General features: G+C 40.7%; 2 protein-coding genes across 2 annotated transcripts in view; both read left to right on the top strand.

Moving 5' to 3' along the window:
- The window catches only part of RELCH (RAB11 binding and LisH domain, coiled-coil and HEAT repeat containing), a 43781-nt gene extending 13409 nt beyond the window's left edge, over window positions 1–30372 (top strand). The window contains exons 5-20 of the mRNA XM_026842493.1: window positions 129–269; window positions 950–1114; window positions 2021–2168; window positions 5487–5643; window positions 6002–6125; window positions 7219–7267; window positions 7681–7760; window positions 8599–8705; window positions 9313–9412; window positions 13104–13186; window positions 14114–14177; window positions 15662–15800; window positions 16703–16819; window positions 17455–17543; window positions 22178–22248; window positions 28561–30372. Of these exons, the coding sequence (XP_026698294.1) occupies window positions 129–269; window positions 950–1114; window positions 2021–2168; window positions 5487–5643; window positions 6002–6125; window positions 7219–7267; window positions 7681–7760; window positions 8599–8705; window positions 9313–9412; window positions 13104–13186; window positions 14114–14177; window positions 15662–15800; window positions 16703–16819; window positions 17455–17543; window positions 22178–22248; window positions 28561–28681 (1755 nt within the window). The 3' untranslated portion in view covers window positions 28682–30372. The remainder of the gene's footprint in view (window positions 1–128; window positions 270–949; window positions 1115–2020; window positions 2169–5486; window positions 5644–6001; window positions 6126–7218; window positions 7268–7680; window positions 7761–8598; window positions 8706–9312; window positions 9413–13103; window positions 13187–14113; window positions 14178–15661; window positions 15801–16702; window positions 16820–17454; window positions 17544–22177; window positions 22249–28560) is intronic.
- Window positions 30373–37990: 7618 nt separating this feature from the next.
- Window positions 37991–66386, top strand: TNFRSF11A (TNF receptor superfamily member 11a). Its single transcript, XM_026843663.1, has 10 exons — window positions 37991–38218; window positions 50733–50814; window positions 51284–51409; window positions 51940–52083; window positions 53092–53185; window positions 53544–53638; window positions 54511–54618; window positions 56541–56593; window positions 58261–59128; window positions 63251–66386. The coding sequence occupies exons 1-10, from the start codon at window positions 38159–38161 to the stop codon at window positions 63628–63630; spliced, it is 2010 nt and encodes a 669-aa protein (XP_026699464.1). The 5' UTR covers window positions 37991–38158; the 3' UTR covers window positions 63631–66386.
- Window positions 66387–71688: the final 5302 nt, after the last annotated feature.

The following is a 71688-nucleotide window of genomic DNA, read 5'->3' as shown; positions in this document are numbered from 1 at the left end:
CCATGGTTGGAGGAAGGGATTTTGTTTGTAAGCACTAATAGAAGTGCAGATTATTTACAAAAATTGCTATAAACTCACATTTCTTGTTTCACTGCATTTAAGAAGTACTTTTTCTTGTTTCCAAACAGAAAGAAATTCGTAGTTCTTTAGTACTTTCCATGCTGCAGCAAATGCTAATGGAAGATAAGGCAGATCTGGTACGAGAAGCTGTGATCAAAAGCCTTGGCATCATTATGGGATATATTGATGATCCAGACAAATATCAACAGGTATAATTTCGTTTGAGTTTTGTATGTATGAAGTGTCTTCTGTACTTATTTAATGAATGAGGGATGCATAATTTCATTTACTTTTATTAAATCTTTTCAAATACTTATAAAAATTTTGATTGTTTATATGAATGTTCATTTTATTGTACCACCAAGACAAAAAAGAAAACATATACATAAAAGTATCTTTAGAATCTCAGGTATAAGTCCCATACAGAAGCTTCTCTAATAATTCATAATTCGCCTTCAGGAACATACGACTTTATTGGCTATCTGATACTATTAGCCAATTCGATATCATTACTTGCTAACAAAGATTCATCTACTACAACAAAGCCTACTTGTAGTGCAACTTAATACTGCTGAATAGTGTTTCAGATAAGTGAAAATGAAGAACTTCTAATCCTGTCTTTGAGTTTTTGAAGGCGGAGTGGTAAAATGTGTTTGTATTCATTCTGATAACTTGACTGTAGAGAAATACTAGCAGGGTCTTTGGACAACCTACTGTTTATCTTTGTAGGTGGGCTGGGAATATATGTGGAAAGGCCTTCATGTACTATGTTGTTTTATTTTTATTAGTGTAAAATTTTAAAAATGGATCATAATTTTTTTCTAGACTGCATGTTTTGTGGAGAAAACTGTATGGTAGGAAAAGTAATTATATTCTTTATTTTTGACAGGGCTTTGAACTTCTGCTTTCAGCTTTAGGAGACCCTTCAGAACGTGTAGTTAGTGCAACGCATCAGGTATTTTTACCTGCTTATGCTGCCTGGACAACAGAACTGGGAAATTTACAATTCCATCTTATACCTACACTGCTTAATAAAATTGAAAAATTGCTCAGGGTATGTGTTCAGCTTTCCTACATTGGAGAGTTTTCTTTGTATCTTTATTACATATGCAGACTTTTTTTTTTTAAATACAGAAATGTAAATAGTAGATACTTCATGTTCTGTGGGGAAAAGTTTTCTGGAGATTTTTGTTATAACCCCATAACTTTTACTTGTCCTTTAGAAGAAAGGAAAAAATACCACTGCCAAAACCCTAAAAAACCCACAAAAAAATCCCAGATGCTTCTTTAACAGTGTTTTACTTTATAGCCCAATAATCAAAGTGCTGTTCAGAAAATGCTTGAGTCTGTGACCAGATAATGTGTATTATTCTGAGTGCATTTGCCATATTTTTAAATTGTTTTAAAGTGTCACACAGTGTGTTTTTTAATAAAGTGCATTATTTATTAAACAAACCAAAAAGGTAGAATTGAATGGTTTAGTCAAGTGGTTTGCAGTTATGAGCCAGTTTACATGCTTGATTTGGTAAATATCTGGTAAGTTCTGGAAAACCACACATCTCATAATGATCTAATACACTTAACCAAGGTGCTTATTTTCAGAGTATGACTAGTTTATTCATTTTTTAGATGTATTGGTCCCTAAGACCAAGGAGTCCTATTTCCAAAATGTGCTGAAAATGTTTATGAAATTAATATTTCTATGTTCATCAACATGAACCACTAAAAGCCAAAGACTGTATTGCTTGTATCTTTTGAGTAGAAGCGAGTGACTTAAGGGTGACAAGAGCATTTAAATGCTGACACAAAGTAAGCTTGTGGTCAGGATAAATTACTGTATAAATTAATGTCTCTGTGTAGAAGCTCGTCACAGATGTGTTGATCTCTTGCCAGAGAATACATGCCCAAGCAACACATCATCCGAACCAAAAACTGTAAGTAAATGTCCCGTTTGTTTCAGGAAGGAGAACATGGCTTGGACGAACATAAGCTCCACATGTATCTGTCTGCTCTACAGTCATTGATTCCTTCACTGTTTGCACTGGTGCTACAGAATGCACCTTTTACAAGCAAGGCTAAACTTCAGGGAGAAGTACCACAAATAGAAGGTAAATTATTATAAAAATTCCACATATCAGGAATTAAACAAGTCTAATTTGGTGACAAATCTCAAATGACTATTAACTGCAAAGGAAGAAATTCAGAAAATAGTCCACAGTCCGCATTTAATTGGGATTTGTGTGTATTTAAGGTTACTATATAAACAGAAGAGAAGTTGCAGAACCTACGTGTAAACTTTGGAATTTTTTTTATAGCACACTGTACAATAAATATTCTAATTTATGTCCCAAAGCCTTTTTTTCCCACCTGTTCTTTATGTTGTATTTTCATATATAGCAAGTACAGAGAAACCTCAGGGGAACCTCTGTCATGTTGTGAATTTCCTTTCTTTAATGTTGTTGAGTTGACAGAGAGAATATATTTTTTTAAGGCAGATTCCAGCATAGGAAGATTTGTCGTGACTTGTCATGACTTTTTTCTTTGCTCTGTTTTTCCCTTTTTGGGAAAACATCTTTCACTTCCTTTTTCTCCCTCTGCTTCTACTTCATTCCTATGAAAGAAATCAGTCTGACATGAACCCCTATCAGATATTTAACTAACTACAAATATCTGCTCACTGATGCAGAAGAAATATCTAAGTCATGAGTATTTGTGAAATGATTGCCAGTAGAATAAAGGAGAACCACATAGTATCCTTTTGGATTTTTTTCTATATTTCCTTAGCAGTGTTACAGGCAAAATGGCTTCTTTATGCCCAGTGACAGCTTTTTGTAATCCAATGAGAGTGTTACAATGAAATACTTTGTTGTCCTTATACACAACATAAATTGTGAAAAAAATACAGTTTTGCCTTATGATTTGCCTCTTAAATGTTTTTTCATATTGGTCTCCCATACCAATTCCTTAAGTAATGCTTTCTTTTCCCACCCATTTCTACGCTTGAGAGACCTGATCAGTTTTTTCATCTCTCATTATTTCTCCCTACTTAAAATAAGCTTTTGAGAAAGCAAAGCAATCCTTAATTGGACTTCCTAAAGGTTTCTGAAGAATTGATTTACACTAATAGCAAATAATAGCTCAAGAAGGCTGGCCTCAGCTTCAGTCAATTCTAACATTAAAAAAAAAAAGTCAATGAAGTGGGAAAAATACAACCTAGTGCAGGAGCTTCACTATCTGTTATGTATTTATGTAATAACTGAGCAGACTGAATGGCCTAAATACTGAAGTTACACTTAGATCAGCAATCCTAGTCTGCAGAATGTTACAAACACTTTTTAAAGATATTATTGGTAATACCTGACACATACTGATGATAGTGCTGTGTGTCAAGATGCAAAGAAACTTGAAAGGAGAATTTGGAAAGTAGCTAGTGGTATGCTGTTGTACAATATTAATGTGAAAAAGTTAAACACGCCATGGTAAAACTCATGCAGCTGACTTGAGTCATCCGAAGATGAGCACTTTTTACCTGAGCGGCTACTACTTAAATAAGGAGTTCAAAAATGTCAGGCTTGAGCCCAGTTTGAGAGTTTCTTCTTCCTCAAAAGTGGAGGAAAAAAATAATGTACTTTTCTCTAATTCACTAGCACTGCAGGAACTTCAAGTTTGCTTTCTTGAATTTTGCAATAGAAATTATGTTCTTGTTGCTCATTGATTAATAATTTCAAGTATGCTGGACATGCATTAAGAATAATAAAAGCAATGTTGATTTAGTAGACTTTCAATCCCCAGGTATTTTAATGGTCTAAAATGTTTTGAGGTTTTACTTTTTACATGTAAATTGCTCTCTTGATGATTGAGATAATTAAGGAGTTGAGGGAGGGAGTGCAGTGTATCAAAAATATATACTTCATATATAAAGGCTGGAGCAGTTAGATGATTAAAGTTTAACAATAAAAGTCAGGAAACCTTGCCTGCAAGTCACTCTACTATAAATCAATCTGTGGTGTGTTCTTTGGGATCATAGAATCATAGAATAGCTGGGAGTTGGAAGGGACCTTTAAAGGTCTAATCCAACTCTCCTGCAATGAGCAGGGACATCTTCACTAAATCAGTGAAGCCCATCCAACCTGATCTTGAATGTTTCCAGGGTTGGGACATCCACCACCTCTCTAGGCAACCAGTTAGAGTGTCTCACCACCCTCATCGCAGAAAATTTCTTCCTTATATCTAATCTCAATCTATTCTCTTTTGGTTTAAAACCATTACCTCTCGTCCTATTGCAAGAGGCCCTATGAAAAAATCTGTCACCATCTTTCTTATAAGCCCCCTTCCAGTAATGAAAGGTCCAATAAGGTCTCCTTGGAGCCTTCTCTTCTCCAGGCTGAACACCCAAACTTTCTCAGTCTGTCCTCAACAGGAGAGGTGTTCCAGCCCTCTAATAATTTTTGTGGCCCTCCTCTGGTCCTGATCCAACAGGTCTATGTTTTTCTTGTACAGAGGACTCCAGAGCTGAATGCTGTGCTTGGTGGGTCTCACGAGCAGAGTAGAGGGGGAAGATCAACTCCCCTGACCTGCTGGTCACACTTTTCTTGATGCAGCCCAGGATATGGTTGGCTTTCTGGTCTGCGAGCACACATTGCTGGCTCATGTTCAGTTTTTTTGTCCACTAGTATCCCCAAGTCCTCCTCAGGACTGCTCTCAAGCCCTCCATCTCCCAGCCTGTATTGATACTGGTGGTTGCCCCAACCCAGGTGCAGGACATTGTGCTTAGCCTTGTTGAAACTCATGAAGTTCACATGGGCCCACTTCTTGAGCTTGTCCAGGTCCCTCTGAATGGCATCCTGTCCCTTGGGTGTGTCAACCACACCACTCATTGTCATTGATAAATTTACTGAGGGTGCATTGACTATGAGGGTACACAGACCCCAGAGGGACTCCATCTGAACACTGAACCATTGACCACTACTCTCTGGATCTGACCACCCATCTAGTTCCTCGTCTAGCAAAAAATCCCATCTATCAAATCCATATCTCCAGTTTAGAGAGAAGGATGTTGTGAGGGACCGTGTCACAGTTGTTACAGAAGTACAGATAGATGGCATCCATAGCTCTTGCCTTGCTAACTCATATAGTCATTCCATCATAGAAGGCCACTAGGTTGGTCAGGCAAGATTTGTCCTTGGTGATGCCATGGTGGAAATAATTCCATAATCTCCCTGCACCAGTGTTTTATCTTTTTAAGTGAGGGTTATGTAATCTCTCTTTAGAGATGGATTTAACTTAGTGATTTTTAAAAAACAGTTTGATAACCTTACACAGAAGGCACCAAAGAGTTTCAGACTTCCTTAGCTTTATTACTGAGCTCACCTCTAAGATACTTAAATCTTCTTTCATTCATGATCATTTGTTCTCTGCTGTTACAGTCACGAGATTTCCTCGACCCGTGTCGCCTCTTCAGGATGTGGCCATCATCATTGGAAGCCGCGAACAGTTAGCAGTATTGTTGCAACTGTACGACTATCAGCTAGAACATGAGGGTACCACAGGCTGGGAGACTTTGCTATGGGTTGTCAATCAACTGTGAGTTAATTTATAGTTTATCATTCCTAATTTTAAAATGTATCAAATTTAATATTTCTTAGGCATGATTATGTTTAACAATTATTAAACATAAGAATTTTAATTATGATTGTGTTTAAGAATTATTAAAAGGGAACAAATTGAATTTTTGGGGACATTTTAACAATGAATTTACTGTGATATTTATTTTTTTTTTTAAATCCAAAAATATCAAATATCTAGCAGAATGTTAAAACCAGTAGTGCTCTGTGTGTATGTATATATTTATGAATATAAGCAGTAAATCTATACAAACACAACAGGAGAGAAGCAAAAAATCAGAGTAGTATTTAATATCCTTTTGTTTTCTGATTTTTAGGCTACCACAGCTTATAGAAATAGTTGGCAAGATCAATGTAGCATCAACTGCCTGTGTCCATGAGTTCTCTAGATTTTTCTGGAGACTTTGTAGGACATTTGGGAAAATTTTTACAAACACTAAGGTAAGATATAACTTTAAATATTCTACAGAAAGAGTAACATGATAATATACATTCTGCCTTTTTACGGTGTCTGAATACCCACACTTTATGTGACCGCTGATATTTGCATGTCACACTGTTTTTCCATAAGTACATTTAAACCTGCTATCTTTAAGCCCCTATTTGCATCCTTTTGATTTCTGTTTTTGGCCATATTGGAATGGCCTCATCTTGCCCAACAAGGAAAGTTGGTTTGTTTTTTTTTTTAAACTGTATTTTTCATTATTTGCTTTCTGAATGGCATAGAGAGTGGGAGACATCATCCTAATGATAGCGACCTAGCAATTTTCTTTCTTCAGAACAGCAATACTGTTCAGTGTTTGTGGCATAAGGAAGACTTCAGCCTGTCCTTGATTGGAAATGTAAAATATATGCTTTTGCTTCTCAAAATATTTTCTTGAGATGATATCTAAACATTATCAAGGAAATATATCATTTTCTCAATAAAATAACTTCTGAGTATAATGTCAAAATATTTTAAAGGAAAATCATAAAACACAAGAGGATTACCCAAAGATAAAATTACAAAACAGGGTTAGCATTATGTGTGGCCTCCAGAGAAGACAAGATTAAAACCAGCCTCTGGTGTTTGAAAGCCCCTTTTGTAAGTTATCTTTAGAACCCTTGATTCTATAAAATTGTTCTGATACTGATTGTCACAGCTGTATTTTGGAAGAGAGCACTTCATGGACAGCAAAAACATAAAACAAACCCCTTTTTTTTTTTTTTTCTTTTTTTTTTTTTTTATTTCAATACAGCTTGGTAAAGCCATAAACCCTAAAGCCCAACTAAGCATATTGCCAAGAGACTTCAACTGTTGGTATCAGGAGCACTAAATACTGTTACCACGGTGTGGGTACTCAGTAGAAATTTTTACTCTGTTATGTCGTACTTTCAGTTTTCATAAAAGCTGGCTATGCTTTTTGAAGGTTTTTTTTCTTTCTGTACCTTCATTCCTTTTCATGTTGTGGGGTTCTTTAATTCTAATTTTTTCCTAAGTTAATTGACACTGGTAACAGGTTTCCTTACATGGGATTCATCATCGTTTGTATAGGTAAAACCACAGTTCCAGGAAATCTTAAGATTGTCTGAGGAAAACATAGGTAAGTAGCTTTTTACTCGAATAAAAATTGATCTTAACCACAACTGGAAAAAAACTGTCAATCTGTTCAAGTAACATTTTCAGACTGCAGTTCTCAAATTTATCTTCTTTCTGAAGTCTTGATCTGAGTGGAACACTCTGAAGTTGGGAGATTGTGTGTGTGTTAAGTACAAATAAAATCTCAAATCCAAATACCACTTAAGCAATATTTTAGCATGTGTGGTGTCTATATATGCATATATATGTATATAAATTCTTCATGTATATATAGATAAAGGTGAATATATAAAATACTTATAATATACACATGTAAGTCCACCTTATGTATATATATAAAAAAACCCATAGTATTTATATTACACATACACGTATATGTGTATATATAAAAACTAATTCTTCACTGTGTTTCATTAGATTCCACAGCAGGTAATGGAGTGCTAACAAAAGCCACAGTTCCTATCTATGCAACAGGGGTCCTTACATGTTACATTCAGGTAGGTTTGTTTTTCTGTTTCTTTGTTAAATGTGTAATAATACATAAAATGTATTGTACCCATAACTCCTTATAGTGTTCTTGTGCTTTAAAGGTAAGTAGAGAAACACGCAACTGTTAACAAATTTAAAGACAAAATTTTCTCGTTAGATTGTCTCCTACATTTAGATGATAGTCATCAGTGTTAAGACCTGCATTCAGTAAATGTTAAAATTACATCTGCACCTTCACCACTGCTAACTCTGACATTGACAGCTGCCATGTGCCTTTATCAAAAATATTAATGTTATTCCATAAATGGGTTCTAGGCCATTCAGCTGTGACCCCTGCAGACATAATTTTGCCAAATTTACTGAACTGCGTGAGCAGGTAAATTGCCATTTTGGGCACAGTTGGAGTCTTGAAATTTTAGTATTGCCTAGTACTAAAATAAACACTCTGTAATTAATACTACCTAATTCTCCAGTAACCAGCAGTTATGGACTGGCATATATGTATCTTACAGGAGAAAATAAATACTGCATCTCACAAATGCTTGGTGGACTGTGAGTAATCACAAACTGTCAGGAACCATGAAAGTGCTGAAGTACTCCTCTTAAAATTTTCTTCAGTAAAACTGTTTGCGTCATTTATGCACAAGTATGTGCTTTGTTGATGAAATACCGCCTCTTCTTGTGTTTGCTTTGAAAGGTTCTTAAACCACATTTTTGAAGTTTGTAAGAAGATTGTTAAAGGCTAAATGTAGTTTGCTCTCATTCATAGTTCGTCTCTTCCTTAGCTGTAGCTCATCACAACTGCAGCAATACTTATGCTACATTTGACATTGTATGCTCTTTCAGGAAGAAGACCGCAAGCTGTTGGTTGGATTCTTAGAAGATGTAATGACCATGCTTTCCCTATCCCATGCTCCTCTTGATAGCCTGAAAGCTTCCTTTGTGGAACTGGGGTAAAGAATGTACCTTGGAGTTGACTAGGTCTAAATTCATTAGAAGTTTTTATTAAAAGCTGCTAGTCTGGCTGTAATATTAATTGTGATGCTTCAAGTAAATAAAAGGCATACTTGCTTTTTTCCTTGGTGTTTCACAAAATTTAGAACTCTTTAGAATAAAAATGTAGTGGTAAAAAATTTCTGTAAAAAAGAAACACCAAAAAACAAACAAAAAACCCCCACAAAAATCAGTAATTGAAGATTAAACAGAAACTCATTTTGTATTTTCCATACTATTATGATGTTTTCTACATATGTACTTGCATTCAGTTCAGTGTCATAATTTACTGAAAATTATATCCTTAAAGTTGTGGGAGGTTTTTTTTAAAATGAACTTCAAAATGCAACCTGTTTTCTAGACAGCAACATGTTGCATGTCCTTCAGAATGAGATGTAAGTTATGTATCCTTCAGAAAGGATAAATGTCAGAGTTTTAGATTTGTTGAGCAATGGATTCCTGAGACTACATTTTGTAGGCAAAGAACATACTCAGGGTTTGGGAGTTTTGGGGTTGGGGTTTTTTTAGGGGGGTTGGTTTTTTGATTGCCCAACTGTTTTCTTTTAGTGCAAACCCAGCTTATCATGAGCTGCTCTTAACTGTCTTATGGTATGGAGTTGTCCATACTTCTGCTCTTGTTCGATGTACAGCTGCTAGAATGTTTGAGGTAAGAGTTATCCAAACTGTTACACTTTTATAAAATTAGTACGTATTTTTAAAAACGATAATGTTGCGGCATTCTTAAAAATTATAAACGACTCATGTAAGTTGTGTACTGTGTGATGGAGCAGGAAGTTGTGCAGTTGTTTCTGTATCTGTTCTCTGTTCAACAGCACATCTTTAAGCAATTTGTCATTTGCCACTTGCAAGATGTTTCTGTAGTAACTGCATATGCGTTCTGTGATCTGCTGCTGATTTGATTGTTGCATTCTAATTCTTGCATGCTGAAAAACATTTTCAGATTATGACTATGCATTTCACTGCTCAACTGTGTTCAAACCAGAATTAAATAAATTATCAAATGTGTTTGCTCAGGTCTGTAGATAAACATAAACTGACTTTTAATATTTGCTTTTGCTATTCAACAAATCATCAGTAGCGTACTTCACAGGTTACTGGTTTTCAATACTTTTTGTGCATACCCGTACAATGCACTTGCATTGTAATTCAAACTAGTTTTCATTGGTGGCAAAGATGGTGGTAAAAACCTAAATTTATCCAATTATGAGGTTTTTTTGTAAAAATTAAAATAATTTTTTATTACTGTACTTGACACTTAATGACAGCTCCATCTTTCTGTGAACATGTATAAATTTGTTCGGGATAAAGACTGCTACATTTAACTAAGAATTTTGCTTTTGTTTCTACATCATGCCTTTCTTTCATTGAGTATTAATTTTAAAAGGCATATACAAAAACTCAGGGACATACTTCACTTGCTGAACAAAGAGATTACTTTCCTCTTTGCATGTTAGAAAGACGTGTCTGTAATCACACTATCACAGTCCATTTCTCTTTTTGTTTACTTGTTTCTGCCATGTTTGACTCATTTAGATAGCTTTGCGGTGTACCCCTAGCTGAACCTGCCACCTTGTATCCATTTGCAAAACCAAATCTCAAGTCTGCCTCTGACAAAAGAGCACTTGGCATAATCATTAGTGTTCTTTACTGCAACTCTGCAAGTCATTGCAGATAAAGCACTAAACCACCGCTTTAAGACATATCCCAAGACTTAAGTTGAAAACATCCAACCTTGTCTTTTTGTTGTTGTAGTTTTTTGTTTTTTCTTCCTGGCAGTTTTTGGTCACCCTTAAAAATTTCTGAGTCTTTGGGACTTTTTTAATCGAACAGGAACATTGCTTAATTTTATATTTGTTGTAATAAAGCTTTTTGTAAAATAAGCCTCAGCTTATTCTTGAAAGACCTCAGCTGCAACAGGCTGAGTTTCTTTTCAAATTCAACTGCATGTTGATTATTTTCTGGCAGTCCTGTATGCTATTTGACTGCTTGTTCCTAGTATACTTCAATTTTTACTAAAGCATAGGCAGCTTTGTTGCAGACACTCTTCTCCCCTGAAAATTGTATCATGTAGCCATTTCCTTGATAGCCATAGCATGCATATTTATACATGACAGTATGTAAATTTGGGAAGTTATCTATGTTAAGTTTTACTTTTAGAAGATTCCTTCATTCAAGGAATTTCTGACATCTCAGAGGCTGCTGCATGGCAAAGTCCAGCAATTATATAATAGGATAAAGAGTATGTCAGTACAGGACAGCTATATAAGAACTGTGAAGATTCTGAGCAGCACAGAGACTGCTGTGATTTGGCCCTTCTAGGTTGCATTACCAAAGCTTTACAGTCTGTTAAGGATTGGAAGGATTCTCAAGTGATTTGCAGCCATTCTACCTCTTCTTTCCTTTGGGGCCAAGAAACTTTGTGCTACCAATTTTAAGGTGTAGTATGCATAACTAATGTTCACACGTTGATCTAGAGATATCAAAACAGGATAAAAATTTACATTGTATGTCTCATTGTAATCTTACATACTGCTACATGGCTTTGCCCATCCAACTGTTTCTGTTGCTTCTGTGTTAATGTTTTTCAGTCAGTAGCCTTCCATTTGAGTGTTGATGCAAACGGATTTGATCGCTGCTGGTTTGAACATGAAGCACATAGTTGAGTTATAAGCTTTGTTGGTCTGTTTAGGTTCAAGGCTAGGAACAATAATCTTCAGAACAACACTCGAATTATAAAGCATGTTTATTTTCTGTAAGACAATTCTGTTTACCATGCTTTGCCATAATTAGAAGTGTGGCAGCCCACACAGCTGAGATAATTCTAAATTGTTTGCTAATTATACAAATCCCAAGCATTTTTTTTTAAAGCACTATATTACCTCAAGGCTTTTCTCAAATTAAGATTAGAAGGATAATGAAACTGAAGTTGGGTTCCTTCCAGTCTTTCACAACTTACTTTGTTTTAAATTCAGAGTTGGTAAAACAGGAGTGCTCAAACAAATAGCAGAATGTAAAACCTTTTCTAGTTAGAAGGTGTAAATGTTGTCTGCTTTTTAGTACTGCATGATATACTGATAGCTACTGGTTTCCCCATGGCCTATGGATCTTACGTGTTCTCTCGTTACACTGCTGAGGGGGAAACCATAGAATTTAATTTGTGTTCATGATGTAATTTGAGTAACTAGAATATAGCTAAATTTTAAAAACACATTTCACATTTCTCACAGAAACTACTGTTAAGCTTTTTATGTTTATTTCCTAAAACCAGCAAATATATGCGGACTTCCTTAGATGAGATACAAAATGGAAATATCAAGGATTTCCCTTTTTTATTAATGCAGACAGAAAAAAACTGCTTTGTTGGATATGGAGGAAGTTTAGAATGTGTAATTTTTTAAAATTAGTAGGTTTTCATATGTAGAGAATATGTAAAAGGCATCTGCTACATATGCAGCAAATGTATGCTTATGTATAGCTACATAAGTAATGTAAAAAAAAAAAAATCACTTGGGAACATTTAAATTCAAACAATTTCCACATATTTATGGATAGTAAATTTCACTGCAATCTCAGTTTTTAACAGTTGGAATGCATTACAACAAATATATCTCTTCCTTAGTTTGCAAAAAGATTTTGTGAAATACATTTCATGGATAATCCAAGGATTCTCCGTTTTCTACCTGCATAGACCACCAAGGGAAACTTGAGGAGTTTCACATAAATGCTGCTTGGATGGTGGTTAGATCTAAAATAGGCCTGAATGACTTTGAGGAAAGCTTAATGGCATCTGGGAAGGTGCTGTTTGTCATGTTGTAAAAGGTCTGAAATGTAGCATTCAGTGCAGCAAAACTACATGCATTTGGCCTAGCTGGAGACATCTATTTTGCATGTGACAGCTCCATAATAAATACTATTCCACTGAGTTAGGAACAGCATTTAGATTAAACTGTTAAACTCAAATTGGCATTGTTTTAGTATTTAATTATACATAATTATATGTATAATTATAATACATAATTATATTAATATTTGAATTATAAGACATAATTACTTGCTAAACATTAGAGAGTTCAAGTTTTAAAATAGCTGAAAATAGGGAAAACATCACCATATTGTTGAATTTGTCAGGTTTGTGCTGATTGCCAGACCACTTCAGCTTTCTTCATGCCGTTGCATATATGAAGCACTAGTGTAGCAGTATTTGCTTAGCTTCTAATTTTGGTTTGCTTTTTGTGTTTTTTCTTTCTCTCTCTTGGTTGTGCCGTTCTTCTTCCCATGATACTGTGCTCGCTCTTTCCGTGCATCACCTGTGATACCCCCCTGCTCCGATCATTCAGCTGTTGGTGAAGGGGGTACATGAAACTCTGGTAGCTCAGAGAGTTGTTCCTGCTCTCATTACTCTCTCCAGTGACCCTGAAATGTAAGTTTCCTGACTGTCTTATATACTTAGCATCCCTCTTAATACTTAGGAAGAAATAACCATCAGTTCTGTCTCTTACTCTAGCAGAACAAAAATTGAATTACTTTTAAACAAATATAACTTTTAAATTGCTTATTTGTAAATAAAAAGGTTTGCTGCAACAGCTACAATATACTAGCTAAAATGAATAATCATTAAACAGAAAACTTAATTGTAATTTCAATTTTATGGGTTTCTTTATATTTAGTCACGTTCTCAGTTTTGAAATTTGCTTACATCATTTCTAGCAGAAAGCTGTATATTAATATGTTCTGTATTGCTATCAGCTTTACTACTGCAAAATTAAGTATCATCTAAATTACTGAAATGCAAAACAGTTTTGACTGTATGTAACTTCTGAAAGACAACCATAGTACTTAATTTCCTGGACACGATGTGATATTTCTTTCAAGCTGAGGAGGGATGCTTTGCTAATCTCACTAACAAGTTGTTACTAATAAATGTTAGAGCATGAATACCGTCTTAATCGTTTTAATGTCTTGCGTGGGTGACTAAACCAAGAAAAAACCCAAGAGTCTGCCTGCCCATCCTCAGTCACAGCTAACCCAGTTCTTTAAGTTTACCAAACCATTTTTTATTGCATGTTGACTGGTTTACAGCTGACTCTTCGAGGCATGAGTGAAGCCTTAGTTGACAAGCGGGTTGCTCCGGCTCTTGTTACCTTGTCCAGTGATCCTGAATTGTGAGTTTCAGATTGAGACCTTGAGTTAATCCTGTCTGTCTTTTTCCTGGTCTGCTTTTTTTTGTTTTGTCATTGCTAGAAACTAATGTAACGTAAAGTACTAATTTTTAAAGTTTGCTTTATATTTAATTAATGATGTTCTTAATTTTTAATACGTCTTAAAGACTCTTGTTTTTCTGTTATAGTTCTGTAAGGATTGCAACAATTCCTGCTTTTGGGACCATCATGGAAACTGTTACTCAGAGAGAGGTAAGACACCTGTTGTCAGGCTGTTGTTTTTGTATCATAAGAGGAGAGTGATTGTTTTTAATAAATCCAGAAATATAGTAATTTATTGATAAACTTTGATGGAAAAAAAAAAGTTTAGAAATTATTTTTCCTTTGTTATATCCTCTTCCAAAATGCTTTCCAGTTTTGCAAAACAAAGAGAAACAGGTATGTAGAGGGAGAGGCCTGTCATAGAAGATGGGAAATCCTATGCTCAAAATGTTTTTTTAAAACATTCTCCAGTACAGTTGAGAAATCAGAGTCCATTATTTCCAAATAAAATTAGCTTTATTTTAAGATGCTAACCAAAAAGTCATGGTGGGATTCAGTTATCTTCACATAAGTATATTGTGCCATTTTAGATGCTTTAGGATATCCTTCTTGGCTTCAAACTACTTTATAAGGGCACAAGTCTCTTCCTGTTGTACCTGGTGGTTTAGCCCATGGTGTCCAAGAGGGCATTAAAAGACATTATAATGACATAACTGAAATAATCCTTGAGGATAATACAGATATGCAATTCCTCCTTGTTTTTTAAATGATGAAACTTTGGTAATGGATCAGAATTCTGAAAAAGACACCCAGGATTCTGCTGTGAACAGTAGAAATACTACATTTTGTTTTATACAGTAACTGTACAATCAGATTTCAAGTCCTCACAACTTTTTGCAGAGCTTGCATTCTTCCTGTAATTTCAACATATTCTAAAAGAATGTGTTTGAGGAAATGTGAGTAAGAAGTCAGTGATGACTCACAAGTACTTGGAAGATGGATAAGTTACAATTTTGTAGCTTGGAATGCATGCCTATAATCAGTTTGGGAAGAATACTGTTTTGTTACCACACAAAAATTACTGTATCCATTGCCCTAGAGTACAGAGGTGATACCACCTTCCAAACTGTATCAGAAAATTTTATTTTTACAACTTTGAATGCAAATTAAATACTTATGTTATCTTAGATGTATTTGTATTTTCAGGTTTTCTACCATGTAGTTGAAGAAATCTTTTTAATTTCATTGATGTTTACTTTTATGGTGTTTGCTTTTGCATCTGTCTTCAGCAGAAAATTTTTCAGCATACTAACTGAGATATTTTACCAGAAAAAAAAAAAAGTGAATTCAGATCTAATTAAACAGGGAAACTCCAAAAATATTAATAGTAAGAGGAAAATTTTAATAGCAGGTAAAATGGGAGTATCAAAACTGAGTAAACCTCAGGAGGAAAGATCAGTTATATGGAACCACTTGTCTATAGTTAAAGATAGATCAGATTAAAACACTGTTAACAGCTTTTATAATGTATAGCTGCACCAGAGAGTTTGGAACATGTCAGACAACCATTGTAAATTAACAGAAGATCCAAGGTTTATCATCTGAAATATGGAAGACTATGGACATACTCTGAACTGACCATAACAGTTTCTTCATTCTTTCGTGTAATTTTTATTTCTCTGGGAATATTTAAGCTTCTGGAAAGAGTAAAAATGCAGCTGGCATCTTTCCTGGAGGACCCTCAATATCAAGACCAACATTCTCTACATACAGAAATCATAAAAACATTCGGAAGAGTTGGACCTAATGCTGAGCCCAGATTTAGAGATGAATGTAAGTTGCATCAGTGGGAAGATGCAGTCTTCCTATTTCTGTCCCAAAGCTAATAGTATGCTTGTTATATTGATTATTTTTTTTTCCTTTACAAAAAGTTTGATGAAAACTCCTGTTTTCAGAGTTTAATATCTCCCAGTATTTACGACTTTGCTAATATGATCTTTACCTAACATTGTGTATATAGAACACCATCACATGGTGATGAATGATTTTGGAGCCAGAGGGAACTGGTCACTTTGCTGCAGAGCAAATTTGAGTTATCTTTTTTTTTAATTACTTGTCGTGTAAAATGCCTTTCTCGCCTCCCCCTCCCCCATTGCTTCATTCCCTGCTGCCATATAACTTTCAAGTATTCCGCGCATCTTAAATGTAAATCTATAACAGATTAATGAAACAGCTTTTTTTATGGCCCTGAAATGTAAAGCACATAGTCTAACAATCGACTTTGCTCTTCTGTCTTAAAGATACGTGTAAACAAAACATGAGGAGCTATCATGCCTCCCAGCTGCAGGCGTGGAGTTTAGCAGCCTAAACTTATTAGGCTTCCTCTGAAGTCAGTGAAGATTTCTCATAACATGCATATGTTTTGTCACTAGCTCATCAGCTGTATTTATAAAACACAAGCATATTTTAGACAGCTTTTAGCAGCAGGAGAGTAATAATGTTGCAATTTTTTTTTATTATTATTTTAGGTGGTGTTACCACAGTTTTATTTCAAGTTTGAGTGGGTCAGTTAAATCCACAGGGGCGGTTCCATTAAAAGCTGTTATTTGCAGTTCTTATTCCACACTGATGTGTGATCCTTCAGATGCCTGCAGTTACCACTTAGCAACTGTTTAATGCTAAGCAAGTCTACGGACAGCAGTTTCGAATACTTATTCCACTGTTTACTTTTACAGTTGTTATTCCACACTTGCACAAGTTAGCCTTGGTGAACAACCAGCAGTCTGTGGATTCGAAGAGACTAGATATTGCTACCCACCTGTTTGAAGCCTACAGTGCTCTTTCCTGTTGTTGTATCCTTTTTTTATAGGGGAAGTTTAGCTGTTAATTCTCTGGTGTGGGGAGAAGATTAATACTTGAGAGGTAACTAAGTTTATCTTTGAATGGGTGTTATAAAACATGGTCTGCTCAGTACAAAGAGTTTTTTTCAGAAGGTGAATGTGGTGGGTTGACCTTGGCTGGACACCAGGTGCCCACCAAGCTATTCTGTCACTCCCCTCCTCAGCAGGATGGGACAGGGAGAAAATAAGATGGAAAAAAAACTTGTGGGTCAAGATAAAGGCAGTTTAATAAAGCAAAGACTGTGAGCAGAAGCAAAGGAAAACAAAAGATTTATTCTCTATTTCCCATCAGCAGGCAATGTCCAGCCACTTTCTGGGAAGCAGGGCTTCAGTATGTGTAGCGGTTGCTCTGGAAGACAAATGTCATAATTAATTAAAAAAAAAATGTGAAAAGAACGGTTCAGATGTATGAAATATATTGTTAAATATGTTTAAGATGTGTTTTCTTTTTTTGCCAAATGCTGTTCTATTTTCTTGGGTTTTGCTAGTCCCTGTGTTCAGTAGGATAACATTATAAGAAGACAGCAAACAAAATTGTATAATTTCAGAAGACAATCCTTATAATACCTTAACAACTTGGTTTTTAGTTATTTCAGAGGATTTAATGGTCAATCACTTTTTACCAGGACTTAAGTGTTTACGAACTGACATGGAACATCTCTCACCGGAGCATGAGGTGAGCAGTGATACTTACTGAGTATGAGATGCAGGTGGCAGCAAAAGCTGAAATGTAATGGTATTTAAAATCTAAAGTTAAGGAAAGTTACTCCTAAGTGGTAGGAAAATGTAGCATTGAGGGGGTTTCTAATAAGGAGTAGGTCACATGATTTAAAAAACAGAATGGCTTGAATGCAGATGAAAATTGGTGGAATGCAGGAGAAAAATGGTAGGCAAGAATGAGGAAAGTATAGTCCTGAAATATGTGGGATGCACTTCATATCTGGAGCACTATGTCCAGTTCTGGGCTCACCATGACAAAAGCATGGACATACTGGAGAGAGTCCAGCGAAGGGCCATGAAGGGACTGGAGCATCTCTTACAGGAGGAGTGTCAGGGAGCTGGGACTGTTCAGCTTGGAGAAAAGAAGGCTTGGGAGGGATCTATAAATACTTGAAGGAAGGGAGCCAGGCTCTTCTCAGTGGTGCCCAGTGATGGGACCAGGGGCATAAACTGAAACACGGGAGGTTCCCTCTGAACATAAGGAAACACTTTTTCACTGTGAAGGTGACTGAGCACTGCCAGAGGTTTCCCACAGAGGTTGTGGAGTCTCCACCCTTGGAGATACTCAGAAGCCATCTGGACATGGTCCTGGGCAACTGGCTGTAGGTGGCCCTTTTTGAGCAGGAGGTTGGATCAGAGACCTCTAGAAATCTCTGCTGGTCTCAGCCATTCTTTGAATTGTAAAAAGCAGATTATAATAAGCAGGCAGGACAACGTGGAGCTAACAGGATCTCCTGTGGTAGAAGGAGCTTACAGAAAGTTGCAAAAGAAGAGTTAGCAGAAGCTGACTTGAGAAACCTGAAAATCTTGGACACATGTCTGTGCAGTTTTTTGTAAATACTTGAAAAGGATGAACGCTAACAGAGATTGAAACATGTAGACATTAAGTCAGTAGCTGAAAACGAGAAATGTAGTTTAGGTGTATGTTGGGAAAATCTTGACAGTATGGACATTTCAAGTGATAGAGAAAGAGATTTAATCAAAATGTCCAAAGGAACATCTTTCTGGTTTTTGAAGGTTGACACTGCATTTTTATGGATTACATTGTACTTAAGAAAACTAATTACTTCTCCTTATGTTTGTGAAAGTGACTTAACTGAGGTGACTATATTCTCTAGAAATTCTAAGTTCTTACATTTTATAACAAAGTCCCTTCTCCTAGTTATATTTTCAGTCTAATGGGCTATAGTATTATTCTTCTATTTTCTGTATATTATTATATTGGTTTACATAATTTACAGTATGTGGAACTGGAGGTGAATTAATTTGAGGAGCATTCAGACCTAAAAGGAAAGAATCTTGACTTGAGAGGGCTGAGTCAGGAAGGACAGTAGTGACCTGAGCATCAGTCAGAGGCAACAGAATTACACTTCCTTACCACAGGCAGCATTGAAGGAGATCTGGCAATGATACTCTGTATTCAGAGATTGCTGGGAGATGTATTGTGTTTTGGGAAGTCTAAGAATATATCTGAAAGCTGCAGTAGGCAAAAGTTGGATTTAGTTTAATTTTCCTTGTTCTCTCCTATTCAAAATTCACTAATAGGATAATTGATATATGTACTAATATTTCATTTTTGTATAGTAGTGCAACTTCGAAGGTTTAAGGCATAGTCGGTTCAAAAGATGCCCTGAATTAGAACAAGAGTTTATTTGATTGAGTTTGATTCTTGTGGCCAGAGAAGGATCTGAGGGCTTAAATAGGATTATAAATAAATAAAGGCAGCTCTCAATCTGCTTTTACCACAGTCTACATCACTGTGATTAATTGGCTTCAAGCATGCTGCCAAATGCTTTATTTTTTATCCAGAGAGAAAGATAAATTAAAAAATATTTACCCCTGCTCCAGTGGGTTAGAAAACTCACTACAACTTTTTCTGTAGAAATGGAAATCTGGTGCTTAATCAGCTGCTTGCTACAACAGGATATTTGTAGGCACTGTGATAGAGACCTGAGGCCCATTTAGTTCTAATGTCTGTCTTTAAAGCCTTCTGTCTTAAAATTATGTTTTCTGAAGTAAATGTGATTTACTGTTTATTTGCATAAACAGAATTAACCCTTTTCTCATTGTTTTGGTCACAGTGGTGTTATTCATGATTCAAATGGCATACCAGTTACAAAAACACATTTTCTCATTCACAGAGCCTTAGCCCTTGTGGCTCTAATATCAGTAGAGTTTATGCTGATCTTGAAAATGATCTTGAAAATGTGGAATTGACTTATGATCCTGTCAAGCAGCATTTACCAGTTATCCCTCATATTTGCTTTCCTTTAATTCTTACAAAGAAAAGTGCAAGTTTGGCATTTAAGCCAGACCCTCTCATCTTTAAAATAAGCATTTCACCTTGTGCAGACATTTCAGATACTTTGCCAGTTCTCTAATTCCATGTCAAGTCCCTTCTTCCCCCTTCTCCACTTGCCTTCTATTTCTTTTCAAAATAATTGGATTTTGAGTTGCATGATAGTGAGATATAAGTACTTGATAAAAATATTTAGTCCATCTGCAGTATTGTTTATAGTACTTAAGCACGTTATGACTCTTAAATGTGTCTGTATTTAGAGTTACATCTTTAAAATATTTCTCTTAAAGGAGGTCTACATGATTTCATAGTCAGTCTACGACCAAAAAAAAATAAACCCAAAGGAATAAATGTAAGCAGTATGTGCAATATCATCATGTAAAATTGCCATATGGATACTATATTTACACCTTAACTCTGTTTCACCCTGAACTTTAAGACAAATTGATGTGGGGAAGAGGGAAGAATTACAGAATCATCTAGGTTGGAAAGGACCTTGAAGATCATCCAGTCCAACTATTAACCTAGCACTGACAGTTCCCAACTACACTATATCCCTCAGCGCTATGTCGACCCGACTCTTAAACACCTCCAGGGATGGGGACTCCACCACCTCCCTGGGCAGACTGAATGGTTCCACTTCATCCAAGAATTATGCAGCCTTACTGGAAGGAGCTGTGCAGTGGCTGGGGGCTCCATGCCAGTATTCAAACGAATCTGGGTCCTTGCTGAATTATTCTCTGCCTTGATAAAGACTTCATATTGTTGATATTTGTACAGATGTACAAAGCAGTAGAAGTACTCCAGTGCACAGATACATAACAAAAATTATGGCTGCTGTGCTTAGAAATTTCAGTTTTGTTACAGAAAGAAAAGCTTGTTTTTTCACTCAAATTTAGAATGCATTTCTCTTGTACCTCTGTACTCTTTAAGTTTATTTGCATCATATTTTATGCAAATGAAGGTCAGCAAATTTAGCAGTAAGAGTTGTAGTGCTGTTACTCATGCAGGTTTGAATGCTGCTTTCTGAAACATTCCAAGAGTATATAACACCTGCTACCCAAACTGTTTCAAGTGTTGAAGTAATACTTTTGGAGATACAGAGTGAACAGTGCCACAGATCTACAGACTGGAACACATTTTATTAGTGTAATAAATGGTTTCATTTATTGCAGCTGTCTAGTAGGGATTTGACAGAAACCAGCTTTTTTATGTATATAAATACATTTAAAAATAGTTATCACTTGGTAGTAAACAGTAGTGACTGATCTGTGTTTTAGAGATTGAAATTACTTTTTTTCCTTTATTGTATATATGCAGATTTTGGTAAGATACTACTAATTTGAACTGCTGTAGCTTTGAGGTTTTAAGTTTAGTTTCTCCTGAGCTGTGATCGGAGAAAGTTTACATTTATGCAGTGGGTACGGTTATGTATATATATGTTTATAGTTTCATACTCTGCATTGCAGCTGTTTTGCCTAAGTGTTTCAAATGCTTTTGCCTTCATGTGTTAAAACACTACTGTTGCAGGCAGGGCAGGGAGTTATATATGTGTCCAATTAATTGTATGATTTCTTTCAAAGCCTGCTATTGGGAAACTTTCCTTTATTTTTGGTATGCTGGAGAAATGTAAAATGTCAATGTGGGGGTGTTTTTAGTCTTAAATATTCTGCAGAAACCTTTTTCAGTGCAACTGCTTAAGTAAAGAAAAAAAAAAAAAAAAAGAAAAAAAAAAAAAAAAAAAGCCTTGATTCACAGAAATCCTGGAAGACAACAGTGGAATGATACCAAGTTTGCTTTGGTACTTCCTTTCCATAATGTCTCAGGATGCCATCACACTTTTTCTTCTTTTCCTGCTTTTTCTTTCATGAATAATGTTGGTAAAGATACAAATTTTAAAAGGTACTTGAAAACTCTCTAAAGGAAAAGATAGGGAAGTTGAATGTATGTCAAAGTTAATTGCTAATAAATAACAATATTGTTTGAAAAAAGATAAGGTATGTCACAGAAGTGGGTTTGCTTTAGCTCTATTTTAAAAAGCTAGGGGAAGCACGAGGGAGTCTTGAACTTCTGTAACTATTTCAAAAGCATTTTCTTCCTTAAAGTATTTTGAATGGTTTTGTTGTTTCTAGTCACAAGGCACTATAAGATAGCTGGAATTTAAATGCCCTTGAAAAACAACAGAGAAACTTCTTAAACAGTTCTGCTAATGTAATTTGTGGAGTAGATTTCCTATGAATTGTTAACCTAAAAAAAAAAAGTCACGTATATCTCTTCCTTATGTGTCTTAGGTTATTTTAAGCTCCATGATAAAAGAGTGCGAACAGAAAGTGGAAAATAAGACCGTCCAAGAACCGCAGGGGTAAGACTTCCACTTCTCTTTTTCTGTGCCTCCAGAGTAATGTTCTGAAGAGTGTATTCCATAATGGCATCCAAGGCTTGTGACCAGTAATCCCACACTGACATACTCTGTATTTGAAAGAAGATTTTAGGAACTTTAATTCAGTTTGTGGTTGTTAAACACAGGACAACACATATTTATTTGTATCACAGCAATGATGTTCTTGTTTTCCCATGTTACTTTGTTCTTAATTTTTTATCCATTTAAATCCATTTAATTGAATTTCTGTCCTGAATCTGAGAAGGAAAGCAGGGAGTGCTTGACCTAAGTGCTTAAACCAGCGCATGTGGCACGCACCTTGAAACCCTCTTTCATGGGGGTGGCCTGCAGGCTTCTGGTTGTGGTAATGATCTGCTTCAGGCTGCTGTCTTTGCTTGAGTGTGATTAATGCACACAAGAACAGTTTCTGCAGTGTATAAATTAACCTACCTATGTGAATATACTGCTTAGTAAATATGTTGGTTTCAGGTAAATGCCACCTATATTGCACTTAAGTAAAACATCCATTCTAGAAATGCACAGTAAACCCAGCTCTCCAGTGAGACATCAGACACATGGTGTATGTGCATCAATTCACCGCACGTGGTAGAGATGGTATCTCGTGTGTGTGTCTCCTGGTAACAAAAGAAGCTAACAGACCCACAGATTTGGAAAGCTAAGCATCATTATGACAAGGTGTTTGTGTTCTTTTGCTTGCGTGTTGCCAGGAAAAGTTCGAGAAGAAACAATAGATAGCTGAAAAAGATAATCTGTCCACAGTCCTAATAGCTTGCCATGGTAATCCAAGACAATTAACTCAAACTTGTTTATGTCATGCTTCCATATCTGTACCAAACTGATAGAATTTACTTATTGAAAGAGCTCAGGCAAAATCCTGGAAGCAACTGGTAGTTTGAGAGCAACTGAAATAGGAAAGGTATACAAGAGTTAAACAGAAGAGACATGGTGTAGAAAAAGAGTTAGTCTCTCGTGCACCAAATAAAATATCTCGGGCTTTACTAGGGGTAAGTAGCCTGTTTATTGGTATAGTTGATAACAGAGTGTAGTAAGAAAGGAATCCATTTGAGACATTACCATCAGGTCAACTCTTAAAGGCATACTAGAAATGAACTTTAGACTTTGGAATTGAAATAATTTTAAGACTAAGAATGTCCCGGTTCTACAACAAATCACAACCCATAGTGTATCTATTCTAATAAGGTAAGTCGTTCTGTCTAGTCATATAGAAGTCCTGTCTAAGGGAGAGGAAGTACAAAACTTTTAAGATCTGAAGAATGCACCATTGGTCACCTTTTTTCCTCTTCCCTGTTCATGTAGCAGTATTATGAAGTAGGGACTGTGCTGACTAAGTGTATTCCAGTTGAGTGGCTGTTTTCATGATGAAAAAACCATTTCTTTGATGTATTAGTTATCCACAAAATAAGAGCAGGTTTATTTGACTTAATCACTCCACAGGCATATTCCTTGCTTGCAACATAAATAGCCAGTCAGTCAAGAAGCAAAAAAATGCATTTGCTCATGCCGTATTTTCCCTGAGCTTCACTGTGTTACTTCCTCAAGCTTTGTACTTTTGCCCTTATCCTGTCTGCCTTTTCTTAAATAGAGCTTTGTGTCATGCATACCTCTGTGTCCCCTAGTAGCCATACTCTGAATGCCCATTCCCTTCCTGTATTGTTTAGGTGGTTCAGCATCTGTGTATTTGCTTTTTATTTTTAAAGAATGGTGAATGCTTAGCTTGCCTTCAGCTATATTAAAGTTTGGCAATTAAGCCAGCTATTTCCTCAGAAAACAACCTACCTATAGTGATTCTTGGCAAGACAGAAACTTGCTAGTTGCTTCATTAGACCCATCCTACTTTTTGCAAGTAAGCATTAGTTTTATCAAGGTCTTCCCTGTACTATGTACTTTGTGCAGTAGATACCCAATAGGTAATTGTGATAAGGCAGAATTAATAGACAGACTCTTTGCAGATCTGATGCTAAGCAATTGCTGTAGATGCTTACCAACCAACCTGTGTGAGGACATCCCTCCACATAAGCAGTGACTTAATATTTTGACTCACAATTTGCTTAATTAGAATCCGTTGCATACACGGGCATCTATTACTTTGCAAATGTTTCCCCTGCCTGGGTTTTAAGGACTCTTTTTTTTTTTTTTTTTTTTTTTTTCTTTTATTCTTTCTTCATTTTAATTCTTTGTGCAATAAAAAAAGCCACCACTTCAGAATTTGAGTATGTAAAGAAAAAAATGAAAGCAGTGTATGTATCTCAGTGTGTAAGATAAGACTTTCATGTCTGAAAATTTTTTGGAAGTAATTTATCACTTCTTGAGCAACTTGACAGCCTTTTAGGAGAAATCATTAGAAAATATGAAATTGATTCCTTCTCAGGCAGATGTGTTCCAAAATAATTTTTTTCCTCTTCCAGAATGCATTAAATGTAAACTGTATCAAACCAGTCTTTTTAAAGAACATTAACCTTTACCTGAATGTTTTTTATTATCTTACATGTATTAACTGAACTGTGAAACCTATGTTACGAAACAAAATTCCTTGGCTGAGCTCTTCCTAATTCTCAAGTGGTGCTCTTCAGTTGGACAGGATTAAATTTTTTTTTCTTTTAAAAATGTGTAATTTTGCCTCTCAAATGTCTTAACATACTTAGTTCATCAAAGCTGTTCTCTGCGTGGCTACAGTTTGAGTGATCAACTTTTTTAGTAGGGTATAGACTTACCTTGCTTTAGTTTATATCAGTACAGACGTGGTAACCTAACTGGAAAAGGTCTGTATTACTTAAAATCCCTCTTATGAAAATATTTCAAAATCACAGTTAGTCCTATTAAGCTATTGCAGAAACAAATAAATCCAAACATGATAAAGTATCCAGTGTATTTTCTTTTGGAATGCAGCTGCTGAAAATTGAGACTTAAAAAGGGTAAGTCTTCCCAGTGTGTTGCTTCATTCTTTAATTAGCCTTCTCCTTTGTTATACAAAATCAGGCTATGATTGCAAAAAATTAACACGAGATATTTTACCACTGAAGAAATTAGCTTTTTCATATACATTAATATCTCCTTTTTCTTGCTAAACCTTTTCCAATTTCGGTTCCTAATTTCAGTGTTAAATATATATTTGACAAAAATATAAATACAACTAGGAGATAAATTACTGCTTTTTGTTCACAACATGAGGATGCATGCACAAAAATTAAACTGGATACAAAACCAGTCATAAGATGTTGTTGGTTATCTTGTCTTTGCCCCTTACTGTTAGAAAAGGTTGGTCAAATAGTATGGGGTCACAGAAATAGTTTTATAAAAAAGATTAAACTTCCTCTTTTTACATACTGGATAGCCACTTTTGTTAACATCTTCTTTAGCAATTAACAAGTATTTCAATCTTGTGTAACAACTTATGTTACAAACTGTTTTTTATAAAATGTCCATCATGAATGTTTGTTTTGTCCTAAAGCTTCCCCATAAAACTTGCAGAATTCTGTGCAGCATGTAAATCATCTAGACACATTTGATGTTTGCACATTGTTTTTGTTTGTGGATTGGTTTCTCTTTTGTTTTTTAAATAATGAGTAAATGCAAGGACTTTTCTATAGGACTGCTTGTTTCTGATAAGATATGTTATTGCCCTGTTGGGTTCTCTTGATTATTTTTTACAGACATTTTCATATTGTTTTTACTATTATGTTTAAACGTTCAATTTGAATAGTAATAGAAGTACTTTTGAGGCGTATTTAAACTTTTAAGTATGTCGAGTGTTGTGGATTATCTATTTACAGTAACGTAGTATTAGAAAACATGAACTTCTAGACACTCCAGTTAATTCTTTTTAACATCAGATGCCTGCTACCCCCCCAAAATGTTTTGAAAGTCACTTGAACATTTCCTGGTTTTCCTCAAGCTTATTCAGGATCATTAGAATAATGACAGCACAGTTTGCTTAAAACTACATGTTTATCACCAGTTCCTAGGCTTTCTTTTCTGATGTGAGCAATTTCATTTTATTAATGTTGCTAATGCTTGGGATGTACTGTATTTCCCAAATAATTTTCCCTAGTTACACACAACTCTAGGATACATCATAGGCTGGAATATCTTTTTGCTGTTAGCCAGCTGATTGCAAGTATAAACTGTTTTTTACATAATTTATGTGCCCTTGCTTTATCATGAAATCAAGGGAAATTTCACAAGAAATCCATCTTAGAGTAATAGTAACTTACCTGCTAAGTTTTATCAACTGGAAATACATGATTCCTTAGTTGATTGGAGATGTTTAATCAAGCCAAAGATGTCTGGCTTTGTGAAAAAAATACTTCACTTTAAAATATTATAAATCATTTCAAAACAGCTATATGTCATCACTGACTGCTAAATAGAATCAAAAGATTATTTTTAAAATAATATGTCAGTTTTAATCAGATGTTGTCTAAAAAAGAGATATAACCTGAGAACAATTTTCAAAATTTGTAACTTTACTAAAAATTCAGACATTTTACTTTCAATAAAATGATGCTTAAACACTAAATATTAGTTAATGAGTAACTTCGCAGAGCTTTCAGGAAATACCAAGTAATTGTAAGATTTAAAGAGAGACAATTGATTTGAATAACCTGTTCCATTAACAGGAAATGTACTGAAAAATTTACATAAGAGTATGCTTTGTGATACTCTTAGGTATGCTATGTGAGACATACCTGAGGCCCCGTCAAGGATCTAGGTCCATTAGGTACTGTGGAAAGGCAGAACAGAGTGAGAAGACAGCTTAAAAAGTAGAAGGGATGGGGCATGCATTTGAGGGGATGTAGTTATAATGCAATTAAGCTGTCTGTAAAGCCACAGTACAGCCTTAGTGAGAAGCTTCCCTTTCGTTTTTTTCAAGTACTCTCTTCAAAAAAGAACCAGAATTCATTACTGCCATGTACCCATCTTTGTGGTATGAAATGGTAAAAAATACTGAATGCATCTGTGCTGTTTTGAAGAAATAATTTAAGTTCTGTTGAAGCAATATATGGACTTAACTTCAACTTGACCTGCCTTGATACCAAAGTGTCTACCAACTTTTTATAATCTTGCAGACTAAAAAGTCAGTTTGTGAAAGCTGGCCTGTGCCAGTAAGACAGTTCTTGTGATCTATTTCTGAATGGCAGAGTCCACACTGAGCTCACATGGGAGTATTTCACTGGAAATGTTTTGTAAAGTTGGCCCTGTCTGATGTTTAAAAAGATGTTTGCCATTTTAAATACAAATACAGGAAGTATGGAATATTTATTAATATTCCCGTTATTATACATTTGCCTTGTTGGACTGTGTCTTGAGACAGATTACTCCTGAACAGTTATGTCTATCTGAAGTTGAGCTCAGTGATATGTTGTAAATTTAAAAAAACAAAAACCAAAACAAAACCAAACCCAAACAATTAATTTTGCAGCATGGGGATAATTTCTTAATGCGTTGTTCAGAGCTGTAGCATCTTGTCGGTTCAGCATTAATTGGGTTGCTCCTTCTAATCCAGTTTATGGGAAAGACTGTGGACTCTCCATTGTCTTCTCTACTCCATATGAAGTAGGAGCACTCAAGTGAAGGTAGCAGGAGTCACGTTCACAACAACAAGAAGGAGAAAGCTCTTCACCAAGTGAGGAGTAGACCTAGTAGGACTCAGTGCTCCAGGGTGGGGTTTACAAGAAATTTACAGGGGGGATCCATTGGGAGTTACTAGATTGACAGACCATGCCAATTTTAAACTCTGCTCAGGTGGAAATAGTTGGAAAATAAGAGTTGGAAATTAAGGAGAGAGGTCACTGGTTTGTGCTTACCTTGCTTTTACTCTTCCCTGCATGTCTGCTAATGATTGCTGTTGCAGGCGGGATACTTGGGCTAGATAGATCCTTGGTCTGAACTAGTACTGTTGTTCTTACACGAAATAAACGTAAGGATTGACATTTCTGTGAAAAGGTAAAGCCAGTCTTTCACAGAAGTACTCATCACTGGAGCAATTGCCTAATAACGAATAAATGCTAATGTGACTTCCAAAGATAGTAAAAAAGTGTGCACAAAAATATCTTACAATATTTATTAGGACTTTGAGGACATGGTAATTTAACAGTGTATATTTGGGCTTAGTGGTGATGTTTCTTCAATTCTGGATGGACCTGTCTTTTGTGATGTCAAAACTTCTAAAATCCAAAGACAGTTCAGTTGCTTATTAAATAACAGTGCAGTGTTCTTTTATCTTTGTAGTTACTAAATTTTTTATTTTCCTAGCTCAATGTCAATTGCAGCAAGCCTTGTGAGTGAAGATACGAAGACCAAGTTTTTGAACAAAATGGGCCAGCTGACTACATCGGGTGCAATGTTGGCTAATGTCTTTCAGAGGAAGAAGTAAGATGGGAAAAGGAACTCCCAGCTAACACTAAGATGGACCTCACAGAGACTGGTTCCTGTACTTGAAGTACTTGCCTTTTAATTTCTTCTGTCTTACGTTCTTGTAGTAAAATTTTATTCTAACCTCCAAAGATATTTGCACTGCTTTTGAATATCGCTGTGTATCTGTTAATTTTGGGTTAACTGTGGTTGATATAAAACTGAAATCATAGTCTGTACCAAGTCCCTGTTCTGTGTTCTTGTCTCTTCAGCTTAGGTTTTTTTTTATATAGTGGAAGGTTTTTTTTATTTTCTGACAGGATATCAGCAAATATCTGTATTATACATGGAGCTATTATGACGGTACTTAAAATAATGTAAATTTGAAGTCATTGTCATGAAGTAATAAAAGTGGAGATTACTTATGTATTTAAATTATGAAAGAGTAATGCAGATTTTTTTATTATGTTTCTAAAAAGAAGAGGAAGAGCCACCAGCATTTGTCTGTGCTTCTAGGGTTGTTTTTGTAAGTATTGTGCATCTTGAATCTAGAGGAATTGCAGTATCTTTATGTATGAGACTGCTTGCACTGCATCAGTCTGCAGGGAATGCTCATGTTCCAGATGCTTTATGCTGACATTGTAAATGCTGTACAAAGTCCTTCAGATAAAATTCTCACATCTGTTGTGGTTTTTTGAGGGATGTGTTCTTTTGTTGGGGTTTTTGTTTTGTTTTAAAGCACTTTAACAACCAGTCTACACATCCACTAAGTAAAGAAAAAAACATGATAAATTAATAAATGTTAATAGATGTATTGGCACAGGGGTCCCAGTACAGCTCTGTAGACAGAGGAAACTTACGCAGGAGAAAGTGCTTTCATCTTGCACTCAGTGTGCAGTTCTGTGTACTGTGAAAGCTAAAAATAAGTATTTTGTTGTTTAGATTGAATCTCAGTTCAAGCTTAATTTCAGAGTATTTACAATTATGTTAAGAGAGTTTGACATGCAGTTTCTTTACAATGTTAAGTACACTGCATACGTACTTTATAAAAATGACATTACAAGGAGTATCTTCAACAACTACCAAATATTTTGTTAGCAAGGAAGCATTAACTACCAAATCTTTTTATTCTTATGCAGCACTCTTTTTTTTTTTCCCCCTTCTTTATGTCAATGTAAGCTTCTGAAACTAAATTCAAGTGCATGCATGAACTGGCATGAGGTGGCAAAACAAAAAAGCTCAGGCCTTCTCTGACATGGTACCATTCAGTTGGAAGTATTAACATCTTCGAGGACAGGGGAAGCAGAAGGAGTGAGGGAAGGAAGCATTCATTTCTCAAACAGAATACGGATGAAGGAGCAGTTCAGGTATTGCCCTTAGGTGGAACTAATGGAGATCATTTCAGACTTCTAACTGCTTCGTGTGTGTGCCTATTGGCTCTGCATATACTGTTGCCTGCCATGTTTGTGTTGTAACAGGACCTGCTGCACACTTGCACGCTGTCGGTCCCTTTACACTGCACTGATGAAACATTTTTCTTGAGATTACAGACAGCTCCATGCCTTCCTGTTGCTTGTTGCCATGAAAGTATACTTTTAGCAGACTGACTGTGAAATGGAGACATTCCTGAGGAATGGGAAGTGGTGACGTTCCTCTCTATTGTTCTGTTGTCAATAAAAAGTTTTGTATACCTGCCTTGTCTTGTTACTTCTAGTCTTCTCTGAAAAAGATTATTGCATCAAAACAGCCATTACAGGAGAGAGATGTAATGCACAGAAATTCTTTAGCCTGAACTTTTTTTTTTTTTTTTTTTTTTTTTATGGTGGACTGAACTTGCTAAATTTCGCATCTTGGTGTGTCTCTTACACTCTGGTTTCTAGTCATGTGACTTTATTGCAATTTTCATGCAGGGTCTCCTCTACTGTATCACACTTTTTAAAAATTTTTTTTTTCTATATCTGTTCCAGTAGTTGCAGTGCCAGAGATAGTTCTGTAGTCATGATACCAAAATGAATTCTTTATGGTTAAACTCCTACTTGCCAAAGCAGGGCAGCTGCCTGCAGGCTGCCTGTGAGAGTGGCTCCTAGCCCACACTGAACTTCAGCCAGTGTTTGGAAACCTGCTAATTGCCACAAGCCAAAAAACGGTGATAGCAATTTAACTTCAGATGATTGTGGGATGAGACTCTCATTTGTTAGTATAAATGTAGCATCTTTGCCCAGCTAGATCCAGTCTGTGTAGCCTCTCACAAAGTTTAGCTTTTGCTAGTCAGTATTTTACTTTACGTTGTTGATCCCAGGAGGAATTTGAGTGAGAATGCCAGGAATACCAGCTCCCTATCATGGTAACTGCTGAGGGGAAAAAAAAAAATCTGTGTAGGCAACAAGCCTTATGTGGGTTGTCTTCAGGAGTTTTGTCTCCTAGATTTCAGGTCTCTGTTAGTATGTGTTGGTTGCAGGAGCTTGTTTGTTTATTGGTTTACCAAATGTTGACAAATTTTCAAGAAGATGGCGAGAAGCTGTTCTGTGTTGGTTTTCTTCCTTTTTCCTCCTAGCTATGGCACTGTATCATTCAGGAGTGGAAAAAAAACCCACCAAACAACAGTGACAAATCTTTAAAAAAAAAAAAAACAAAATATTTTAATTTTTTTTCTTCTGTTGTTACACAAAACAAGTTAAGTAAAACTTTTGGGAGAAAATACATTATTAAAATAAGACAGTTGGATATCCAGCATGGAAAGCAATTAATTCCCAAAGGGTTGTCTTCAATTGCTTATGATTTTTCCAACATAAGGATTCTGTTAAGAAAAATACAAATTGGCTTTATTATCTCTGTTTGAACTTTTCCAATTTGTTGGCTTTAAATAGGGGATATGTTGAAGGTCTCATGCTGCCCCTAGTGTAATTTCAGAATCTTAGTATCTTTTTTTAAAGGATCGACTTGTACTCTTAAGCAAAACAATCAGTGGGCTGAAGGTACCTGACTGCCCAAATAACTGTTCATGCTCTAAATACGTTTTCTGTAGATGAAGCGTAAGGCTGACTGATGACATTATGCATTTATTTTGTTCTGAATTTAATTATTTTCCAAAATTGTGAATGAGGCAAATTATTATTTCCCTTCTTATCAAGGTGAATAAAGGGAGATCTTTAAGAAAAGCTGCATGTTCTTCTGTCAGTCTCTTCCACTCCTCTTTACCACCAAGAAAAGAAAAAATGTTGCTATTGCTGTGTGTAAAAGTATGTTCTGGTTAGGACAACTAAAAGTTTGTGAATGAATTAGTGACTAGAGAAGATGAGGAAGCTGATGTTTACACATTAAAATGTTAAGATTGAAAGATAAAAATTATTCATTAAAAAGATAAGTAGTGAAGAGCAAGGAGATTTTGTAATACCTTGTGGGAATTCATTGCTACATATGGATAAGATGATTCAAATGGTGCAGAAAAAGCAGAAGTGTGGAATATTTCTGTTTTCTGTGTTGTGACAGTGTTAATGTCATTTTTCTGTTCCAGGAGCAAGTGGCTCTGCATTTTGGTGCTGTTTCGAAAGGTGCACATCATGCATTCAAAATATTTGAAGTCATTTCCCATGTGAAACTTACTGATGTTGATACTTAACTAAAAAGTACCAGTAAACCTTCATGGGGTAGAAAATCGTTAATATGCTGATATAACAAGTTGACTGGCATGGTATTGATCTGAGGTAGAATCACAGAATTTCATGCATCAGATGTAAATGTTAATGAATTGCAGTATGGTGACAGGCAACAAGAATTCAAGGAAAGTGGTTTAGTGGTTTACTGAGTGCATTTGGCTAATATTTCTAGCAAACACATTCAGATATGTAGCTAATTTGGCTTAGGCTATTAAAGTGGTCAGCAAAGGTGTAGAGGAGTGCTAACCAAGTCCTGGATTTTAGTGCTGTATGCTAATGTATTATGTGTTAACTAATCTCAGTGCGTAACCATGAATGAGTAATCATTTTCCAGAGAAGCTGTTTCAAAAGTGTTCTGCCCTTGGGTTTCAGGCTTGTCAGGTTTCACGCTTATAGGTAAGCTGTAAGAGAAGATGTTTCTGCTTTTGTGTCGTTTATAACAGACAGGCAAGTCAACGGTAAACAGCCTGTATCTTTGGAGGCATCTGCACTATGTGCTGAACTTGAACTTGCAATGTAGTGAAAGGCTTCCTTAGCCTGAAGATTTCTAGTTCCTAGAAACTTCGAGCATGAGCAGTTCCACTGTAGAAGTCAGTGACTTGAAAAGGTGACTCACCAATTGGCATAAAGGGCCAGTGCCATGACAGCGCTCTGTCAGGTTTCTCTCCCAGCACTGGTATTGCATGTGCTTCTTACTGTGCCCCAAAATTATTTTGGCTGTGGTCTTGTGCTAGCGCTCTTTGCCCTGCACTTTAATGGAGATTTTTCCCATTCCCCCAAACCTGAGAAACTTCTTCAGCTGCAGTTGCAGCTGAGGTGGGGGCAGTATGATGGAGTCCTAAAGTTACAGCTCCTGTGGCACGTGCCTTGTAGAATCCTCTGTGTTACTCTGCTGGGTCTGTGACACCTTCCCTTTAAATATGCTACGAGGGGATTGGGAAGTGGGAATGGGGAAGAAGCAGCTGTAGTGTTTAATAGGCAATAAGGTATCATTTAGATTTGATCCTTTGCTGAGGGATGAATGTACATTATTGATCCAAGTATGAGTCATCGCAATATTCAGGTGAGTTTTCAGAGTTCCAGGCTGTTACGTGTGCTGTTAGATAAAATGACAGGGTGACTCAGTGGAACTGGTAGTGGGGTGTTGCATGGTGTTTCAAAGGACTCACAGTCTCGGTCCTTATGCTGTGGGGTTGGTGGGTGTTTGCTAGCCTTAGAAGACTCATCTCTGGGCAGGACAGAGCGAGCTCCCCAGTTCGTGCCTGTGTTGCTCTTGTCCTAAAGATGAATATATGACCAAAGTCCTGGAGGTCATCAGGTTGGTATGCCTTATAAGCATGAACAAATATTCAAAGTTAAAATTTCACCACTACTTTGTGTTTCTTTCCAGAAGTATGTAGGCATTGTTATTGCCACAGTGATTGGTGATAACCTATCAGTTCAGTGTGTGCTTGCGTGTACTTCAAATATTTGACATGTTAGTGGTGGCTGGTTGTGAGATTTTTTTTTTTTGGATGCTGCAAACTTCAGGTTTCTGACAGGCATTCAGCACTGGTACATTTTTGTGGGATTGTAAAAGGTATGTTGTGTAAACCACACCAGTGTGACTAAGGAGCTTCATTATAGTTGCTCTGTCATGAAAAATATTTGAGTGTTTGAAAATCTCAAAGAGATTGGGCAATAATCTGCTGTGGAAACTTGCATTTCACAGGAAGAAAGTTTCAAGTTGATGGCATGGTTTTGTGGTTTGTTTTGTTTTAGGTAGATAATAAAATTGGTTTTTTAATGGATTAATTTGTATAACTATAGACCTCAACCAAAATTAGAGCCCCCCTATGCTAAAAGTATGCAGATATTTTTCTACCTTTTTTTTTCTTTAGCTCAGTAGAGAAAGCTCCATATACCGGATGATCTAGTAGGGCCCTCTTCTTGTGGTGGGTGATGAGGCAGCTGGAGGCAGCCTTTCTCCCTGGCCTCATGACAGACTCTGCATGGGTTGCTGATACTTCATAAGCTGCACTGCAACACACCAGCACCCCCCTGATTTAGAGGGCTCTTCCTAAAGCCCTTAACTTTGTACATGCACTGGGTTTCTCTCCCCTGCTGACACACAGGTGCTCATATTTACAAAGCCTGTGTTTAGTTCAGAGCCCAAAACCGCAACCAAACTGTACATCTAGTGGAAGAAAAACATTGATACTGATCCAACAAACCCCTTCGTCTCATGTCCCATCCCTAGACAGGATGTGGAAAGCTGGGGAATGGGAGCACCTTCACAGCCTTTCTGATTGATATGAAAATGCATATGTGTGCCTTTCAGTTTTGCTTCTCTGCACAGGTTTCCTTCACGTTGTTTCAAAGACCCAGGGTTAATACTCAGCCTCCTAGTTCTCCCTCCCAGGGAGATGGGACATCACGAGGAGCTGCGGCCTTTGTGCATGTAAGGGGCAGGGGAGCTCAGCGTCATGGATGAAGTGAAGGAATAGCTGGGGATCTGAACATGAGGTGCTGGTCAGATGCCCAGTCGTCTGGTGTATCCACCAAACCATTCCTTATTTTTGCTCTGTGGGTTGAAAGTTTTGGAAAGATGGAAGTCAAATTCAGGAATTGCTTGGGAGTTAATTGCTGTTATCCTAGCTCCTGGAAAACAGGCATTTTTACACTTGTGCTGAGATGGTTTCATTTTCAGACAGTTCCAAAACTGGCAGTATTACACTGAATGCTGTATTTCTTTTAAAATATTATTTAGTATGTAATTTCCACTCTTCTCTCTCTACAAAGGAGGTAAGAAGAGATCCATACTGACTGCATACCTGCTAAGCGGTCAGCTGTGCTCACAGTTTGTTTTCCGGGGGGGGGCTTCACCAGGGAAGGGATCCTGACATTATCCAGGGGAGTATTTTGATTCTGTCACACCTCTAAGGCTGCACATGGTTTTCCATCTCTCCTCTAGAAAGAGCATCCCAAAGGCCAGTCCATTTCAGGCTTGCATGCCACAGGGGTGAACAGAAACAGGAGGCACCCGAACATCACCATAAGTTTGACGCTTTCAGATTTCAAGCATTTTGGTTTTACTCAAAATATGTGTTTTGCAAAGGTAGCAGAAAACCTTTCTATAATAGAAAAAAAAAATCTTTCCTATAAAAGAAAAAAGTGACATGCCAATTTTGGTGTAAATTTTATTTTTTACTTTTGCTACATACAATGATATATGCGATAAATGTAAGAGCATTGACAGTGCTTCCTCCTATACATTCTCTAGTTCATATTTTCGAGCATTCACATTTCTGTTTCTAACGATCTACTGCAATACATAATTAAGACTGTAAAGCACCCAGTAGTGGCTTCTGTGGGTTTTGGCTCAGAAACATAAAATTTAACTCAGAGGAAAATGCCTGAGCTTTCAAAAAGAGGCTGTTTTCACATAGTTGGTAGAAAATGAGAGAACTAGAAATACTTCAGGCAGGATCCAGGGGTGAGAATGCAAAAGTAATCAAGCTAACGTGCAATACTGAACTGTCTGAAGTTTCTCTGAGCTGAACAGGGCTTGGCTTTAATCACTACCTTCAATGCCTTTACTCAACACCTTCAGAGTGAGCTGGTAACATGTCTAACTGCTCATGACAGTGTGAGCTTGCTCCTGTAAATCTGTGGTTAGAATGAACAGCTGATAAATAAACACAGCCTATAGCCTTGCTATTTCGCTAAATGTAAAAAGGGGAAGAAACTTAACAGATTGTTCTGTTTAAAAAGAAACATTTCCTCGTACCTTAAATACAAACATTTTAAAACACTCCAGCCAGCACAGGGCTGAGAGTTTTTGGTGGTAGGTGGACATGGCTCTGGCAGGATCTCTCACTCCGCTCTGCTCCACCGTCTCGGCAGGCTCCCTCCAGGTCTGACAGGGAATAGCACAGCCACCAGCAGCCCAGCACGTACATTACCCTTGCCTCACACCTTACCTTGCAAAGCCCCTGGTGAAGTCGGCTTTACACATGTTGCCTATCAGGCAAGCTGGGTGCTGCAGCCATCCCTCCCACCCCTCACCCCTGACTCAGTTTCTGTTTGGTAGTAGAGCTGTAGCCTGTCCAGGCCAAGCGTGGTGAGACCCCGACTCCCCTGGCAGGTCAACAGGGCTCTGACGCTGCAGCTGTGAGCTCTATAGCTTGCTAAAACCCATCAGTGTGTCCCTTGCCCTAGGTCTTCTTGAAATGGGCAGCAGGAGCAGCTGCTGGCCCTAAGCCAGACACATTGTGGAGCATCAAACCCATGGAAGGGCCACCAGTACCCAAACAGCCACATCATGTTGGAGACCAGGCAGGGAAATGTGGGTGCTGAGGCCTGCTTGAGCACAGATCGGGCAGGGCCCAGTGTTTGCAGAGGATATTGAGGGTGTTAAGTGTTGAAAGGAACTTCAGGAAGATTAAAAAAGGTCTGGCTTTATGGTCCCTGGAAACTACGTAGAGGTGAAGGTCATAACTTCATTTTGCCATGGCAGCAGGCCCTCCACACATACAGGAGAGAAAGCCGGCAGCCGTTTCTGTCCTCAGTGCTCCCTGGCTCTGAGGATCGCTCCTCTGAGCAGAAATCAGACCACAGCAGCACAGGTAAAGGGTTTTTTTTTAATATCCTCTTCATCTTTTCTGTTTGCATTTGTTTACTTATTTGCAAACATAGAGCAACTTTTATTTTTTTCTGGTCAAGGGTTAAATCTAAATAGACAAAGGAAAGAACAACTTCCTTATTTGCTCAAGTCCGAAGCATGCTCCCAGCTTATTTCACAGCAGCATGTGAGCGCAGGGAGGCAGAGAAGGTGCTGTAACGACACGGCTCTGCCGGATCCCCAGCTCCCCATAGATTGTCGCTGCCCTCCTGCCCCACAGCAGAGGATTCCCGCTCCCTTTGTGAGACGAGGGGTGTCGCGGGCTGTGCCCAGTTTCAAACAGCATGCCATCAGCTTCAGCTGCTCTTTTGGTGGGCAGGGCAGTTGCTGCTGGGTTAGCGGTGTTGGCGATGAGTCTGTTTTGGGGGTCAAGAGGCCACTTCAAACTGTCCCGAGTCGGGTCGCAAGTACCAATCCCGTGGACAGCGTGTTTTTTTTTCGAAGAGCTCCTGATTCCCATCTTCCGCTTTTCTTTCCCCTGGCAGTAATCCCACCCGCCGTCAGCCAAAGCAATGGCACCCAAAGTGCTGTTGCATGGGAACAGAGATGGGATAGGGAATGGGATGGAGCGTGACGTGACGGGAGCCTCTCCCCAGTGCCGGGGGCAGGTGCCGGCAGGAGGTCGGATCAGAGAGGAAGGTGGGAGGCTGGCCAAGGTCCAAGCTGTCCTCTGACAGTGTAAGGCAATATCCAGCGGTGGTGAGGAGGCAGTGATTACGGGGCAGATGCACACAGAGGGATGGCACCAGGTAAGGGGGGCTGGGAAGGGAGGGTGCGGAGGGTGGGAGGCAGGTGGATGGATGGCCCTGCCAAGAAGGACCGGGAAAGCAGTCCCCATCGGCAGGAGGAGGGACGTGGGCATGGTGACTAAACTTTCTTGTAAAAAGGGGTGGAGAAAGGAAAGGGAGGGACAAGAAGAGGGGAAAAAAAAACCCTGCATGTCAAGTCTGAGGAAATGCTGTGGGAACTACAGGCAGGCGCTTTTTTTTTTTTTTTTTTTAATCTTCTTCTCTCTTCTCCCCTCGTGTAGCTGAGAGGAAGGAAAGGAAGAAAGAGAAGTAGCTAGCTCAAATGTGCCTCGCTCTGCTGCCGGGGCGCGGGGGCTTGGCTGGAAGGATCTAGTTTCTCATCAGTGGCAGGAAAAGGAGCCACAGGAGGCGGCAGAGACGGACACCCAGACATGCCCGTCCCGTCAGGCTGCTGGCTCCTTCTCCTCTGCCTCACTGCCGCTGGCAAACAGGTAAGGCTGCGCTGCCAGGGCTGAGCTGGAGAAGGGGGAAGGTGGGTGTCGCATCTCACCCGGGGAGGTTTGTTTCTTCGCCTGTGGCTCAGAGGAGGCACCGAAGTTGTAGCCCGTGGCATCTTGCACCGCCGGCACTGGCAGAGCCCGATTTAGCAGAAGAGCTTTGCCTGCCTTTTTTTTCCTCTGGTTGTTTGGTTTTTGTTTTGTTTTTCCCCTGCAACTCGCCCTATCTCACAACCTTCTCTCACTTCTTTAAAATCAGAATAGCCCAAACTCCAAAGAAAGCCAGAGGATCTGCAGGGAAAACAGCCTGCTTCTGCCCAGGGCAGGGTGTGAGAAACCAGAAAATATTTGCAGTGAGGTTGCTGAGGCATATAATTTGCATGTAGAGTAAAAATAAGGCAGACTCCACCCTACTGAACAGATTTATTCAAGAGAGCGTGAGCACACTTGTCCCTCAGAGATGGGATGAGCGTGTATGGTCTTCACAGCCCACCTCCAGCTTTTAGGCCTTCCCGGAGGGGTGCAGCCCCCCTCACCCTGACCGCTCCACCATCCAGCATGTAGGCAACCTACAAGAGTGGCCTCGGGAGGTGGGACAGTGTTGTGGCGCCAGGTCCATGCGTGTAAGACTGAGGCCCAGACTGCCTACGTGACTCGTTTGGAGGTTCATGTGCTGCTCATGACAGAGCTGGGAACCAAACCCTACTCCCAGGTCACCTGCCCCCAAAGGGCATCCCTTTCCTCTCAGGGGAAAGATCTGAGTGTGGTTTGGCTCTGTGGTTGTTTGCAAACAGAGCGTGCTCGTTTCGCAGCCTCATGCAATGCCAGGTGGCTAATGGTCAGCATGTTTTATGGTTGGGATCATTGCTGATCTTCCCCTGTTTTCAGAAAGATGACTTTCTACAGACAGCTTTTGCTGAGCCTTGTGAATGGCATACATTGGGTTTTCATCAGTGGTTTAAATTTGCAGAATCTTGCTTTGCTTTTTCTAATTATACAGCTTAAAAATTATTCCTCTCCCTTCAGGTTATTTAGACCCTTCTAGACTGGCAGGCTGTTTGCAAGTCCCACGCTACAGGCACTTTATTTATTCCATTAATCAGTGTTTGGCAGCCTAGCTACCATTTGTTTTTCTTTCATTTCAGCTTCTAGTATTTCTCTGTGTCATTATTCTTGATTAGTTGGGTCATTTGAAGTGCTTCCCTCAAAGTAGTGCTATAACTGGGCCATGGCTGGGTTCCCTGAGAGCAAGGTGCAGCTTCAAGGGAAAAAAAAAAAAAAGAAAAAGGATAAAACAAAAAACCCTCTGCTGTCTACAGCTTGCAATTTAATGTCTGACCGCATAGTCCTTGAGAGCCTTTCCTTTGGATCCCTGGTCCTAAATATGCTGCCTAAAACCACACAGGCCTTTTTTCCCCACTAAAATGTATGTTTCATTCTTGTCCACCCTCACTCCTTAGGCTTCTCTTAAATTGCTACTTTCCAGGTGTCCTCCATATGTATATGAATGAGCCTGCGTATTTCAAAAGTAATGTTTATATCTTAGCTTTCAGGTGCTTTGTCCCATTCAGCAGTGTCCTCTGTATCTGACTTTTTTTTTCTTCTGCCCTGGTGTTTAAGACTGTGATCAATGCCACATGATGAGCAGACATCAGTTTTCTTTGTACCTTTGCTTTAGGTCACTAACCATTATGTATTTGTTTTCTTCTGATGCCTTTTGGGTTTGGGACTGTTGTTCCCTTTGGAATCTCCTAATTGCCTGGAACCTGCTGAACTCTTGACCAAACCTTGGAAATTCAGCTTTCCATGCTATTGCTCCCAGCATATTTTGGGTACCCTGATGTAGGAGCCAGGAGGAGCTCCTCATTATTTCTCACCTCTCAATTCATAGCCTTTCAGAGGATGCAAAACAGGGAACTTGGAGTTATTTAGGGCTGATGTGTAAAGTCTTTCCACTGCATTCAACATGTGCTTAATTCTGAGTCTGTAAGTGGTTGAACAGGGTGCAGCTTTCCATAGTCAATGCTTTGGACAAGTAGCAGTACAAAATATAGTAGGGGGCCTCCAGGAAAGTTGTAGTGTAAATTTACATTATAGTAAATACATTATAGCACTATACAAAATATAGTAGGGGTTCCCCAGGAAAGTTGTAGTGTAAATTTACATACGTTGTCAAAGAGCCCCTTAATCTAATATCCTGTCTGCAACAGTGAGCAGGACCCACAAGTCAAGAATGTGAAAGCAAGGCAAGACTGGAGAGATGCTGCTTCCAGACAGCCTTTCACATTCTCCTTTATTTGACTGATTTGAACAGTAGTTTCTTATAAGAGTGCTGGTTTGTGATGGATGAAATTGTGAGAATAAGTATGGTAGGGCTGAAGGTTGTCATGCACTTGTGTTAGTTTAGAGTTGGTAATATGGTCGGGTGGTGGTAGGGCAGTGATACTTGCAGTGTATTTCCTGCAAAGAATGAGAAACACTTGGAAATGTAAGTTAATGAGCAGTCATAATTCTGCTGAGAACAGACATGATCACCGTCATCATTTTCACCAAAGAGGAAACAGGAACAGAGAATTCGTGACTTGCTCTAGGTCACACACCGAGCATGGAGCAGAACTGCTGGGAGCAGCCCTCAGCCCTCTTTGTCTTGTGCTTCAGCCACAAGATGATCTTTCCAAATGATTGTCTTGGGCGCCTGTCAGAGGACATGGTATTTTTCTTTCTGAGGTGTGATCTGCTCTGCTTCTTTGTACAGAATAGTCACATCCCTTTTCTTGCTTAACACCAGTGAAGAGCATAAATGTTTCTGTCAGATGGGAGTTAAAGCTTGTGAGAATGTACATTTGCAAATACACAATAAACCAGTTGCCTGGTTTAACACCAAGGACTCTTCTTCCCTTCTGTGGCAATGGGATGGGTTCTTCCACTACTCCGTAATATTTACTTTATAAGGAAAGTTTGATCACTGCAAGCATGTGGAATTTTTTGTAATATAGAAAAATTTTGACCAAAGTAATAGATTATCTTTTAACTTCCTAAAATACACAGTCATCATCATGAGAAGGGATAAAAGAGCATAAAAACGTCCATGCTATGTTATATTATGGGCTCTCCTGGTCCAGTATTCCTGCTCTGATCAGGGCCAAAGGAATTACTCAGTAGAGCAAAGCTTCTGCAATATCTAATCTAAACTCCTATATTTATTCTGTTGTTAACAGCATGGGTTTCAAAGTTACTCTAATTCAATTAGATCACTTGTCAAAATGCCCTTGCAGGAATGGTTCCTGCAAGGGAAACTGGAAGAGTTTTTCATTGCTTTTCAGCTTCCCACAGAACATGTGAAAAATCTTATAGCACCTCATATAAAAGGAATATAATACATATAAAACTAAACCAATCCACAATTTGAGAAACCTCTGCTGCTTCTCTTTTCACGTTAAGCATCATCTTCCTGATCTAATTTCTTCTTTCCCACAAATGGGACCAAAACAAACCTTTACCACATTTCACAAGTCAGTAGAATTCAAAGCTTATCAGCCATCTCGAGGGTACTGACCGATGTCATTTATGGCACAAGGCTTTCTTCATACTGTGCCAGAAGGAAAAAAAAGCAGGTCAAGCAGAAGAGAGTAAGTGTGGCCCTGAGGATCTGTTTGTTGCATGTTACTCACATCCCAAGCACCCTCAGAAAAGTGGGGTGTAATTTGACCACTTTGCAAGAACCAGTGCAGCCAGTAAAAGGGATGCATGCATAACTGCAGCGTAGAAAATCATTAAACCCTCAAAGTGGTGCCCTGTGGCATTTATACCTTAGCGCTATTTGAGTCACTTTGCTATGTTTATCCGTCTGTCCCTTGGAGTTCAAGTGATGGAAAACCTTGCTCTACTAGGTACAGGCATAGACACAACAGAAAGGTAACCTCTGTTGCAAGGCTGTCCTCCTCCTGCTTCTCCCTGCCATCTTCCTCTCTGTATGACCGGGTCTCCAGGAGGTACTTGTGGCGACCAGAGCCAGGAGGGTTTCTGCCACCACGTGCTGTGACCACAGAACTCAGACCACCTTCCATCCCGCACCCCATGCTGCGAGGGGCTGCTCTGCGGTGCGAAGGCTGCTGGATGCTTGGAGGAGGTTGTTGCTTCAGATGCTGGATTAGCTTACTGGAGGCAGGCAGTGGGGAGAAGAGGGAAACAGAGATGGCTGGTTCATCACGTTCTCAGCTGCAGCCACGCTCCTTGCACAGGCTACCCTCTTCCTTTCAGTGGAAACTCAACTTGCCAGGTGGCACTGGCGTCTGCTGCGGCTTGCTGACCCTCTGGTTCAAGGATGGATTGGTTGGTGTTGCCTACACAGAGAAGCAGCTGCTCTGAGAATCGTTCATTATTACTGACGAAAAGTGCAAAGGCAAATATTTGTGTGTTATAAATGCAATATGAAAATTAAGTGCTGTTTAACCAGGTTGCACTATGGACTTGGGTAGGCCTCAGTCTGTACAACACAATAGCCTGCCTGCAAGAACTTGCCCCTTTTTATGACTTACTCTTCTTTGAAAATGGTCCAAAGTTCATGTACTAGAAGAAAGAGTGTTGTTGGGCCTCCATGAGCAGCAACGGCTGAAAGTCGCAGGGTGGGCTGCAGGAGGCAATCCTGCTCTGCAGGCTGTGCTGGCACCCAGGGCAGTCTGCTGTTGTGTCTGCTCCACAGCAACAGCATTTGGTGTGATGCTTCAGCTCTGGGGAAATGCAAGTTTCCTGATTTTCATTTGTTTGTGCGTCACCACAGCGTGCAGTCGTATTTGTGATGTGGTGCCTTGTGGAGGGCTCAGCACCACACCAGAGGAGCAGCACTGAACTTATGCCTGGCACTCCAGGACATCCTGGTTTTTGTCCCATACCTATGCAGCCACCTCAGTTGCTCTTCACAGTGCTTCCCGTGGTTACCTGTTTTGTTTGTCTTTTCAGGGCGTGAGTCCTCTGGGCCAAGGGCTTGGCTTTCTTTGGTGTTTGTACAGCGCTTAGGATGTCATGGCTGCAAACAAAGCCAAATAGTCATTAATCACCACAGGATAGAGCCTCATCCATTTCCCACCAACATCACGGGGAGGTCTGCCCATGTGGGCCCAGGAAGGGAGCAGATACATTCTCCTGTGGCCAACTACAGTTGTACAGGCTGCAGCATCCAACACTCACCCTTATTCTCTGGGTCCTTTTCTGCCCATGGCCCCACCAGCATCCCGGTGTCAGAGTCATGTTCCCCACACTGCTTGGCTAAATGTTTCTGTGGTGGCTCCCTGCCTCTTCCCTGCTATGTTCCCGAAGGAGAGGCTGGAGCAGGGGCTGTGTCAAAGGATGGCAGCACAATGGGAAGGCAGAGAGCTGAGACCTGGAGCTGCCTCTTGGCTCTGCAGAATCCACTGGCTTGCTCCCCTTCTAAAATCTAGATAAAAGAGACCAGGAAAGGCTGTGTTCGGTAAAAGAGCCAAGCTGGCCGGTTTAATCCACCCTGCAAGAGCCAATTAGCCAAGAAGGGGAAAAAAAAAATGAGGTCATTCACCCTTACCACTTTGTGGCTACTCCAAAAGAAAAAAAAGTATATAGAATCTGTTCAAGAATGACAAAGAACAACATTTGTGACTGCAGATGGGTGCAGAATATATTTAGTCAGTGGTCAAAGTGGAGGGAAGTGAAAAAAAATCTTGTGTGGAAAAAAAAATACTGTGAAGTTTTGTTAGGCAACCCATTAATCTGGAATACAGATAGGGAAAAATGTGCTACTAGGTTCATACGAAGTCGTAAAAATTGCTTATGTAGCACGCAAGGGAATCTATTTTGAGCATGTTATTTTGCCATGACAAATAGTTTTGCCTTATGAGCATCATGTTCTTCAGTAACTTTTCATTGTTTGGTAGCAAGGATGAGAAGATTCCTTGAATCTGCTCTCACAGGAAAAAAAACCCTCCCCTGCAGTACCACATGTAAAACAGGCTGCTTACAGAAACAAGCCAAAGCCCATTCAAATCGGGGAGGAATATTTACCCAGCAGAGCTGAATCTTTGTGGTGACACCTAAAGAGTAAATGAACCAATTCTCAGCCTAGTCCTGAGACCTTTAATGATGGCAGCAATTCCTTCATGATGGAGAAGGTGCAGATCCAATCATGCAATACTTACAACTCACACAGAATGGTCTGTGGGTGTTATATGGCCATCATCCAAAGTAACGGCTACAGCCCTACCACTACCCTTCATGTTTCTGCCTTCAGAATGTTCAGCATTTGTTCCATGTGCAATGTTAAAACCCAGGAGAGGAAGCCAAAGCAGAGCATGAGGCGGTAAAAGCAGGCTTCCCCTCTTTCTCTGCAGGCTTTCTCATCCTTCCTGGCAGCTCAGCTAGGATTGCAGGATCTCACCTCACTCCATAAGAGATTAATACATTGTGTTCCACTGTGATGGCATGCTGGAAGGCAAGAGTATATAAACATACAGATTTTTAAATGTAGGAAGTTCCCACTGAAATCCTAATCTCTCATGGTCATTTCTTCATTAAGACTCTGCTTCAGTTGATGAAACATAGAAAAATAATCTGCTGAACTAAAATGAGAGAGGAGCATGCTCCCCATAAATGATTGTGTATTTAGTGCTTTTTAAATTATTATTAGTTTAATTAAGCATGAATGGATGTAGAGCTACTCATGGTGAGTCACTGAGAGTGTACCTGGAGCGGTGAGACTGCTAAACTTTCCTATGGAGTGCTGCTGTTGCACCTGCTTAATCTAGAAGAGATTTGCCTTTGCAGACCTTTTCACAAGCATGTCTGGGTATTAGCTTTGGTAATCTCATTATTCTGCAGTTTTTATTTCTGCTTGTTATGGACTATTATCTTGCTGTCAAGCCCTTTTGTTAAATATTTCGGTTTGGTTAGCTTTTGGGTTTTTACCCTCTGATTCATCTTTAAAATATTCTACCTAGCAGCTTTGTTAGTCTTTGAATTGCTGTGGCAATGAGGACATGTAGGTTAAAACACGAGGTTTTGCGCCAAACTCCTGGCAACATGTAGACGCTACTGACCACCCAATCAAAGAAAATGTTAGGTGTACCCTTCTGACTGTTGTATGAAAATGACTTAGTCTTTGAATGACAAACACTGTGCACGTGGTGGTGAGTTTTGAGTCCACAGAAGAAAGCTGGCCGAATTCACAGTTTTAGTCAGTAGCCATTTCAGCCCTGCCATCACCTCCGTCATGTCTCATCTGATGTACCTGAGGTTCCTGCCTGCCTTACCCCCACCGCCCTGCTGCAAGAGTGGTCAGTGGAGCACTTCTCCTTTGCGTAGTCTGCTGGCTAGAAATAACTCTGGTGGGTTTGAGATTGATGAACGGTCCTTCCCGTTGGCGGAGCAGCACCAGTTGCTCAGGTGTTTGCCTTTTGCTGTGCTCTAAAACAGGGGGGCAAGGGGAGTAGTCAGGCTGAGGCTTTTACTGCCGTTTGCCTGCTTCCTGGCTGCAAGTTGCAGTTTTCTCTTGACCTATTTATTATCGGTTTTATCCCTCATGTTCTTTCTGGTTTCTTTAGGTATTAGGCTCTAGCAGGGTTTCAAGGACCTATTTTTAAGAGTGAAATAATATTTAGTTTTTAGCTGCTGCCATTTCCCGGCTATATTTGACCACGTGGTGGTAGTTCTGTGATGTGGTTTACTGGTCACTGGAAAGTTGACATCACCAAAAGCATTTCATTCACAATCTAAGATTTTCATGATGAATTACAGACCTGCAAGCGAATAACTGGAATTGCAAAGCTGTGACTTGTGTGCTGCTTTGATTGAATTTGTATCAGCTGTGGAGACTGTCTGTGAAGGGACTGTTGCACTCAGCATCCATGCGATTATGCTTAAGTCTATAACATAAGGCTCCTCTTTCCCCTTATAAATGCACAATTGTAAAAATTTCCAGAGTCATTTGTTGTGCACGTTACTATTATGCACCTCAATAGAGTACCTGGCAAGAGTACCCGGGTGCACCAGCCATGGAGCAGTGCCCATTTGAGAGCTATATTCTCTTTTTATTCTTAAATATTTTTTTTAAGTAAGCCTCTGAAACCGGCAACAAGCTGAAGAAATCTGGGTTTTGCTGACTCAGATCAGGTAGGAACCTGGAAGGCTGTGGACACACAGTCAGTACCTGTGAGAGGAGAGGGAGTGGCTTGTATTTGAAGGAGAAAAAGCAGCAGATGACTGCAGAGATTGTCCTAGCTGGATACCAGGGTGCTGTGCTTGCAGGGGCTATTTCAGATCAGGAAATATTGGTCAAAGCTCAGTCCTCTTGATGAAGGCAAATAAAGTCCAAAACCCACAGAAATATTATAGTTCTACAGCAGGCAAATCTAAGGACCTCGAAAGCAAGTGATTTGAATAAACTCAGACTCCAAAGAACAACTGGTGTGCAAAGCAGGACAGACCGTAATTGTCTCTCCCATAGGTACTTTGGTTGTGTAATACTAAATAGAGAAAAAGTGCTTTGCTCAGTGAAACGATGATAGATGACTTGAATACTCTCCAGAAACAACTAAGTGTCTTAAGGTGTCATCTTAAGACAGTTACCCCTTGACATGTCCCTTTACATCTCAATTTTTGCAAAACTAAGATCATTGCTAATGAACAATCCTCATTGAGGCCTCAGGTTTTTGTTCACAAGTGACATGGGAAAAAGACTGTGGAAACCCCCAAGCTTGTTCTTCCAGATTTTTTCTTTTGAAGGAAAGAGGCCCATGCAACTCTATCTTCTCTGAAATGTCTGTCTGAATATTCATCTGAGCGAGAAAGTAATTTTAGCATCCATGACACACAGCTTCTGCTGCCATCCGATTGCTCAATGGCACCAAGAATAAATATTTCCTTAAGCCTGAGGACAGGAATCTGAATGGTGCTGGTTCCCCCTTCAGCAGCACCTGTGTGTGTGTTTTTTCAAGGTCTGAGTAACACAGTGGTGCTTTGTAGCTCTGAGTCATTGCAGCTCTCCGACCCTACAAGCACACTCTTGCTTAGAGTCCTTTTCAAAAAAAAAAAAAAAAAAAAAGCTGAAAAGACTGCATGCAGCTCAACACCAAATCACACTTCTCCTGCAAACCTTGACATGAGCATGCGTGTTTTTCCAAAGACGTCAACAGTGCTATTCACGTGCATAAAGGTAAATGGGTGTTGGTGTGCTTTATCAAACTGGATCCACCGAGCCTGCAGGAGGTTTGACTTTTTTTCCCTGGAACTCTTCCCTTGTCACAGATACTGGTTCTGAGGTAAGGTTAATCAAGCAGGAAAGCTGGCTGATTTTTAGGAACTGATGCAAATCTGTGTGCTTTGCATGCTTTTAAAGTGACAAGTTAAATTCACACAGGATACCTAGAGCTCTTTGAAACACTCAATTGCATATGGTAGTGGGATTTAATGGGCAGCTTCATCAATAGTGAGACCATCAAAGTAATGATCAGGCTGGGTTTTGTCTTATTTAATCACTTCGGAGGAGGTTAATACCTTCTCATTCATCAAGGCCCCTTCTCTCTCTAGATAAGAGCTCAGTAATGTCCAAATCACTCTGACCCACAAGCCAGCACCCCATGAGAGGAAGGATGTTCCAGGGGTTACAGGGCGAATTTGAGACTTGGGAGACTTGGTTTGGTTTCCTGTCACCTCCGTAAAACCAGTTGGCCTCTGTGTTTGAGTTCCTCATCTGCAAATGAATTGCACTTCCCTGTCTCAGAAGGACACTGGCGGGAATGCGCTGATGATGGCGAAGATCCGGTCATCGTGCTGCCAGCAGCATGAGTACTTCTCAGCCCCCAAGTGAAGCAGATGCACAGTTTGATAATGAGACAACACATAGTCCCCTGGCAGAGGATTAAACAAGGGTTGTCTGACTTCAATGGGGCTATGTTAGCAAGAGGGCCTGAGTTTGACTTCCACCCTAACAAAACCCCAGGTTGATTTTGCTTCCCTTCCTGTCCTCTCTCCCCCCAGCTTTCATGCTTGGCAGGTCCAGCCAGTCCTTACTAGGCCAAAATCCCTCGCCTTCATGAGGAGGCTGGGCTCACGTGAGGGTTAGCACATGAATGCCAAGAGCTTTGTCTTTATGCTGCTGAGCATAAATCAAGGAGGGAGTATCACAGTTCTGTGAATGCATTGGCTTGTGTGAAAAGGGGAAGGACACGGTTACAGGAGAGACTACTTATTGACATAGAGCATAGATTTATGCAGCTGTGAGTTGTACTGTAACAATAGCCCTCTTTATACGGTAAAGCATGGAGGTATGAAACGGTTTTCAAAAAGTGGCCAAGCAACTAGCCTGCTCCCCTAGCCTTGGCACCAGGGGATTGCTGCTTCTCCTCAGGCTGAGTTGTGATTCTCAGAAATTATTCCTGACCCTTTAGCTGAATGCTTTTTAGCAGATTTGCATATCCTTCCTTAAAAAGGATGACTTTGCCCTTGTTTGACACTTCAGTAATTTTTTAGTCTTCTAAAGAGGAACTATCAAACTGGGGAAACAAGGAAGAAGAGAACATTCTGTGACAAAAAGCAAGTGACCGGACCTGTTGTTGGTGTCCTTGCTTTTATTGCCTTTTTGGATGGCTGGGAATAGGGAATCAGTCTCTCGAGACCTTCTTTCTGTTTGCTTGGTCCTGCAACGTCACCTCAATCCCATGCTGGCCAGCTTAGTGTTTTAGCAGATGCTGCCTGAAGTAAAAAATGAGCTCCTTCAATTACAGGAGTGTCTTCAGCATTTCTCCTGGGACACTGAGCGGTGTCACTGTTCAGCTGCCAGGCTGGGCAGGCTTTCCATTTCCTAGATCACCTCTCACCTCACCAGCGCTGGTTGATATCCTGGGAGGTGCTGCACAAACACGTAATGCAATGTTTGTTCCAAAAAAACATATAATCTAATCACAAGAAAGGTACTGCTAATGAATGCAAAGAGAGAAGGAAATATATGGGACAACGGATTTCTTGCAAGACTGGACTTAATTTGGCCTAGGATTGTTGTAATGGTTTAAAAAATAGCTGTAAGTGGTTTATAACCTGCAAAAATACAGAAACTCAGGACCTCTGACTTGAAGTAGTTATTCTGTTCCAGACACAGCTAGCACAGTTTTGATAAACACTAGTCATGCACCAACCCATGGCTCAAATTCCAGGCCAAAAGGTGACGTTTTAAAGAAAAAGTTCAAACTTTTTCGTCTTCAAGTCACAAGACCCTTCCCAGCATTAGAAGAGAACAAGGTGCTTAGGGAAAAATATTTTCTATTCTATTGTTGAAACTAGAAAAAGAGTGAAGAGGAGAAGTAAAGACTTGGAGGAAACAAGGGGAGAACACTAAGTAGAGGAATGGAAACCAGCATCAGTAGGCACAGGGCTGTCATATGCTATTAGATGGCAAAAGCTCCCTTTAACCAGCAGCAGCAGCTTTACTGCAGCTTTTTGCAAGTAAATGAGATTTTTAACAACTGTATCCAATAATGAGGTGTTCCTTGCTATGGGCCAGATTTTGGATCATCTTATCTATTGCAAGATCAACAACTGGTTGTAAGGTGTTGGGTTGCCTGGAGGACAGCTGTTGGGAGACTCTCGGGCAGCCAAAGCAGGGTTAGCAAGGGGCTGGGCACAGTGCTTGGCTGGCCAGGATCCCCAGCACAAGCCATGCCCCAAAGCCTGGCCAAAGGAGCCACGTGTGCTAGGCTGTGGGTATGACCACTGTGTGTGCAGGCAGCCGAGAGGGGTTTCGGAGGCCCATAAGAGCTAAAGGCAACACTCCTACCTGCTTTGCAGGTGCCCTCTCATGGAACTGCTTCAGGTGGTTGTGGGAGGTGGCTTCTGTTGATTTTGGTTTCTTCTTTGAAAAGCAAAAAGCTGTTGGCTTAATTGTATCACCTCTCTGGATAGCTGCCTCAGTTCCATGAGACCATCTCTGCACGATGTGGTGGGAGCCATAAAAAGCTGCAAAATTCAAGTCCAGTATTTTCTGGGGCTAGCCAGGAGTATTGTGTATCCCAGTGGGAAGCTGGGAACTTCTTCTTTTTCTGGAGTATAAATCATTCACCTTACTTGTTTGTTTAATGCTATACATTAAAACTGTCAGTTGCTCAGGTCTTGGTCTGAGGTCATATCTGTGGAAGAGACTACAGAAGTATCTCTATGCCAATTTTTTTCTTAACAATTGTTTTAAAGTCATAGATTTCAAATAATGGAGTACCGTAAGAAAAGGTTGTACAGCAGGCCAAAAGTTCATGACAAAATGCAAGATTGTGTTATTTATTTATTACCTGACTGTGTGTACAGCATCAAGTACATGTTCTTAGCATGTCTACAAAGTTCCTTTGAAGTCATAAATGTTGGGTAATTTTTACTGCTTAGCTATCCAAAGTGCTATACAGAAGAAAAGTTTCCTCCTCTGCCAGCACTGTGACTAGGTAGGTCTGAAGCTCTCCAGTTATATTGGTTCTCATGTCCTTTCTCTCCTTCTCTGGCCCAGTTGTCACTACAAATCACTCCACCGTGTGAAAGCGAACAACACTATGAATACTCTGGACGGTGCTGCACAAAGTGCGAGCCAGGTATGTGGGCACTGGGCTGTACCAGCTTCATAACTGAAAAGCTCATTAGAAACAGCTCTGTGGGTCAGTAAGGCAGCTTGCTCTTGTGACTTTGCTGATCTGTTGGCACATACCCTCGCAGGTGCATGATTTCAGGCTTACGAGTGCCTCCTAGTGCAGGAGTGGTCCTGCTGACCTCAGCAAAAGCCTTGGCAGCTGTTGTGTTGGGATAGCACTTAACCACTGTGGGAGACAGAAAGCGGCCTGATTCTCATGCGGGTCGATAGGACTGCTCCCAGGGCATAAGCTACATGGATGTTTCAGTGCCACACTGAATGGGGGCCAGACTGAGCAACCAAAAAGGTGGCAGGCAGAAATGATTGTCCACAGCAGTCCAGCAGTGTTAGTCCAACCTGTTGTTTTCCCTAAGCTCCTTAGACAGCTTGTGTGTAGCTTTCAAACAACCGACTTGTCCTTCTCTCATTCACAGGAAAGTATATGTCTGCTAGATGCACTGGTAGTTCTGATAGTGTGTGCCAGCCGTGTGGCCCAAACGAGTATATGGATGTATGGAATGAAGAAGATAAATGCTTACTACATAAAATATGTGATCAAGGTGAGCTGTTCATACTGAAGAACCCTTTGATCCAAATTAGGGAAGCACAAAGATAGGAAAGTGGATCTAGGTGTTCAGGTACCTGACACTGGAGGCTGGGCTTGAAGAGGAGCCTGGTGGAGAGGGAGGTCCCCAGACAGCAGAGTTTCTGTGCTGTGAGACTATAGTCTCCATGCAGCTGATAATGATTATCTTCACTGGGGCCATTCAGTCCTGTGAGTTGGACCTTAAAGGTTGTCCTTTTGCTTAGCATACTGTGCATTCACTTCCCCTAAGACATTTGTCTCACCCTTGCAAAAGGTCTACAAGGAAAAGTACAGCAGCTACAAGAAGTATTGCTCAAGCGTGCCATCAGTGAGGAGCCCCATGCTGATCAAGAGTCTCCCATGCTTCTTGAAAAATAACATTTCCTCTAACATGAATGGTTTTGCATCTGGCATTCAAGCAAAGCAAATAGGTAGATCAGGAGGCTCATAACCTTGAAGCTTCTTATTAGAGAGATTTTTACTCCCATCTGCTTTCTCTTTTAGGGAAAGCTTTGAGAGAAGTGAACCCAGGGAACAGCACATTTCAGCGGCAGTGTGCTTGTACGATGGGCTACCACTGGAATGAAGACTGCGACTGCTGTCAGCGAAATTCCATATGTGCTCCAGGATTCGGAGCCCAGCATCCTGGTAAGATACAGACAGGGGATGTTGTCATTACTACTGCATATAATATTCCTGGACTACTTGCATTTTGAAGGCATCTACCTCTGTAGTTTAAATAGTATCTTAGATCAAGTGACTTTTGCAAGATATCACGTGGACATGGCAATAGTCGCAAGGTGTTCAGTGCGTTTCTAATGTTTGCTGAGGTGTCTGACTGTGAGTCACTGGGTCATGCATTGCTCCAGTATCCAGAGAAGCAGTCCAGTGGGGATTGTTCCTCATGTCTGATTTGAAATAGGTTTTTGTCCTGTGACTTTACTTTGCCAGTTTATAATGCTGTGAACAAGTTAAAAGTGATAACACTTTTTAGGTAGCACAGGTATTCTGCTTTAGATGACTTGTCATGCCAAGATTTATTACAGACATTTAATTTAGTCTTGTCTGATTGAAATCAAAATGCAGGTGTTGGAAAATAGACAGTCAAGGTCAGAGTTGTAATGAACACCAGGAACAGCTGTGCCAAGCATGAGGAATCCCAAAAAAGCAGCACATAATAAAGTAATGGAGGATGAAATGCTGGATAGGCCTGGAGCACAGTGGTGCTGCTTTTTCTCCAGTCTAGCAAATCCTGATACAGCATTTTGTTTACTGTGACTTCAAAGAAGTAACAGTACCAGTTAGCGTCGCTGTCTATGGCATAGCGTCGACACGAGGAAGTTAATGGAAGGGGAAGGATATAATAGCTGTGTGTTATTTTACAATAACTGCAAATGGCTCCTGGTCATTTGTCATGTTGATCATGTAAAGAAGTGCTCAGGTGAGACTAGCATACTTTTTTTTTTTTTGCTTACATGTGACTGTCATTGCTACTCTAATATAATCTAAGATCCTACTCTCTTCAGGGAAGCTTTCAAGGGGATTGGGGGGGTGAGGGGTGGAGCAGGGGGATGGGGACCATACTGACCTTCCCCTCACCTGAAAGGAACCCATGGGAACTCAGCTATGAAGTTTTTCTTCCTTTACTACACACAGTGCAACAAGACAAGGACACAATGTGTATACCATGTGCCAGAGGTTACTTCTCAAAGGTTGCTTCATCCACTGACGAGTGCAAATCCTGGACCAAGTAAGTTCCTGTGTCTTGTAAAAGGACCATGACAGCCAGAAGGCAGGGAAAAGCTTGGGTGAAAGTATTTTTCTGTGGGGTGTTTCAGGCTGTCTGTAGAGAGGTCACAGAGCATCTCTGTTGGCTGTGCAGCCATAAAGGCATTCTCACCCTGAAACTTGAATTCTCCTTGCGGGGGAGCAAGAGAGAGCAATAACAACAGAACTGCTGAGCTGAGACAACTGAAAATAAAGAACATATCTGAGGTCCTTGAGGGTGGAGAAATGTGGGAGAAATGTACATTACTACTCTGCACAAGTGTAGGAGCCACGACAAAGTTCCTCTTTGAGAACCTAGCCTTTTTGTCTTTCTTTTTTAGCTGTACAGCTCTAGGGATGGCAGAAATCATGCCTGGGACTGACAAGTCAGATGCAGTTTGTGTAGAACGGAAGATGCCTGAGCCATCGGAAGACAGTATGTGTCCTTGTACAGATTATCTGTGAGAAAGTAGCGGGGAGGAGGCGGGGCGTGTTACTAGCGTTTTTGGCTGGCTTAACTCTATTCCTGTTGTGGATGACTCTAGGGGGAACAGCTGTAGACCAAGCAGCACTCTTGGAAAATCCCACCTTTAAAGATTACTTTAAGCCTGGTGGCTCTACAGCCTATGTCTGCTACTTAGCAGAGCTTTACACCTCACACTGAAACTGAATGGCAAGCAGCATTGCTGTTATACCCATGACCTCCATCACATTTACAGTGCTTTCATTTTTTCAGCCTGCTGATTTCCACATACGCATTATCTGTGTAAAGGCTAGCAGCTTCTCTCCATGCTTATTTTACAGCAGTGGATACAGTCTCAGCTGAATGTAGCTCTCCCTTCTTGCCCACTGCCCATTTCCTTCTCCAGTGTGGATATGGTACCAGGGAGGCTGCTTGCCTGGCATGCAGTGATCCTTCATAACCTGAGAAAAAGGACAAATTTTGCCAGCTGAATTCTGTAGTGTCCATGAGATGTATGTCCTCCATCCCCTGAGGAAGAGCAAGCACAGCCCATGGGCTGCTGGCAGCTTGCAAGGGGACTTTCAGAGAAGCATGACTGGATCACGACTCTCTGACACCAAGATTTTTATGGAGATGTCTCGGCACCAGGTACCTTCAGTAAGGCTGTTTGTTGCAGAACTACATGAGTGTAGTTCTGAACTACATGAGCTTTTGTCCTTATTAGAGAAACTGAAAATAAAATAGGAAGGAAAAAACCCCTCTCCTGTGGAAATGCAGGCAAAATGAGCAAGTACTGCCGAGTACAAGCTGTATGTTGATGGCATTATCTTTTTTACATCCTGCAGGAACAAACAGGATCTTATATTTGTTGATTGTCATCTTGTTTTTTGTGGCACTCATTGGCATTGTCGTCTTCATTATATACTACAAGAATAAGGGAAAAAAGCTGACAGGTACGTGATAGCTAATGATATTCATGAATGTGACAAGTGCATGGCGCTCTGTGCACTCTGATTTCATGGGTAACCACCAGATTAGGAAACCGAAGAGTTATTCTGGAAGTTCTGTGCTATCCCTCTATCTGTCCGTAAGGATATGCTTTAGCTAGCTCAAAGCCAGGCTTCAAATTCCTTTCCTCTAGGCAGGCAGCGTATTACACTTACACATAATGCACATCACTTGGTATCCCCTGCGGCCCTGATTGGCGGGCGATTACCCTCAGAGTGGACGCAGTTGTAGTGTGGATGAAGTGGGGCAGGCACTGGGGGCTTTTATAGCAGTGTGGCTGCTCTGCCTCAGGTGGTACAGCAGACCCCTGGCCTGAAGGGAAGCAGGGATGGACATAAGGGGCTTTCACCACCCTCTATTTCCTTCCTCCCACTTTCCCTCCGCCCCTAAAACCTACATCTGGACAGTTAAAATATGATGTGTATTTGAAAACTTGATGGAGGCAATGTTTTCAGCTGAAGGCTGAAGTTCTGATGAGGCATGGAAGAAATACTAGAAGGTAATAGAATAAACAGTAAAAGTAGAAAAATAGAAAAATTCTAGCAAAGACATACTGGATAACAGTGGTATGCTGAATATATTATCAATACAACGGAAATACCTTCAACAGTTACTCTACTCTGTGTTAAGACCTAGATCTCCTTGGTTAAGGACTTACTCATATTGTTCTTTTCATTTTCATTTCCACCCTGTAAACTTGGAAAGCTTTTCCTGGTGGTGTTTCTTCGTCATCTCCTTTCCCAAGCCCTAGCAATTTACGAAATGTTTTAGGAGCAGTGGAAGCGAAGACAGCAACCCTCTCTTGTAAAGTATATTTCAGCTTGTGTTTTAGAAATGGGCTGCCTCTGCCATGCTAAACATGGGTTGTGCTAAATCTGGAATTCCTGGGATGGGCTGGAGGAAATGGTGACTCTCCTTGCAAACCAAATACTTATGATGCAAAGCAGGTTAGGAGCTAGAACAAAGCAGGTTAGAACAAATAATGTTCTTTATTTGACATTTCTATTGCCCTGCTGCTCTGCAGTGACAGTCCTTCATTGCCTTAGCGTGATAAATCCTGCTAACCAGAGCCCCAGAGGCTTGCAGGCTCAGGAGGAAGCTCTGCCTGCTAGGGGTGGAGGGGCGTGGGGGGGAACTGATGGTAAATGTGCAGACTCAACATCAGAGGAACAGAGTCATTGCTGGGAACTGGCAGTGGCTACATAGCTCATCTATCTTGAGATATACAAAATCAGCTTAAGCTTCAAGAGTACATGAGAACAGAGCTCTACAAAATTTCATGGAAGTATAAACAAAAAACAAGATTTGCTAACTCTGTTAAGTGGCAGTCTTTACCATAAAGCATTGTGGGACTTCAAGCTTTTTCTTGGGAAATATTCCGATCAAGTGGATTTCCCTATTAAGTACACTCTAATTAAGTGGAATACGCTGTATTTGAGCCTGCCATCCCCTGGCTTACCCTCTTCTCCCCAGGCTCCTCACTCTTGGCTGAGAATGGACTTTGGGCCATCCATGTGACTTCTCTTGAAATAGACTGTATGGCTGCATGTGGGTCGGTATTGGGCCAGTCATAGCTTGATGTGACATATGACCAGGAGAGAAACCCCATTTGATGTGGAACACAGTTTAACCATGGTCTATTTTAGGAGCTTTGAAACATTTGTTCCACAGAAATATATCCCTGTTCCAGTTACAATGAATCCTCAGCTAGACTGACTCTGGGACACTTGAACAGTCAGTAAAAACAGTCTCGCTGGTTTTTATTTAATATGATATTGTGGATTGTGAATGACTGTGGGTGTTTAGGTCTGTGGCTAACTTCGGTGCCTGCCATATGTTACAGCTACTCTTTTTGTTTTCCCTACAGCAGATCTACAGAACTGGGCTAATGAGGTATGCAGCCAAATAAAAGGAACAAAGGTAAAGTCAAAGGCGCTAGTGTTCTCTCTGTTTTATGTTTTCCTTGTGGTATTCCTGACACCCTTCCTGAAGCAGTCTCCATGTTAATGTTTGGCTAGAAAACTAGTTTTGAGTTCCTCAAAAAATGCTCGCAGCTTTGGCTTTTTCAGTCTGGTTTTCTGTAAATGTGAGGCATATGAAATCACTGTTCTCAAATAGCCTCTGAACCTGTCTCTGGTTTCAGCCAGTTTTAACAGCAGTAAAAGTCTCTGTGATGATTAAGTATTTATGAGGAGAAAGTTAAACATGAGCCCACTGGTTGCTGAACACCTGAGACTCTGCCTAGGACAGAGCCTTTCTAAATCCTAAGAGCAGGAAAAGCTTCAGTTGAGTTTACACCTTTTTACATACCAGAGTGTTCACAGGGGGGAGAAACCTGGATTTGGGGCAATGCCAAGAATGCCAGACATGCAAGGCATTGAGCACGGAGCCATCAGCTAAAGAAACTGGCTCTGAGACACCTTAGTTCTAGTGCTTGCAGAAATCCTTCTTGTCCATTTGGATGTGAAAAAAGTACAAGCTTACAAGAGGTTTTGCTCTGGAAGGACACCAGATCCCATGCTTGAAACACTGAGGTAGGATCACAAGTTCAAGTTCATGTGCACTGCCTCCTTCACACCATGGACAGGGACTGAGGTGTCCCAGGTGCATGCTCTCCCCACCACCCCATCTAGGAGCTCTTGAAAGGCTGTTGAAAGGCTCAAATTCAATTGCTAAAAAACCCCCACACCAAACCAACCCACCTCTTTGAACAGGCAGTTCCTCTTTTGTCTTGTAAGTGTTCATGCAACCTCCTGCACTGGCAGCTCCTCAGCGCCTCCAGGACAGAGGAGTGATTCAACAGCAATTAGTGGCTGGCAGCATTTACATGCTCTCTTCTACCCTGGAAGATCTGAACAGACACTAGAAATTAAAGGTATCAGTTCCTAAATACCCATCTTCACAGTACAACTTGCATGAACTGAAGGGAACCCTGGAAGTATTTCCCAACCTTTTTTTTTGGAGCTGCAACCAAAAATACAGCTTTACTTTGACAAGTACTGGCAATATGATATCATGGGCCTTTGAATTTGTTGTCCTGACATTTTCCAAGTTAAAGAAACCTTGCCCATGTGACTTCTTTTTTTTTTTTTTTTCCTAGCTTGTCTTATGCCCTCTGAATCAACCCAATTTCTTTCTTCGATCATTAAATATTCTGCTCCCAGTAAGGCCTTAATGGATCAACTGCCCTTCAGACACACTGGGGGTTTCCAAACCCTTATAAGCAGTTACGTAGTCTTACTTATGGTCCATAAGAAACAGCAGAATCCAGCAACTCATCTAGATTTATTAACTCTTAAGTGCCTTCTTAAGAACTAGGAATAGTTGTCTCCCAAAATTAAATGTTATTGCTCCCCAAGTCACCAGATTTTTTTCTGAATGCCTGCTGAGCCCAACATCACTGGCCACAGTTTTGCTGCAGAATGGAATTACACTTCAAGACTCAAATATATCAATGGTGCTCAATCTCAGCAGGTCCACACGAGGAATAACTGAGATCTGCCTGTTCCTTCTTTGTTTAGAAAATAACCTTCTGCTCATCTATTAATTAAACAAGCTTTTATTTTTAATAAATAAATCTCTTTCAGGATCCCCCCAGAGATGCATTTGTCACCATGAACAACATGAATGCTGCTGTCCCCCAGACCTCTGAAGGCACAGGTCTCCTGGGCCCCACTGGCTCTCCTGCCCCTGGAAAGTCATGCTGCAGCAGTGGCCACGCTCCTTGCAGGAATGGGAGCCCTGGCACAGCACCATGCGAGGTGGGAGGGAGCTTCCAAGAGTTCTCTGTGGTAACTGAGACTCAAGATGACCATTTCCCAACAGTACCCACAGAAGATGAATACATGGATAAGGATCTCAATACCGCTGATTATTTATCTTTACTGAGTCGGACTGCCAGTAAAACAGTGTCATCATTTTCAGAACCAATGGAGGCAGGGGAGAACGACAGCTTAAATCAGTACTTTTCAGGGATTGGGAGCACAGAGGATGTATCAGTCTCTCAAGGCTCTCACTCTTCCTCCAACATAGATGGGGCACACACTGCCACAGACAGACTTCTTCAGAAATCTTGCCAACATGCCCACAGTTGCCTGAAGGAAACGGGCAACAAAGACACAGATCGTTTTGCAACAAACTATGACTCAGAGAAGATCTGTGTGAGGTGTGGCATTTCATACAGGGAATCTCCCAGAAAGTGGAGCAAACCCTGTTGTGCTGCGGCCAACAGTGCCTCCACATCTCCAGAAACTGGGTCCTATGCACAGTGCATCTGTGGCTTGAATTTTCTCTCTGCTGGTCAGAGCACTCTAACAAGTGATCATGGTATAGAAGATGCATCTTTGGATAGTACCAACGTGAAGCACCAGAACACAAACAGAAGCACTTCAGGGACAAACAGAAGCACTTCAGGGACAAACAACAGCAGCACTTCAGACCTCCCTCCAGCATCTGGTAAGCCCATTTGGCTTCACCTGTACACAGTTGTATAGGATAATTCAGCAGGTCTGGTTTAGGAGAAGGGGAGAAGAATAAAATGATGCCTTTTCACTTAATTGCCCTGAAGTTAATCTGAAAAACAAAACTGAAGTAGTAAGAACATTTGGTTTGTAGTGAATTCTGCAAATAGTATGAGCACTGTGAAGGACCTTTGTCCTGCCCTGATGTAGCCAGCAATGCAGAACCCATCTTCTGGCTGTCACTGCAGAGGCTGGGCAATTCTGCAAGTGAAGTATTTTGGTGATAGCAAGTGTGTATACTGGAGAAAACTTAGAAGGAGGAGAGTATAGGGACCTAGAGGCTGAGTCAAGAAAGGATGCATAATGCTCAAACAGATGATATTACATCCAGCAGTCTGTTGTTTCCATCCAGCACATTTTTGTCATTAGGTTTAAGTCCAATTCCATTTACATGGTGGTCAGTGAAACTCCAGCTGGAGCTAAAACCTGGTGGCCACAACTGGGTCTAAGAGATTATGTTCAAATTTCTGCTTTTAGCTCTTTCTCTTTGTTTTAATTTGCTCAGATATAAGCATTCACCTAAAAATAATTTTATACAGACGTTGTTTCTCCATACACAAGTTTTCTGTCCTCTAAACAACTCTGAAACACTGTTGCCAATTTACTAATTGAGTAAATACATCAAAATTGTCAAATGAAAGCAGTGAAAAAAAAAATATCACTGAAGCAAAACTAGCAGAAGGGAAGTTATGAGCCTTTTCTGGATGAAACCTTCTGCCCTCGGACTTTTTTTCAGTATAAAAGTCTGCAATATGCCTGTCATGTGTTATTAGTCATTTTAGATTATAATCTCTTAAAGTCAGATGCTCTATTTTTATTTATGTCGATGCTCTGCCAAGTGTAATGAGACCTTAGTTTTGACTGGGACATCTAAGTATTACTGTAATACACAGAGCAGTCATAAGAAGTTGACCTCCTTTAAAACCATATTGTGCCTTAAAGTTTCTTACGGAGACATTCTTGTCAGTCTGCCAAAGCCCAAAAGCTACGCTTTTGAAGGCCCATCCTCTCCCAACATGCATGCCATGTGGGAATCCGAAAGTGTGTAGCATTCATCTCTTGGAGAGCAGATACTCTTTCTGCTTCTTCAGTTTCCTGAAATCCTGACAGTTTCACTGCCTGGTCTGTACAAAATTCAGCAATAGTAAAGAGAACACAGATTATCTTTTTTTATTGTTGTTGGAAGGTGACTCTGAAGTGCAACTGAAAGCCAAGTCATATTTGGCACTGCAAAAGTACTGGTTTACTTTCTAAATCTGACACGAAGAGGAAGAGAAAATATTAAGGAACAATAGAGCTTGGATATAAAAGACATGCTAGAAAGTGCCATCTTAGATCTGCAGCATAATTCTTTATATGAGATTTTAATTTTGTCTGTGCCTTTGGTTATGTACATGCTATAGTGCCATCTGGTGAAACCTGAGCACAGATACTGTGTTCCTAATTTGCCATTTTCCAGGCATGACTGCCAGAAGTTACTGACTGAGCTATGGACAGTATGAGAGTGTGGGTTAGTTAATCTGTAGGTAATGTGGCTTGCTAGCAGAGACTTTTTTCTGCCCACAGAATAGCCATGCCCTTCTGGCAGCACCTGGTTGCACAAGGAGTGGGACAGGGCTTGGCCATAGGTTCCACACTGAAGCACCCTGGCCACACTGTGGCTGCACGTGGAGCTTTGCTGGGCCTTGTGAAATGCCCAGATGGAATAAATGTGCATGAAAAATAACTTTCTGTACATCTTCTCAAAGCAACTGAAGCCACCAAGGCTTTGCACAGAGTCATGCTAAGACAGAATAATACAAAAGAGGGTGGATAAAAAAATGGGAAGAAAAAGGCCAGGGATAATCATTTAGTTCCCTAACACTCAAAATGACAACAGAATTTGCAAATGCTGTCCCTCCTTGAGGACCCTTGAGGACCAAACTAAACCTCTGGACAGGTGTCATTTACAGGGATCAGCACCAGAGATGGAGGTAAGCCTTCAAGTGCTCTTTCAAACCTCTCAAGCCTAGAGGCAGTCCGAACATGAAGTGTCAGTTCATGACCCCCTCAAGTCATGTGTAGGGCTACAGCATAAAGCATTATTGCAGGAAGACTTAAGTGAATCACGATTAGGAATGGATTTGCAGAGCCCTTCACTTCCAGATTGCAAACCAGCCCGGTTTGGCAGTGACAAACATTTTCACCACCTAGAGACCATAGAGGGCTCAGAGAAAATTAACGCCTGCGTTGTTCCAGTCCTTAGTGAAAAATTAATCTGTCATTGTAACTAATACTATCAGGTAGTTTGAAGAGATCAAAAGTCTGAAAGGTTTGAGAATGACGCCTTCACTAATCCTCTGAAGGTGTCCCTTATACTTCCCACTTTGGAAGCACATCCCTCAGTGCAGTTCAGGAAGCTCTTGTGTCCATATTCTGTGGTCTGGGCCTCAAATATCCTTTTGTTTCAGCACGGTGTCTCCAGAAAGCAATGAAAATTTGCCAGCCACATTCAACAAAACATTATAAATGTGTTAATCTGCTCCCCCCTCACCCCCCACTGTCACATAAATTCTTGATTCATAAATTCACTCTAAATTCTTGATCTCATACTAAACACTGGTAAACTTTTCCACAGTACTTTTTATGAGTGACAGGCAATCTGTATAAAGTCAAACAGTTATTTTTGTACTCCCATTATGCCTAACAGTTTTGTTAATGGCAAACAGCCTAACTGAATTGAACTCAGGGGAAGCAACCAGTAGGGAAAAAAATACCAGAGGAAAAAACTCTTATTGACACCACCTGGAAGGAAAGCAAAGAGCTAGCAATGCAGTGTTTTAGCTAGAATAAATAGGATTGTTTGAGGGGGGGCTATTAGAGAGTCACTCAAGTGCTACCCAGACTCATTTATGAACAGACACAGCTCCTAACTCAGCAGATCTGGAGCCCGGTGTCCATTGCTGATGTGCAAACATCACCTGTGGCCACTAGAAAAACAGCTGGGCCATGCTTAGATGCACTGAAAAATGGGAATGTCTCAAGTGTTGAGAACATAATAAGGAAAGGCACAAAACATCTAAAAGGGTCAAATCAGTCTGCAAGTAATGATTAAGTGAATGACAGCAGGAAAAACATTTAATAGAAAGAGTGTTCATAGGCTAGGAAGACTTTTTTTTTTTAGTTGGTTGCTTTGGTTTAATTTTCAAACTTTAACAAGTTTGTTTGTTGTCGAAAGTTTGCTCTTAGTTATTTTCTTTCTGCTCTGAGGGAAGTTTATTAATTCCCAGAGCCTGGTCCTGCTGTCACTTGAGTCAGTGACCCAGTCCTCGGATGGCAGAAAGATTAAATTTATAGTGGAAGACCTCTAACCGCAGGCAGACTGACTGAAACCATAACTCCATTAGGTTGCTATAACATAGACTCTATCTCTTCACTGGAGTCAGTATATCCAGGTAAATCCATGAAGGCACTAGGTGAGTAGCAGAGTGTACCTACACAGAGGATCAGGACAATATAAGATAATTGTATAAGCTCCGTATCATTTGGACACTGTGTGACTGTATGGCTGACGTTAAGTCTTTTAGTGTTTATTCACTAAGCCTGCTACCTCACCCACACGATAGGATTGATTGTTTACCAGAGGGGAAAAAAAACCCCAGTGTGATTTCTGAGACCCTGAAAAAATATAATTAGAAATAATGACCATTTCCTCACAAACCATGGGCAGAGGCGGTTTGGATGCAGCTTGTGCATCAGGCAGCAAGAGGAGCATGAGATTGTCACAATCTCTCTTGCTTCCCAGAGTGCAACTGAGAGAGAAAATGTTTCCAAGCCTTCCAGACAGGCTCCCCGTGGATGACAGGCTTCGTCCTGAGGAGGTAAAAATGGAAATAATGAAAAGGTCCAGTGGAAGGCATTGATTATAAGAGCAACCTCGTGTCACGGGGTAAAAACAATGGAACAAGAGTAAAGCCACCAAGAGTAAAGCGGATTAAGTTCACTGCGCTAAGCATCCATCTCATGAGGGGAAAGTATTAATCACATGTGTCTTCTTTTCTCTCCCCTCCTTCCCCAGGAAATGTGACTGGAAACAGTAACTCCACCTTTATCTCAAGTGGACAAGTAATGAATTTCAAGGGCGACATCATTGTTGTCTACCTTAGCCAAAACTCCCAGGAGGGGCCAACGGCCTCAGGGCCAAGTGAGGAGAACGTGGGAAGCCCCGTGCAGGAGGAAAACCTCAGCCGCTGCGAGACTTTTGCTGGCAATGGCCAGCACTACAAGGAGAAGTGTGCCGTGCTGCAGGGCGCCTGCCCGGCGGCAGGGAGCGGGGGGGTGCGGTGGCCCGCCGGACCCCTGGCTCAGGAGCGGGGCCCATCCTGCCACGGCCAGGCCTTGCAGCCCGTGCAGGAGGAGGGGAAGCTGGGACACTTCTCGGAAAAGGTGTTGAACTGAGGCGAGCCGGTGTCCTTGCTGCGGGCTGGGGTGCCAATGGGCAGCCCATGCAAGGAGGTGTGGGGTTGCCATGGGGCTGCTGAAATCCCAGTGTCGTGACAGATTCGGAGACTGTGGCTGCCCCTGGTGCCTCCTAGGAAATTTTACAGCTGGAAAGGACCCTTGTGGTGCATGTTGTCGGTGGTGGTGATGCTCTCACTGAGGAGGTTACCAGTGGGGACAGGTGCAGGCGTGAAGCTGGGCGTGCTGCCCCCATTGCAGTAGCAGTGACAGGGCACTCTCCTCTCCCTTGTGGGGCAGCGGGCTGCCTGCCTGCCCTCCGCTTCCTGGCACCTCTCCCTGGCAAGCGACAAAAGAGAGTTGAGGAGATCCTTTGGGCTGGGGATTTTGCGAGAAGGAGAGGCAGCGTTATTGACTGGGTGCACAGGGTGCTTCCGGAGAGGGGACGACATGGCAGAGAGCCTCACTGAAAGGGGCCCCTGAGCTCTAACTCGGTGGTTTCTTTTTGCAGCTAAGCTGCACACCCATTTTGCTGGGTCTTGGGCCTTCTCAATGCCTCTGGCGGTGGAAGTGTCAGCCCCATCTGCTGCTGAGCCTAGTGCCGCTGCTGACCTTCACCTCCCCATGGGGACTGCGCAGGTGGCATCAGCCCTTCCTGTCTTCCCCAAGGGAGCAAACAGTCCAGTCTCAAACCAGTGCCAGAGCCCAGATCCTGGTCTGTCCCTTATTAACTTGTGGGTATGAATAGATGTAAGACTACCCCAAGTGCACAACAACAGGCAAAATAGAGCTGATATGCCTTACAAGCATATCTGATTAATCCTGAGCAAAGAACATTTATAGTTTTGGACCCTGATTCACCTCTGCCTTACTGCACCTTGCCAGAGGAATTCAAACCCCTGAAAATGAGAGTGATGTGTGCCTAGCACACTGCTGCATGAATAACTTCACTGACGTTTAAGGCACAGAGCTGCTAGCAGGTGTAGGAAGGGTCTACAGTAACCGACTGTGGACATTTCCTGAATGACAGGAAAGGGGGGGATTACCCAAAGATGGAGAATTTGGTCAAGGCCAAACATACATTCCTTCATCTGCCCAAATAATTTTGTCATTCCCTCTGATACTTTCATTAGTAAGCAGAGCTTTACTTAGGTAGCATGAAGCTATTTTCAGAGCTCAGCTTGTCTGAGTTGAAGTCAGAGTGTAGCCACTGTCACACTGAGAGCTGATAAGCAATGGGACCAAACAGTTGGATTTAAAGAATAATAGTAGTTGTAGTTAGAAGGGAGTCTCAGCTACTCAGCCAGCTTTGGTTTGGGTCCGGTATCCTACGGTCTCCTCCAGCAGCCACTGTGGAGAGAAAGGTGAAGGGAACAGAGTCTCAAGGAACTCCGCAAGAGGAAGAGATAACACTTTTCATGGTTTTCTGACAAGGGGTAATTTTCTGACATTGTCCTGCACATGTGAGCACTGCAGGAGGCGGTCTTCAGTCTGAGCCTTCAGGAGGGTCAGTGCTGTGTTTCCTGCCAGACAGCAAAGGGATCTCTTACCTATTGTGATATCATCTGCCCTGACTGAAAAGGTCTCTGGTAGGGAGGGCTCTTCCCCAGGGAGGTTTTAAAGCCAAGGAGTTCACTGCATAGCTGTTCTGTTTGCCATAGAACTGCTCTGCAAATGAAGAGCACCTATAAAGCTGACAAGGTGACCACTGTGTCATGATGAGGTTCTCGTCCATAATTCTGCATTATTTATATATCTGGGATGTAAAGTTCAGTACAAACGCGCATGACTCTTGGGTGGCTGGCAAAAAGGGCTCATGAGCAACCAGTCTCCCTTTCACCTCTGCATGGCCTTCAGAAAAGTAGACCATCCCAGCCTAGACTTGGCCAGGCAGGTAGGTTGTCCTGTTCAGTGATGGCCCAAGCTACTTCTGCCTCTTTGAAGATGCATAACTGAGGCTCTCTTTATCTGTGGTATTCTTCTGTCTTTCCTGCTGGATCATTTACAACCTCTTTCCAGCCTTTCTAGTCTAATTCTGTATTCCCTAGGCATTATGCAATAGGGGCAAGGCCTCCTTCAGCAACCATCACCTTCATGCAAGGTGGCACAGATATTTTCCCATTTCATCTTCATTTTTTCAGTCATATTTTCCTGGAAAGCATTCATCCAGGACATAGGCTCACTGGATAGCATTCAACCAGCCTCACTTACAGGGCAGGAGGGACTGAATTCTTGTGATCAGCTGTGAGCAAACTACCTGTCTGCTGGTCTGTCTCTTCCTCCTCCTCCTTCTGCAGGTTCTTTCTTCCTATAGTTTGTATCCACCACCAGAGAGCAGGCTCAAAATCTTGATTTCAGAGAAGACAATGGGAATTTTACTATGTGCCCTCAGTGAGGACGCATTTTTCACTCACTGAATTTCAGGATCCTACTGAGCAAGGATTGTAGAAATGGGTCATAATGATCTCAGTGCTGTGGCCACCCCCTTATGGGAAACACAGTGCACCAACAGATCTGATTCTTTTTCTTCCTCCAGAGTCTACCCAAAAGTGAAGAAACCATATCACACTCATTAGCATGCTATGTGTTCCCTGGGTCTCTGCCTGGCTGCCTAGACATGGACCCCAAAGGGACTTCTTTATCCTCATGATTTCATTTGTCGCCAGTTTGGAGCTGGGGCTGTTTTTTAACATTGGTTTGTACAATGGGGCCCTATGGATTGGGCACTAATTTGGAGGCTTATGGCTGCTATTGTAATACACATAATAATAATAAAAAGCTTAAAAATCTACTTGAGAAAAAGTGAAGAATTTATTTGAATTAATGGAGAAAATCAAATACATTATTATATGCCTGTATTTATTTTGACAAAAAAAAAAAAAAAAAAAAAAAAAAAAAAAAAAAAAGAATATAAAACCATTTCTGATTAGGCTTTTGTAACATTTTTTGGTATGTAGAATTGTTTTAACAAAAAGTGTTTTCCCTCCCCAGTATGTACCACAATAACGCACAAGCACATCCATGCACACACGTGGAACCAAACAGGAGCTCTCGTAGATCTGGTGTGGTAATGCTTTACTGCTGAGAACTGGGTGCTGCTTCCAACTCATTCCTGAAGTCTCCTCCAGCACAGCATGTATTTTTACAAGTCTTTCAGTCTGAGGATTCACAATGTGCCTTATCTATGAGAAATAATCTAGGTGCTCTTGAAACTCAGCCACTTCAGCCTTGGAAAGGCAGCAGTAATTCTGCGTATAACCATAGGAAAACGAGGAGCAATCATTTGTTCAAGGGGCCTGGAGCAGCCCTACTTATTCTCCTGGAAAACAATAGGGCATTAAAGATCAATATAGAAAATATGAAGTTAGTCTGTGTACTTTGCTATGTGTTCACACAGAGATTGGAAATCACTCTGCAAGGCTTACAGCATACCTGCGAATAGCATCACTAAAATGTTGTAATTTCTACTTGTCCATCCGGATTCCCTTCCTTTTATCATATTGATGGTATCTGAGCAATGACACCCCTGTGTCTATTGTAAAACAGAACCCTGTTGAAGGATGTCTTTGTGCAAATCAGGTATTTAACAGAGCGGTAGCTTTACCCAGTATACCCCCATTCAAATTAGGCAGCAATGTCCCCTTACCATCACCCTTAAAAACCATCTACAACAATTGGAGAATTCACTTCTGCCAGCACATGATACTGGACATGAAAAAAAGGCTGCAAATTCTTTGTGTGGAAAAGTTATTTCTGGAGTATGTAATAGACATTATTAATAGACACTTAATAATAGTCACTGGAAAATTGAAGTGTATTTGACCAAACTGTGTGAGGTTTCTTGCAAGGAATGCTGAACAACTCCAAACGTTACAAGCTAGGTTTTCAAACCTCCTTCCAAATGGCTGTTGCTCTTTTCAGTCCATCAGGAACACTTTGATGCTGACCTGAAAGGCACATGCTAGGGCAACCTGCCCGCAGAGCGCTGCTTGACAGCACTCTCACTTGGGAGATGCGGGCACCAGAGAGCTCTGCCTGGCAGCATATGAGGATTCCCACCCCCTGTTCCCCGTGATGCTAAATACAAACGATTCCCATTCACCTTGGCTGAGTTGCAGTCGTATATCTGGAAAAATCAAACTGGTAATATTGTGGGAGTGGCAGTCACTGGTGAAGCACGGGGCTTGTGATCCCAGGTGCTGATGGGAACGAGTCCCATTTCAGACCGAACGGTAGTCGTGAAACCTCTCTTCCTCTTGCCTGGTTCTATCGTAATTTCCAGAATGAAGAATGAATTGTTGCTATACAATAAATGATTTATCTCAGGGCTCTGCCATGCCAGTTTACTCTGCCTTTGTGCTGCAGTGTCAGTCACCTTGTTGAATGGGAAGGTTGAAGCAGAAAACAAAACACATACAAACAGCTCCTTAACAACCTAGTTTATTTAACCTGGTTCCGTGGTAAAAGGTACTACTTTACATATGATTGCTGAGTCCATGTTAGCAAGACGCTGTAAGGGACGAGTCAAAAAGCACCATTCTTCCCCTCAGATCCAGAGGAGGAGCTGCTGTTGTTTCAGTGGTGCTGCTGATCACACACAGTGTCCTTACCTGAGCAGATGGTGCAGGAGAAATTCCTCTCTCCTCTTCCTTTTTTTCCTGTTCTTGTAGAGGGTTTTATACCTTCTTACCTCCTCACTTTCACCATGTATGGGATGATTTCTTTGAGCTGAATATGTTACTTTCAGTCTTTGTTATGCCTTCAAACCCAGCAATCAAGGCTGCACTCCTCGATAGACAACGTACGGTTTTTGCACACACCTTCAAAGGCCTCTGCTGTCACCCGGTGTTTGTACCCTAGGGGGTCTCCATGAGAATCCCCCCCCTTGATAGTCCCTGGCATATACCTGAGATTCCGATTGCTCTCACTTTGGTAAGTCTGGTTGCCTAGTTTTTCCTTCTTCAAGGCATCAAAGCTGGTTGTGGCTGCCAAGTGATTCTGTCATGTCTGCAGCAAGGTTTGTTAGCCCTCTGGTCTTGCCTTCAGACCCTCTAGTCCTCTTATCATGTTGTCAAACATTTGTTGTGGGGTTTTTTGTAAAATGTGAGTGTACATGAGCACAAACATAGGGGAAAAAGTATTATTACAATTCTCTCTGGCTTATGAACAAGGCAATGACAGCGTAACATTCAGGAACCATGTTGCGGTAGATGAGTATGCTAGTGTCCAATGGGATGTGTTTTAACACTGCTTTTTTAATTCTTCTTTTGGTTGGCCGGCTTATGATTTCTTTGGTTTGGCTGAGGATTACCATAGCCCTTCTGGCTCATTCCTTAGCCTGCCTGACTATTTGATCAATCCTTGGACACTGCACTAGCTTTTACTTGCATCAAAGTTGACAGGTCTGTTGCATCATGTTTCTATTGGCAGTCTCAGATTTCTATATATTATATGCAGATGATCATACACAAACTTTCTCCTGGTTTCAGCTTCCCAGGAAACTGTTAGAAAGGTTCCCGATGAGGGAAAAGAAGCTCAGGAGCACTGGGGACCACCTGTACAAGCTGGACATATACAAGTCAATGGGACTTGGCAGAATGCATCCAAGGCTGTCGAGAGGTTTGGCCAACGTGACTGCAAAGCCACCTTCAACATCTTTTGACACATCATGGAGTTCAGGGGAAGTCCCAGCTGACTGGAAAAGGGCAAATATTACAGCCATCTACAAAAAGGCAAAAAAAAAAAAAAGAAGATTTGGGAAATTACAGATGAGTCAGCCTCACTTGAGTCCCTTGAAAAATTATGGAACGGGTCCCTGTGGAAGCTATTTCCAGGCATGAAGGAGAGGGCGACAACTGAGAGATGCCAGCACATACCTCAGCTAACTCAACCCTCTCCCACTGTCAGCAGTTCATTGTTTGCTTCATCATCATTTCCATAGAGACTTGGGATGCTGACCTTACTTGTGAAGATCAAGGCAAAGAAAGTATGAAGGAAAATCTTCAGGTTTTCCTCTGTCATTTATAACACAACTTGCCAACCCCACTCAGTGGTGGACCTACCTTTTCCTTGTCCTTTTGCTTGCTAACAAGCATACAGTATGTTAAGTACTTTCTTGCTACTCTTGACATCTCTTGCCAGTTTGGGCTCCAGCAGGGTTTAGCCTTTCTCTCTGCATCTCTGCGTGCCCAAGAGGTATTTCTATATTCTCCTTTGGAAGCCTGTTCCCTTTTCCATCTCTCTCATGTTCCTTTTTTTGCACCTCAGTTCTCTCAGTAGCTCACTGCTTAACCAGGCTGGTTTCTTGCTGTGCTGGCTCCTTTTCCTGCTTAGATGGATGGACTGCTCTTGTGTTTGGAGAAGGCTGTCTCTGAAAGTCTCCCAATACTCCTGAACACCTTTGGCTTTTGCCAAGGCAGACTCTTCTGGGATACCTCCTAACAGCTCCCTGAGCAGGTTAAAATCTGCTCTTATGAAGTTCTGGGGCTTTATTCTTCTACTTGCTTTCTTCACACTCCTTAGGATTTTAAACTCTATGATCTTATCACTGCGGCCAAGGCTGCTGTTGTGGGTTCTTCAAGTGGTCTGAAGATTTCATCTGTTTCTCTTTGTCTGTCAGGTCATCTATCCAGGACACCCACCACAAGCACTCCCTTGATGGTGACACCTCTGATTTTGACCCAAAAGCACTCAGCTGACCTGTCCTCTTGCCTGTGTCCTCAAATCACTCTTTTACAGAGAGCATAACCCCTCCTCCTCTTCTACCTTTTATGTCTTTTCTCAAAAGCTTATAAGCTGTTGCTTTTCTTCTGATACAGCTATTTCCTCAGCTAGTTTCTGAAATGACAGAAACAAACAATGTTTCAGTGAGTTTCCCACTGTTGTGTCTGGTTATAGGTCTGAAAGCCTGAGGATAATGTGCCCGAGGATGGGCCTTCAAATTTCCCATCCGTAGGAAGGGGAGGGTGAGAGGCAAGACCTGGAGCTGGTAAAGAGAGGAGAGGCTGAAAGAGCCACGCTCCCTCTTCTCACTGCCCTGTGGGGATGGGGGGGACAAGATGGCAACTTGCTGCTGCTGGAGGGGACCCCTGCCCCTCTGGTGGAGGCAAGGTGGGCAGCAGCATCCCGGAGGCTCTACCATGCCCAGTGCTCAGCACAAGGTGTAACCCGGTGACAACTGGGTCCCCTCCCTCCCACAGGGGAAGAAGCAGCTGGCAAGTGATCCAGGGTTTCCATCAGATGAAATCAGCCCTGTGTGTCTCTCTCAAAACCAAAAAATCAGTGTATACAAAATGAAGTTAAATTGGCCATTGGTAGCCACAGAAGAGACAAATCAGAAGGCAGCACATAAGGACCAACCATTTCAAATGCAGAAACGGCTGACCTAACAGCCTGTTCCTATTGATCTTCACCAGATTTTAATGGCAGGCTATTTAAACCAAGTCTCAATTATTTGAAGCACCATAAATGAGGATTTAGAACATGTTTTTCAGCATGCAGGCCTGCCATTACAGATCTCAATTATTTAGCCTCTATGAAGCAGCTTGCTTTCTTTCTTTATTCTCTTTGGTTTTGATCAGTTTATTTCTCTCTCTTTCAATGTTGTAGGCGCTTCTAAAGCACAGAAGTTCGTGCTCCCTGTGGGAAATAAAAAACACTGTTTCCCCAAGGACATTTGCTTTTTGCATCATTTCAGTTCCTCATTGGGGTTTTTTGCAAGCTTAGCTGGCGATAAATGAGCTAGACAACAGATGGTAGAGATCATGCTATAACACAGAAAATGTTTCTTTAACAGGGGTGTCCACTTAAAAATGCAGCTGCCCGCTGGTGCACAGCCAAATTTCCTTCTGAGAACACCCTTTGAATGTATCGGAGAATGGGATGGATGCAAGTGCCTCTAATGATCGTCTCAGCAGGCTGCTCATAAATGTCTCCTGCAAGCCCTGTTCTTTTCATGCTCACCCCATGGATCCAACTTGTCTGCTGGATAGGCAACACTTTGTGGATACGTTAGAAGCCGTCCAGTTCATCATCTTCATTACACAAATAATCATTGCA

This window comes from Athene cunicularia (genome assembly GCF_003259725.1).
Source record: "Athene cunicularia isolate RWA chromosome 2 unlocalized genomic scaffold, athCun1 chr2_part1, whole genome shotgun sequence".
Taxonomy (NCBI): domain Eukaryota; kingdom Metazoa; phylum Chordata; class Aves; order Strigiformes; family Strigidae; genus Athene; species Athene cunicularia.
The sequence above is the reverse complement of the archived record's forward strand: the minus strand, read 5'-3'. Positions and strand labels throughout refer to the sequence as shown.

Bases quoted from the DNA above. Each gene is read 5' to 3' on its own strand.
- TNFRSF11A (XM_026843663.1), top strand. From the start codon at position 38,159: ATGCCCGTCCCGTCAGGCTGCTGGCTCCTTCTCCTCTGCCTCACTGCC. The intron at 50,815-51,283 runs GTATGTGGGCAC...TCTCATTCACAG, and splicing joins CTGCACAAAGTGCGAGCCAG to GAAAGTATATGTCTGCTAGA. The intron at 52,084-53,091 runs GTAAGATACAGA...TACTACACACAG, and splicing joins ATTCGGAGCCCAGCATCCTG to TGCAACAAGACAAGGACACA.